The sequence below is a fragment of the Cyprinus carpio genome, chromosome B23 (assembly GCF_018340385.1).
Source record: "Cyprinus carpio isolate SPL01 chromosome B23, ASM1834038v1, whole genome shotgun sequence".
Lineage (NCBI taxonomy): Eukaryota > Metazoa > Chordata > Actinopteri > Cypriniformes > Cyprinidae > Cyprinus > Cyprinus carpio.
The window spans coordinates 10,068,769-10,140,857 of NC_056619.1; the positions used below are offsets into that span (position 1 = coordinate 10,068,769).

At 36.4% G+C, this 72,089-nt stretch overlaps 1 pseudogene; it reads left to right on the forward strand.

Annotated features, from left to right (window-relative positions):
• The first annotated feature begins 17,983 nt into the window (after positions 1 to 17,983).
• On the forward strand, positions 17,984 to 60,422 carry LOC109063094 (annotated as a pseudogene).
• Positions 60,423 to 72,089: the final 11,667 nt, after the last annotated feature.

Genomic DNA, 72,089 nt, shown 5'->3' on the forward strand with positions numbered 1-72,089 from the left:
TGACCCTTCATTACCAGCACCATTTGTTGCTAGACACCTTGAAAGGTGTTTTGTAACAAAATTATGCCTTAACCACTTTGATAATTTATTTGAAAAATGCTCAAAAGAAAATCACATTTCTCAAAAGTTGCTTATGATCTTACAATAAATAAATAAATAAATAAATAAATAAACACATTTTTAAGGAAAACTGTATATTGTACGAAAATAGGTAACACTTTAGGTACCACAACTCTCACTATGAATTATTTGCTGTTTATTAGTACTTATAAAGCATATATTAATGCCTTATTCTGCATGGCCATGTTTTACATCCCTTAATCCTACTCCATAACTAAATTTATAAAAACTACCTTACTAACTAATAATAAGCAGCAAACTAGGAGTTTATTGAGGAAAAAGTTGTAGTTGATAGTTAGTTAATAGTGAAAATGGGCCCCTAAACTAAAGTGTGACTGAAAAATAAATTATGCCTATAAAATTCTTTGAACAATGAGTGGCTGCCTTAAATATAATAATAATAATAATACATTTTTGTTATTTTCAACACAATCTCTATTTTATTTTTTGCCGTGTTTGAAAAATGCTAGTACTGAAATCCTTTCTTACAATGTCAATTTAAAGGAATAGTTAACTCAAAGATGGAAATTTGCTGAGATTTTACTCACACTCAGACCAACCAAGATGTAGATGTTTCTTCATCAGAACAGATTAGGAGAAATTTATATAATTTTCTCTCCAGTGGATCCTCTGCAGTAAATGGGTGCCATCAGAAAGAGACTCCAAACAGCTGATATAAACATCACAATAATCCATAAGTAACCCACATGACTCCAGCCCATCAATTAACATCTTGTAAAAGGAAAAAGTTGCTTATAATAATAAAAAATTTATTAATAAGATGTTTTGACTTTAAATAATTGCTTTTGGCTAAAGTATGAGTCCATAATCCATAATAACACCTCCTCCAGTGAGAAAGTCTATCCTCCTGTCCTCCTCTCGCATCTAAATCCACTGACATTTTTATTTGGAACTGCTTTGGGCTAGCTTGTAAACAGTTGTTGATCTGTGCATATTTCTCTCCTGATTCAGCTGAGACTTTTCACTGGAGAAAGCAATATTGATAGACAATATAATTGATGGACTTGTGTGGATTACATGTGGATTATTGTAATGTTTTTATCATCTGTTTGGACTCTCATTCTGATGGCACACATTTATTGCAAAGGATCCTGAACATGTGATGTAATGATTCATTTCTAAAATCTGTTCAGAAAGAAACAAACTTATCTACATATTGGATGGACTGATGGTGAGCAAATGTTTAGCTAATGAACTATTTCTTTAATGCTAAATGCATATTTTGAGTTATAAACTTCATGGTGATGACTTTTAACATTGTAGTCTGACTTCTTAATTCTTTCCCATTCACACTGATGATGGAAGATGATTATAAAACCCAGCAGAAATACTGTAGAGTACTTGTTGAGACACTTGCAAGAGCTTATGAGATGTTTTTGAAGCAGTTTCTCTTGAAAGCAAGTTTGAGAGCCTGTTATGCATATTTAGGATGCTAATTCAGTGCTTATGTAAATGTGAGATCTCATTAGTTGCACTAGTCCTTCAGTTCATATATGTCCAGCTTGCTGTTATTCATGATTAGAAAGGAGCTATCACCTGGCTAGCTCTCTTTGATGTCTTTTATTTGTTTTTTGTTTTAAAGAGTATCAATTGACACATTATCTCCAAAGGATTCAGCTAAATGAACAGAGCCTTCCCTCATTGTGCTTGCAGTATATGCTATCATTTAAATGTTAAAATATATTAAAATAATTCTGCATGTTTATTGTAACAGTAATTCATTACATGTTCTTAACAAACCACATATAGAACACACACAGTATCAGATTATTTATTTATTTTTCCATTTTGTCTAAAGAAAGCAAAAGAGTATTCTCTTCAAACTTCACCTTTACACAATGCAAACTCACTTTTCAGTAAAGGTATTCACTCTGACGTTGTCAGACGAACTGATTACTGCTATAAACTTTTCAATCATGTAACAGCGTAGGCTTTTAAAGACCTTCAAGAGGCTCATGCAGCTAGTTCAGAGGTCTGGACAGTTGAAAACCTGATAAATGATTTGGTGTTTAAATAAAGCTCAGAACAGAATGAATGAACAGAAAGAGAGCAGCTAATGACGATAAAGGATACATGAAGGAGGATGAGGGAAGGAGAGAGTACGGAGGAACAGAGGTGGAGCGAGTAAATGGAGAAACACTTCTGCTGCAGGCACATTTTAGCACAGACCCTTGTCATATAATTAGATCTTGTCTGTCTCAAACCCAGACCAGTGCAATAAAGCACAATTTGATGGTATTTCTGCAGTAATCTGGGCGAAGGGAGTGTGTGTACATGTGTGTTTTTGTGTGAGTCAGAAAACAAGCAGAACCAAAAATGGAAATTCTAACCTTTATAGTAAATATTGATGTGTGTATTTGTTATTGTACTTTTGAGGCCATGAGAAGTATTAGTTCTCTTTACTTTTAGTTTGCTAATGTACTGTATGTCATTTTTCAGCTAGTTATTTCTCCCTCATGCATTTAAGATATGCTTTAGGCACTGATTTCAGACATGTTACACAGCTGACACTTCTAAATAGACCTTTCAGGTTGTTCACTTGCCTTGAAACATACCAAAACTCTGAGAAAAATGCCATCCGTCATCTCTCATATAATTTTCTCTTCTGTTTGGTTGGTGGGCATGTCATATGGTCGTTTAAGTCTCAGTTCTGCAGTCTTAGTCTTGCGGACCAACTAAACTAAGCCTCATTTCGCATTTAAACATTCTTTTATAAATGCAGATTTATATATAAACACACACACACACACACACACACACACACACACACACACACACACACACACACACACACACACACACAAATTTACACTACCAGTAAAAAAGCCTGTTGATTTAGATTTTTTGAGTTTTTGAAAGAATCCATTATTGTCTTATATGCTCACCAAGGCTGTATGTTTTTTATATTTGATAAAGTAAACAGTTAATATTTTGTAACATTATTACATTTTAAAATAACTGCTTTCTATTTCAATCAGCATATTAGAATGATGTCTGAAGGATCAAATGACACTGAAGTTTAGAAATGATGCTGAAAATTCAGCTTTACTGCCACAGGAATAAACTGCATTTTAAAATATAATCAAATGGAATACAGTTATTTTAAACTGTACTAATATCACAGTATTACTTTTTTGAGCCTTGGGTAACCTTGGTGAGCATTTAAGACAATCATGGATTTTAATAATAATAATAATGATATTTTTTATGAAATGTGTCTGATTTATTTTCCATCATACTGAAACTAAAATGTTTTGTTTATTTATGGAGGTGAATGCAACAACAACAATAATAATAATAAATAATAATAATAATAATGAGTATGAGTATTATTATTTTAGGACAGAATCTTTCTTGGTTGCCCTTTTATTCCAGCAGCCATTTTGTATTTAGTCTGACATTTTAAATTGCTGATGAAAAAAAAAAAAAAAAAAAAAAAAAAAAAAAAATTGGCTTGTTGATTTTCCACCTCAATGATGTGACAAAATCCATTAATCAATGAATCCATTAGTCACTAAACAATTCCAGACCATGAAAAATGAACACATTTTGGTTCACTGTAAGTAGACAGACAACAGCAGTTATTTTTGGGCTTGAAACATCCTTCATTGTGATGCATAAAGCAGCACGGTGACATTCAAGAGGTTGTTTAATTAACAGTGGTGTGTGTGCAGGTCTGTCGTGGAGGGGGTCAGGGGCGTCTAAATGGAGTAAACTATACTTGAAAGGTCAGTAGTTTATGTCACTGCAGTAAAACCTGTAGACATTTCAGCCACATTGACTTTTTCAAGCCCAAGCCACAAGTTAATAGGTCAACGCAAGATCACAGTGAGTAATTAGAGATAGAAAATGTGTAATGAGTGCAAAGACAGTAAGAAAGATGCATGTAATTTGAACAGATTTCTTTTGTTTCATATTATGGCAATTTATTGATCTCTGTGTGTAAAATCACAATACCTTGTTGTGCACATTCTGTTAGTGAGTATGCATTGAGATATATTGATTTATAGATTACAGGTTTTGCCTTTTCACAACAACCAATGGTTCTTCTGCCAGCTGAAGACTCAGATCAATACTTTCAGTTTTGTGCAAATGTCACTTGAGATTTCTTCTTGTCCTAAGTGGTTGTACCTTTATATGTGTAAGGATCAAATTCTTCACCTAAAAGACAATAAAAAAATATACATGGGCCAACATTCATCTTTTGCTGTGCGTTTCCAAAAGTATGGCAAAAACTGGTTGGTTTTGATTTGTTTTATCTGTGATGTCATTTGATATAAGTGCTCTTTTTATCCTTTGAGTAATTTCTCCTTCAGTCAACATTCATTGAATGAAACTGATGACTTCTGACACATTTCTGCAAAATTATCCAAAGAGCAATTTTACACATTCTCAAACCTGGCACGCACTTCCCTCTGTTCACCTCACTGCCAGAGGAATTGCGCTGCTGCTGAAAATCATAGTTATTAATCACAAAAAATAGGTCTGTTTTATTATTATTATTATTATTATTATTATTATGGTAAATCATAGTCATTTTGTCTAAATAACATAAAAAACATAAAAAAATAATAAATTTTTAAAAAAGTGTTTAAATAAATGTTCTCTATTGCATTCTATTTTCATATATAATAAATTAATGTGATGCAAAGCTGAATTTTCAGCATCATTACGCCAGTCTTCAGTGTCACATGATCCTTCAGAAATCATTCTAATATGCTGATTTTTTTTTTACAGAATTCTCTGAGTAGAAAGTTAAAAACAGCATTTATTAAAAAAAAAAAAAAAAAAAATAACAATGTAAATGTATTTACTGTCACTTTTGATCAATGAATGCATTCTTGCTGAATAAAAGTTTTAATTAAGAAAAAAAAAACTGCATTGACACATTGACTCATATCCCATTATTCATGCTCTCCAAACCTCTACTACCATTCTGGAGAGGTGGCGTTGTGCCTAGATTGAGATAACACCATCAAGCCTTACTCTAGACAAGAATGTTTTTTTGCACATTTGTGTTGCAGATTGGCATTCTGACCTTCACGGCTGTCCGTCAAGCTCTGCGTCTGTGTAATTGCCTGTCTCTGCGTTCTCTCTCCCCTCCACTGCTCTCCAATAGGTCAGACAGATGGACAGGGGCTGACCTGCCTACAGGAGTGACGTGCTGGAGATCTGTGCGTGAGTGTGTGTGGGTTTGTGTGTCTGTATCATTGTGAGAGAGTAAGCACATGTACACACCCACTGCTCACCCGCAGGCTGGATTTAGTCCATTAGAAGCGAGAGCACTCTTTTGTGTCCTCTTTTCTCTCTTACATGTGTCCATCTGCTGATTTACCAGCCAAATGGTTTATTCTTCTAATCACAGTGTTTATATGAGTCTCTCCAGACACGCTGATACATTGTTCTTGTAACAAACTTTCTTGACTCTATTTTCCAGGGCTAGTTAGTGATATAGTGGAGAAAAGGCTATAAATTAGCTTGCCCATTCTTCAGTTTTCTTTCTTCCCACTGTATATTGAAATATTATCATAAAAACAGGGGAAACTGGGGCTAGTTGTCACACTGAGCGAAAAAGTTTCAGGGTGGGTTTAGATTTGGAAAGGATTTACATGGTCGAATCGGAATTTTCGAATCTTGCCAATTGTCGATTGATAGTCGAATCATATGTTTGGGGGCGGGGGCAAAATACATTACCAAGAGCCAAGTCAGACATTCGACAGTCATAATTAGCAAAATACATAGCATTACCAAGAGTCAAGACATACATTCGACATTAAAAAAATAATGTTTTATGTTTAGATTAAAAGATTGTAAACATTAAACAACAGCGAAACCCCAAGAATTCAAAACTTTTTTTTTTACAATAGTACTCTCATTATAACCTATATGACAGTAGTTATTAATGTTCAGCATTTTTGTTTTGAGCTGCGCTTGCTGAAGATGACTAGTAGAGTGACGCATTTGAGTAGGTTTTTAATCAATGGGATTTTATCTCATCATTTATCTCATATAAAATACGCCTCATTATTTACAACATAACGTTAATATTATGACTTATAGGCTATCAGCACAAAATGCCCCAAATGCACATGAACGTGTCTGCGCAGCTCTGAATGAACTCCTTTTGTGGATGCGTTCTTCACGCAACAACGTGCAGAAATGGCAAATAACTAGTGTTCTCATTATAATGTTATGCATATGACAGTCCCATAGTTATTAATATTCTGCATTGTTTGTACTCCATAGTACTACATCACCATAGTAGCTACAATGAAGCACTTTACTGCAGCACAACTCAACCAAATGCATCTTATACGAGATTATAAGATGGAATTTAGGGGAAGTCGTGGCCTAATGGTTAGAGAGTCGGACTCCCAATCGAAGGGTTGTGAGTTCAAGTCTCGGGCCGGCAGGAATTGTGGGTGGGAGGAGTGAATGTACAGCGCTCTCTCCACCCTCAATACCATGACTTAGGTGCCCTTAAGCAAGGCACTGAACCCCCAACTGCTCCCCGGGCGCCGCAGCATAAAAAATGGCTGCCCACTGCTCTGGGTGTGTGTTCATGGTGTGTGTGTGTTCACTGCTCTGTGTGTGTGCACTTCGGATGGGTTAAATGCAGAGCACCAATTCTGAGTATGGGTCACCATACTTGGCTGAATGTCACGTCACTTTCACTTTCACTATTAATAATGTATACACAATATATATAAATTGGCTGAAATGTTTTGAAATCACTTGTACCCTACCTGATCGAAAAAATCCAGTCTCTCACTCTGTCTGTGTCAATATGTGTCTGTGTCAATATGTGTCTTGTTAAGATTTAAATCCCTGCCGCCAAGATGCTCCTCTGTCGGTCACGGATTATGGAAAGTAAAACTTAAATCTAGGGGTGGTTGGTACCATTCATGCACGTTAAAATATTTATTTAAAGCTTCTTTCTTTTCAGATTCTTATTTACAGCGTTTTCTTAATAGGCTGTATATTAACTTTTTGGGAGAAAACCGGTAGTTCTATGTGAAATCAGACATTTGAGCACCCCCATATTTCCAAAATGGCGTGATCATAATACCTCAGGGAATATTCGACTGTGAGACTGGTAGTCGAATCAGGCTCCTCCTATCAAAGCATCGGATCTTTTAATATTTGGGGTCACTCCTAGAAATACTACTACTATTATTATTATTATTACATTAACATTAACTTAAAGTAACTTAAATTACATGTAAAATATTTGTGTATTATTATTATTTTTATTATTTTTACGAAAGCCTTCATACTTTTGAACAAAACATTCATAACAGATAATGTTCTGTAACAAAATTCAACATATTACAGAATATGAGATGCGGTTAATAGTTATTGCTTTTCAGTCAATCTCATTTGTGTTCTCATTCATTACAAGAGTAGGACCTTATAAATATCACTCTAAAGAACCCAAAATGGATAATTGTGTAAAGCAGTATGACACTGTGGTACAAAAGGGACAAATGATTTGTTGTTTTTTAATAATTGCAGACTATGAGATGTGTGTGTGTGTGTGTGTGTGTGTGTGTGTGTGTGTGTGTGTGTGTGTGTGTGTGTGTGTGCGTGTCTAAATACAGGATCAGTGCTAATTGAGCTTCAGGGCTGCTAACTGAGCATTGGTGGTGAGGTGGGACTCGTTAGTTTAGAGTCAGTCCTGCTTTGTTTATGCAAGGCCACCCGCTGGCAGACTCATTGCTTTGTTTGTCTTTTTTGTCATTAGTTTAAAGAGAAGAGTGTGTGTTTGTGCGTTTCTGGATGTGTTGGTGTGTTTGCGTAGGAGTGTTTGTAATTAGCTGAAATGGAAGAGAGAAACATTTGCTTGAGTCTGCTTAACCTGTCTGACCGGTATGGAAATAACACATTTGAAAACAAGCTGAATGCATCGCTGAAATATTAATACATTCCGAATGATTGTCCATAACACCTCTGGGCATAATACATTTTGACCATAGTTAAAATGTAAGCCTGAACCTGAATTAGATATCTAGGAATGCTTTTAATTTTTTATTATGCTCTAATGTCTCTAACTGCACATTTTATAGAATGTGTGCAAAGTAGTTTATTTCAGTACTAAGCAGAGTTTGATGTATTCAGATATTTAATAGCATAGAGACATTTATTAAGTTCACTCTGCTTATGTGTGTTTGTGCATTCAAAACAGACTTTTTTTGTGGAGTGGTGGGGACTTTCTAGTGACTTTTTCTGCAGGTTACATAATTGACTGAGTGAGTCATTGAATCATTCAGTCAACCGATTAGTTTAAAATACTAATTCATAAAGGAATGAAAGTGTCCAAAATCACATACTCTCTAAGTAGGTACTTCTTTTGAATAAGAGCTTGCTTCATGACCATGTGTTTTATATAGTATGAAGGACATCTGGATGTACTACATTTGTCAAGTTGTCATTGTCACAAGACCTACCAACATCAGTTGTGCTGATTCATGCCATTCACAACTCCTCTCCCATGGCCTCATCAGATATTAGCCTACTGATCTGAGTACTTTTCCACTCACTGTTTTGTGAATATTGTGAATTCGGACATGCTGCTCGTTTTATGCAGTGTTTTTCATTTGCCTAATATATAGTAGGAAAGTACTGTATACATATTCTGATCCAGCCAGTGTCTTTATGAATGGGTCATTGAATCATTTGCACAGATGATTTGTTCAAAAACACAGATTCAGAAACAAAAAAGTCATTGAATTGTTCCCTCAACCTACTTGTTCAAAAATATTTATTATTTTGCAAAGGAACATCACTGTTTTGTGTAGCTATGATTTTGTTTTAAACTGTTTTCATTGTTGTAACAAAAATAGATAACTGGCAATATTGTGTCTAAAATATTAGTTACTTAATATTAGCTAATAATTTTTGTTTAAACTGAATATTACCTTCTCTGATTACTGTATTCTGGAAAACTGGTTTTAAATATGATTAAAAGTTAATTCATGTCATTTGATTAAGACAGATTAATTTGAATCAAGATGTTTAATGTGGTTTTAAAGTACAGAATTGTTTGGCTAGCATTTATAGTCAAAAAAGTAGTTTAGAACATTAAATGAGGATAGAAATCAATAAGCACACATAATTTGTGAGGAAATAGAGTTGGAATATACTTGTAATTTGTCTCGCCCTGTCTCTTTCTGTCTCTTTGTGCTTCCACTTCTTTTGTCTGTTTAATTGAGTTTAAATGGATTTGATCCCATGCTGACATTCTCTGAACTCCATCTGCGGAATTCAGTGTGCAGTTCTGAAGAAATATAGTCTACACATCCTACTGTCTTCCTCAATCAATGTCACACAGCTCCATTCTCCTTGTTCTTTTCTTCATACACACTTGGCTTTGATCAATAGGTCTTACGTGTGCATTTTTTTTGTGGGTTTTCCCACAGGATGTTACGCTTCCTCGCAAATCGTTAGGGCATATTGTAGGACGTTTATAGACATGCTTAGTGGCCAATGACAACATGACAGATTGCTGACAAATTCATGTACAACAATGTCGTTGATAGACAGGTGTCAAGAATGGCTTTGACACCCCTCAGTACTCATTTAAAAAACTCTTGAGGAATAAATGGAATTTTGAAGTGGCACAATCATCTTCCCATGGAAAGTAAATACGCATGTATTATGATTTTCATATCTGAGTCTTCAATGATTCTCCTATCAGCAGCATAATCTTTCAGCGCTTGCTGAATGAATGTGACAAAAGAGATATAAGGGCTTTATTAATTACGCAATCACCCATTAAGTGAATCCTGAAATCGTATCGGATAATAGATCTGAAGAGATTAAAAAGATTATTTTGTTGCTGTGAAGAGATTTCCTCAAATGCGTTGTTGGAAGGGTAGAGAGATGGGTAGAGAGTGAGCCAGGCTGGAGGGTTTGAAGGTTGAGATGAAGCGTTTCTGTCTTTGAGGATGGATGGTTGAAGGAGTTAATGCTGCATCTCTATTTCAGTCATCATTTCGCCACTAATTCCTCCTGTCTTGCCTCTGTAGGTCCTCCACAACACCATCCCACCTTTTATCCCCTCTAATAACCAGAAATTGCTGACGCAACCACCCACATCTCTATTCCAAAGCACATCCTTCAGTTCCTCTCAAAATTACTTTGTTGCAGTCAAGGATTTATGGAAGAGTGGTCTAAGACTCCTTAAAGACATTTTACTTTTACTAATGCATGTTTCTCCTGTCATTATGAACATTCTTTGGTGCATGCTATTCAAAAAAAAAAAAAAAAAAAAAAAAAAAAATGAAAATGAAAACTCTGTCTCTTACTCTTAAACTTACTCTGCCTCTAAATCTAAATTTCTTTTTGTTTGATGTCACCACATCCACTTATTATTTTTCAGATCCTAACCTCCATGTGTGATACAGAAACCACGTTTCACAATCCAGATAATTCCCGATGGATGAATAAGTCCTGTCCTACATTCACTGGAAAATGTTTTGTCAGGTAACTAACCTAAAAAATACTGTTTTACTGCATTTTTTAACAAATGCATGCAGCCTTGGTGAGCAAAAGAGACATGATTTTAGTCGTTAGTGATTTATATTTAATTGATTTGTACTAAATGTACTGTATGTAAATGTACTGGCCATAATATGAAAATAATTAACAGTTTATCAATATTGACCAGAATTTTAATATAGCTGCATCCCATTTTCTTACTTGAAGAAATTCACTTCACATTTTCACTTTTTACAGGGTCTCCTTTCTCATTGACACTTGTAATTATATTACATTATGTAAGTGGCTTGAGACTACAGTTTCATGTTGACTACAAACTTGCTTTAATCTTGCTGGAAAACAAATTGTCAAAGCACACTCATATTTTTATAATGGTAGTAACCAAGAATGCTGTGACACGTCTGAGAAATGCTATTCATTCCACCATCTGAAAAGCTTTGAGTCGCTTGAATGAGGCATCACACCCATGCTCCATCACTCTCTCAGCAGTCCCTCATTGTTTTGCCTTCTTCCATCTTTCAGTGTCTTTGCACCCTGTTTTAGCACTATGTTATAGCACTTAACCGCTGCTGTTTCTTCTAATCCGTTATTGGTCATTTTCTCTTCTCATTATGTCACTTGCAGCCATTATTGTTATCAGTCATCCTCCCCCCACAGGTTTCCTCTCTCTACCTCCAATTTCTGCTCCTCAATGCTCCATCACCTTCTCCTCACCTCGCACAGCCCACAATTCTTTCTCCTCTGAAATTTCAGATTCCCCCAAAACCCAATATCAGAAGTTACATTTACTCCTCAAGCATGGGTTGAATTAAAATGTACAATTACAGTAAGTTAACATGATTGTTTCTACATTTTTTTTTAAATTGTTGTCTTATGGTATATTGTTTTCAAAATTGTATTATCAAAATAATAATAACAATAATAATACTTTTACAAAGCAAGGATGCATTAAGCTGACAGTAAAGACATTTATAATGTTACAAAAGATTTCTGTTTTAAATAATTGCTGTTCTTTTGAAGCAGCAAATCAGCATATTAGAATGATTTCTGAAGGATCACGTGACACTGTAGACTGGAGTAATGATGCTGAAAATTCAGCTTTGTATCACAGGAATAAATTATGTTTTTAAAATATATTCAAAAATACAATATTTTTTATCAAATAAATTTAGCCTTGGTGAGCATAAGAAACTTCTTTCAAAAACATTAACAAAAATATTACTGACCTCAAACTTTTAAACAGATGTCTACATATGTGAAAAAATAAAATATATAATATAAATAATAATTTAATTTAAATTATATATAAAGAAGACAAAAGTAGTAAAACTGTACTGTATGAGTGAATTTGTATGGCTGGTGTATAATAAAGACCCTTGTGCTAGATAATGGGTGGATAAATTAATTTATTGATTGGGACGTTTTTGTAGATGCTTTTTGTAGTAGTTGTTGTTTATTTTATGAATATTATTTGAACCATTATCGCATTTAGTGGAAGTGATTCAAATGTGGGCCTGTTGCCTCCGTGTACACAAGAGAGAGGAAAACAGATATATAATAGTACATGACATCAGAGATTACATCAGCCCTGGTCTGATCCTGCCAGGTTTTACAACACCATGAAGGATGGATTTTATTAGCATTTGTATGGTGCAACATTTTCACATTATTATTCAGAGTGACATTTATAATGCAAACAGATTTGCTATATATAAGATGATATGAGTGATCAAATGAATCCAAGCAGAACATGCTGCTAATTTCCTGGCTTGTAAAAGCACAGCAGGATATTTCACATCTAACAAGTTTAATCAGCTCAGATTCAAATAATGCATGTAGCATTGCAATAGAAATACAGTTTAATTGATTTACAGTGTACAAGCCATAATAGAAGACTGGGGCTAGCTGTCACATAAAAAAAAAAAAAACAAAGTTCAGCATTTTGGTTAAAATCTTTATTATACAGCTGAATGTATGCTAGTATTGATTTACCTGTGTTTTACACGTGTTTAGACCTTAGACCATCCAAGATGTAGTTGAGTTAGTTTATTCATCGGAACAGATCTGGAGAAATGTATCATTACGTCACTTGACTATAACTATTGACATAACTGTTTATTATATTGTTTCTCTAGTGAAAAGCCATCTAGTCTGAATCAGGAGAGAGATATACATAGATTACAAGTGAAAACAGGCTAAAACAGTTATAAACAAATATGTTGGTGGATGTTGATGTGAGAGGACAACAGAGGATGGACTTTTTAGCTGGAGGAAGTTTTATTATGGATTATGGATTCATATTTTGGCCAGAAGCGACAGCTTAAAGCTAAAACATCTTAATGGTTGGATCATCTTAATAATGGATTTGTTTTTTACAAACAGACATCTTCACTTCAAGACATTAACTGATGGACTGGAGTTGTGTGGATTACTTGTGGATTATTGTGATGTTTTTATCAGCTGTTTGGACTCTCATTCTGACAGCACCCGTTCACTGCAGATGATCCATTGGTGATGTAACAAGTGATGTAAATTGCTTTTTTTTCTAAATATGTAACTTTAAAAGACCTTTACTAAAAAAGGTACAAAAGGTAAAAAAGGTAAAGACAATTTTTCAAGCTAAATATTTAGCAGCATACAAATTGACTGCTCTGTCTCAAAACCTTATTGTTATGAGCCCTAAGTGACTGTCATGTGTGCCTACTGTGCTGGAGCGAGGAGACGCAGAGATGTAAGAGATTCCAATAAACAGAACTTTATTGAACTGAACACCAGAAAAGCACACATAGCACTGGGATGAGACGAACAATACCGGACGAAAACGAGGGGCAGAACACACTTTAAATACACTAAAACTAATGGGACACACTTGGGAACAAGGGAACAGAACAGGGAACACTTGGAACAAATGATAACACAATCAGCACAGGAATAGGAAGACCAAATAAGGAAATAAATTTAACATGTTTTAATAAAACATGGAGCAATTGGGGGAAGGAAACAGACACAGTCACAGAACAGAGTCTGACATTACACCTCCCTCCTGGAAGGCGCATCATCGCTCCACACAACATCCAATGGGGAGTGGAAGGTCCCTCAGGACAAACACGGGACGGCTGGCCTCCAGAGCGGTACCCATTTGGGGCGCCATGGCAGATCAGGCAGCTCGGGGGAGCCATGACGGATCAGGCAGCTTGGGGAGCCATGGCAGAGCAGACAGTCCAGGAAGCCATGGCAGAGCAGACAGTTTAGGAGGCCATGGCGGTGCAGACAGATTGGAAAGCCATGGCGGAGCTGCCTCCAAGCCCCCAGCCCCCGCCCCCTGCCCCCGGCCTCTACAGCTGGAGCCCTACTGCCCCAACCACCCCACCCCCACCCACCCAAAAAAAAATACTTCTGGAAGATCGCAGGCTCCGAAGCTCTCTGTGGGCCAGACATAGGAACATGAGCGCTCTGTGGGCTAAACTCAGGATCATGAGCCCTCCGTGGGCTAAACTCTGGAACATGATCCCTCCGTGGGCTAAACTCGGGAACAGGAGCCAACAATGGAGCGAGCTCTGGGGCTGCAGCCGACACTGGAGTGGGCTCAGGGGCTGGAGCCGACATTGAAGCTGGCGGGCTGGATAACGGCGTGGCCAATGGGCCTGACTTGGGAATGGCCAGCGGACTTGACAACGGCACGGCCGGTGGGCTAGTCTTCAGAGCGGCCGGCGGGCTTGAGTGAAACATGGCCGGCGGGCTTGACATCGGCGCTGCGAAGCATGTGGTGATTTCCATGCTGTGGGGGAAAACAGGAAAACAAAACACTTTCAAAACCAAAAAAACAAACACTGGGAGAAGTGGCGCCACTTGTCTTGGTCCGGTATTCTGTCATGAGTGCCTACTGTGCTGGAGCGAGGAGACGTAGGAGATTCCAATAAACATAGAACTTTATTGAACTGAACACCAGGAAAGCACACGTTGCACTGGGGTGAAACGAACAATACTGGATGAGAAATGGAGGGACAGAACACACTTTAAATATATTGAAACGAATGGGACACACCTGGGAACAATGGGGGAAGGAAACACACACAGACACAAAACAGAGTCTGACAGTGACAGCTTGCCCCTGTTCTCCTCTATACCGTATATGGTCTCTAGTTGTAGTAATTTATGAAGAACTGAGAGCTTGTCATATTTCCTTTTGTAGGTTTCAGCACCAAAGGCAGTGACCATCCTGACAGTTATGCAGTAAACAGGTTTCCACCGGCAGTGAAGGAATAAAGCATGTCAAATTTTAACATTTCACTGCTTTCTTAGACATTTTCTTCTATTAATATATAGCACTTTGCATATTTCTTTAACTCAACTAGGCCCAGAGTGCAAGAAACTGCTTAGGAGAGCATAAAATTCATGGAGCAAAATGTTAATGAGACCACATTAATGCACCAAGTACTCTTAGCCTCCAACGCATGTTTCTTTCAGACATAAAACAAGAATCAGCCAAGGTTTATGTGACTGATGCTTGTGACGTTGTCAAAGTTCACTGTGATTTATCACTGGTCTGCTGATACCTGAACATGAGCTCCCCCTGTAGCCAATGCTCCTGTTTATACTTACATTAAAGTTGCTGAAACATTTAAGGGCAGCACATACAACATCACTGACATTCATCTGAGAAAGCATTCGTACACTTCTCAATTTTATTACGTGACTGATGAAACAAATCTGCATGCAAAATTGGCCGCATCCTGCAAATAATCTGTACAACATTAATGACTTATACATGAAATCTGTTGCACTTTGCAATTGAAATCTGTTGCAATTATCATGAAAGCTGCTTGATTTACAAATAAATATAAAAACATGAGATCAGAGAGGTGCATTGTATTTCAAGTGCATGTTATGTTAAAGTGGTTGAGACATTGACATTATTTGTCAGCGTCAAGATTTTAGGTTAAAATGTATTTGAGTATACATTCAAGTCAAAGCGTATATTTTAGGTGCTGCAACTAATCCCCATTTATCTTAAGCTTTTCAACATTTTATATTCCTTTTGTATTTAGTATATTATTTTCAATGGCCCTGCACTGCACTTTAAGTTAAATTTATAGCAAAAATTGGCAGCTGTGCTTGCCAGAAGGGTTCAAGAACCACATGGTGCCTGTGGTTGTGCTCATTAAAAATTTTGTTACTGTGAAATGTACTGATAAGCAAACATGTGGTACAATGCAAGATGAGGGTAGAACACATTACACCATATTAATGCAGTAAACATGAATTATAATATACTATATAACTTAATATATATATATATATATATAATATATATATATATATATATATATATATATATATATATATTCCCTTTAATTATAAGGTGATTCATAAAGTTATTTTAGCATCATTGATATACTATTTTAGTTTTTGTTCATATTTTTAAAGAGATTTTATTTTTCTATTTTCAATTTTTATTATTATTTTTAGTTATATTTATTTTACTTTTAGTAATTTGTTGTATGTTTTTTCCATTATTATTATTATTATTATTATTATTATTATTATTATTATTAATAATTATCTTATTGAACGTATATTTTTGTTTTATTTTTAGATATTTTAATACTTCAATTTAAGTTTGTTTTATATTTTAGTTTAGTTAATGTTGTCCAAGATAAAACTGGGAAATCTTAAGAAAATAAATAAATAAATAAATAAAATACACATTTTCTAATAATGTTATCTATGTTTATTTTTCAAGTAAACAGGTATAACAAATGTTTTACAAGTATATTTACTGAGCCATGTTTATCAAGTTTTTCTCAGGGTTACTCCATGTTTTTCTTCTTCTTCTTCTTCTTCTTCTTCTTCTTCTTCTTCTATTTATTGGTTCAGTTAAATGTTTATTTTACTTAAGGTAATGAAAATGTTTTATTATAGTTTTAGTTATTCATACTTGCAAAAATATATGCCTGCTTACTTATTCTGAAAAAAAAAAAAAAAAAAAAAAAAAACTATGATATGCATATCATACATTTTAAAGGCTTTTACTGAAACAATATAATGAGACAATATTTACAGTGTTGACCCTTGTTCTTCACTACTTCTGCAGTTCGCTCTGGCATGGATATTAGCTTCTGGGCCAAATCCTGACTGATGGTGATCCATTATTTCCTTATTAGTTCTCAGAGTTAATCACAATTAACTCTTTTGCTTGTCCACTTGCCTTTTGAGGACTGACCACAGGTTCTCTATGGGATTGAGATCCGGGGAGTTCCCTGGCCACGGGTCCAGAATTTCAATCTAATGATCTTCGAGCCACTTTTTTATCACTCTTGCTTTGTGACATGGTGCTTCATCATGCTGTAAAATGCACGGATCATCACCAAATTGCTCATAGATTGTTGGAAGAAGTCACTCTTGCAGGACGTTTTGATACAGTACCATTCTTTATTCATGGCAGTGTTTTGGGCAGAATTATGAGAGAGCCCACTCCCTTGGTTGAAAAGCAACCCCAGACATGGATGGTCTCAGGATGCTTCACTGTTGGGTCAACCAAGGACTCATGGTAGCGTTCACCTTTTCTTCTCCGATCGATTTTCCAGATGTCCCAAACAGTCTGAAGAGAGCTTCATTAGAGAAAATAACTTTGCACCAGTCTTCTGCTGAAGACTTCTTCACTGCAGCTGAACCTCTCTCCTTGAAGTTCTTGATGATCCGGTAAATGGTTCTTTCAGGTTCAATATTCTTTGTAGCAATTTCCTTGCATGTGAGGCCATTTTGATGCAAAGTGATGATGGCTGCACATGTTTTTTTGGAGGTACCCGACTTTTTACCTGACTAGTACTCATTCACACTTTCACATGTGCTGCTGATATGATTAGTTAATTAATGTTAGCTGGACATTTTGTGTCAGGATCAAAAAACAGTGATTTTTATTTGTTTTTATTTTGGTGTGTGTTTGTGTGAAAAGGTCTTTTTTTTTTTTGGCCCATGAAGCTTTTAGCAATTATTCAAAATCTATCTGATCACTCTACACAATAATCTAGAATCAATGTGAATGAACACCACAAAAAACATAACATTTATGTCACTGCCAAAACTTTTGGCCATGACTGTACTATTTTTATGCAATTGATAATATTTTAAAAACAAAATATTTATAATATTGTAAATAATAGTTACATTGACTCTCCAGCACAAGACACCTGTTCAGACGCGCGCGCGCGCGTGCCACTGACACCTGCATGCGCGCGCCACCACTGCGTAATCAGCGTTTGGGTTAGCGCGTGCCAAGAGAGAGAGAGAGAGAGAGAGAGAGAGAGAGAGAGAGAGAGAGAGAGAGAGAGAGAGAGAGAGAGAGAGACCTAGTGGAGATGTAAGTCGCTGCTGAAGATTCGCAACAACAAGCAAGTGCTTTAGCGCACATCCCCCTCCCACTGAGCTCGCTCAGAAAAAAAAATAATAATAATAATAAAAGAAAGAAAAAAAAAAAACCTTCTCTTTTGCCTGAGATACACAGTGATGTGAATATCTGTGTGCTATTGGAAACAGAGCTCTGAGACTGCTTAAAACAGAGAGAATAGCGGAAACAAGAATTCCTCGCGTGCTTGCAGGAGTCGGACACATAAGCGATCACTACGGGATTTCTTCAGACAGCGGTATGTGCTGCTCTATTTCAACCCTCCTCAATCGATGTGATTTATATGATTGTCTACTTTTGTTTGGTCCGCTGTCAACGTTACCGGGAATGTTTGGGTTGTTTTCTGTATAGCCAAACTGTGTGATGTATTTCATGCGCAAACTGTTGACAGTACAGTAGATGGTTCACCATGCGCTTCGCATATCACATCGACCTCATCAACTGTAGCGAAATCTATTTGGGTCAATGACGACAAAATGTTGACAGATATACAAACGGGACATCTTTAATATATATAATATAAAACACTTGTTTTTCAAGTCCATAGTAATGTTATCTTTGTGTTCTTGTTGTTTTTAAATTAAACATTTTTTTTTTTTCAAACATTCTTCAGGGTATATATAAAAAGTATTTTTGATTCATTAATATAAATAGTTACTTCGTTTTTGACCTAACAGTTTATATATATATATATATATAATATATATATATATATATATATATATATATATATATATATATATATATATTTGAAAACCTATGAAAAACTTGAGTGTTTTGTTGTCACATGGCAACAAAATGGCTGCCTGCATATTGGTTACATCAAACTGACTTTAATTTGCCGAACAAACTTTTCAAATATGAATAATATTTTAAACAATATCACTTTACTGCATATTTTTGTTTCCATGTATACATTTAGAAGACACTTTTATTCAAAACAACTTACCAAAGAGGAACAAAGGCAATTCCAAAGAACCAAAATTATTTTTAATATGCAATGCCAGGTTTATTAGACATCTAGAATAGGAAACAAGCTCTAGGTTTTTTTTTTTTTTTTTTTTTTTAACAACATGTTTGTTTATGTTTATTGCTTTTGGTAACACTTAACTTTAGTGTCCTTATTATATATATACGTACTATAGTAATAACAGTACGTTAAGCATAATTACATGCAACTAACCCTAAACCAAATACGAATCCTAACCCTGTAGAAGTGTACATGTTTTTAATTAATTTCACCAGGCATTAAATGTATAAATTCATAAATAACAAGGACACCTTAAAAGTGTAATCTTACTTTTTTTACCACCAATGTGGTAAAGAAATTGAAAAACATAAGAGATAAGAGATAAACAGCATTGAGAGTGTGCTTCACTAAGCATTTTTTATGTTTTATGTTTTTTATTCTCCAATAGCTGCAGTCATGGAGTTCCCAAATGATTCCACCGGCTTTGCTGACGAGTTCCAGAACAACTTCAGCGCCTTCAATGAGACTGATACCATCTTCCCAAGGGGCGTCAAGATCACTATAGCAGTGGTCTACATGATCGTCTGCGTAGTGGGGCTGGTGGGAAACTGCTTGGTCATGTACGTCATCATCAGGTAAGCTGATGGGTCAAAACAGGATGGAACTTTAAATTGAGTATTATATATCATAAGCTTTCTGTTGAAGCTGAATAAATAAGCTTTCCATTGATGTATGGTTTGTTAGTGTAGGACAATATTTGGCCAAGATACAACTATTTGAAAATCTGGACTCTGAGGGTGCAAAAAAAATCTAAATATTTAGAAAATCACCTTTAAAGTTGTCCAAATGAAGTCTTTAGCATTCCATATTACTAATCAAATATTAAGTTTTGATATATTTACAATAGGAAAGTTACAAAATATCTTCATGGAACATGATATTTACTTAATATCCTAATGATTTTTGGCATAAAAGAAAAATAATAATAAATAGGGGGGGGTGGGCCTGGCTAAAGGGTCGATAATTTTGACCCTTACAACGCATTGTTGGCTACAAATATACTGTGCTACTTACCACTGGTTTTGTGGTTCAGGGTCACATATTACCCTGATGAATAGAAAACAGGATGGAACTTCATGTATTATTTCATAATAAAATGAGGAGTTGTTGGTTATGGGTTTGGTAATGGGTTTGGTAATAGTACACTGCACAGTTTATTTGAGAGCCATGAGGAAAAACCGCTGAATTCTGACAGCAGACCACAGGGTCATGACCTTCGGCTCAGAGACTGAAGTGTTTATTTGCTGTGGTGGACAGTTCAGTACTCAAAGTGGTCATTCTTTTTTTCTTTTCTTTTATTGTCCTAAACCGACTCAACCATTGGCATAGATATGGTGCAGGACTTCTTGTTTGACTAGGAAACCTGTTGGAAACATTTTTTGCAGTTCTTTTTATCGCCACTAATGTTTTTCACAAATTAGTACCCTTAAGAAGTGTTAAAGTAACAGTACACCCAAAAATGAAAATTCTGCCCAAACCTGTATAACTTTTAGTAAGGTTTCTGAAGTAAAAACTCCATATGGAAATTGATTTTCTGATAATGCATTAAAGACAGACCTGTTTTGAGCTCTGAGGTTGTTAATCAATGGTATATGATTTCATTGAAGCCAGCTGTTTGCATTAATTCAACTTTTTTTTTTTTTTTAAATAACCATGTTATGTTAATAGTGGAATAAGTGGTTTAAAAAATACATTACCCATGATGTTGTACAGAAAATGCCACCAATCAGAGTGGCAGTGATCAGAGCGCGCACCAAAAGGACTCCACCCACGCCCATGAAGCAGCAAAAATGATCCGTCAAAATATTTTAATAGTTGTGTATACTGTATATATGTATATGTGTATATATATATTATATTATTATATGTATAATAGACCTAAAATATATAGTTTCTGTTGACACAGTCAACAAGTGTAAATAAGTAGTTTTATTTTTCACTGTCATTATGTCATCTGCAGTGCTTCATGTAATTGTAGTTCTTTCCTTCATTACAGCCGTTAACTACACAGTTTTGTATATTTGCCTGATTTTCCAATGTTTGCTTTGTCTCAGATAAAAGTTTATAATGATGTTATTCACCTCATAGCTGGTTGGTTTAGTGCAGAAGACCAAAGTTTTAATCCATACAATAAAAGTCAATAGGGTGCAGTATTATTTTGGACCCCATTGCCTTTCATTGTATGGACAAAAATGGTTTTCAAAATATCTGAAGGTAAATAAATATTTTTTGGGGGGTAAACTATCCCATTAAAGCAATTGAGAGCCAGCAGACCACATTTAACCCCCACTTGCACTACAGCTGAGACCCCCAATGCACAACCATCTCACCCAGCAGCCTTCGATCGCTATCGACAGCTTGGTGGGCCTAGAGATGTGAAATTAATTTTCACCCTCTATCCTGACTCTTTCTGTCTGTTTACACGCTTTCTCTCAATTACCTCATCTTTTCACCCCCTTCATCCCTCACCTTACTCCTGGAATTTCACTGTACAAGTTACGAGCTACAATGGTGGGTCAAATTCTGTATCATAACTAATCATGGCACTTTGTCTTTCTTTTCCCGATCCTGGGCTTTCCTGTTTACCCCATTTTCTCATCTCATGAACCATCTGGAAGTACAAAGACCTTTTTTTTTTTTTTTACAGTTTATTACAGTTTTTGCTTTTTTTTTGTTTATACTGTAGATGCCAGAAAATAGTTTTTAGCAATTATTATCGATGGTTTCAACATGTATGCCAATATCGTTTCAATATGAGGAGCCGAATATTTATAATGTATGCCAACACATTGCAAGCTAAACAGAATACAGATAGATCTACCCACAGTACTTTGGATTTCATAGCAAGGTCACATATGTAGCCAATTTAGTACCATTTGGTTTCAGATGTCTAGGCTGTGTCCAAATCCAAAGGCAGCTGCTTTGCTGTTTCACTGCCCAGTCAGTGCATTAACAGGCAGCATTTTGTATGAAGACACCTTTTAAGAAATCTGGTTCCAGTGCTTGTGGTCATGTCTAATGATCTAAAACAAATTCAAATGAGCTAAATGATTATTTTGGAGCAGATACATTATATACTAATAAAGGTTCTTTATTGGCATCTATGGTTCAATGAAGAATCTTTAATATCCACAGAAATGTTCAGTTCCACTAAAGATTCTTCTAGAGGAAAATGTTTTTTAGACTTTTAAAAGGTTCCTCACACTAAGAAAAAAAAAAGTTTTTTAAGAACTGTTTACTGAAAGGTTATTTGGGGAATCTAAAATGGCTCTGCTATGGCATCCCTGCTGGAACCTTTATTTTTAAGAGTGAATATAATTTAATATATATATTTATATTTAAATAGACATTTTAAAATCTTTTACTTCTTTCAACCATTTGTATTCTTTTAACCATGAGCACACAAATGATTGTGGGATATATTATAGGCAGTGAAGTAACAGGATGTTATACCAAATTCGATCTCAGACCTGTCATAAGGGATAGTTCTTGTTTCTGTGGAACATAAAAGAAGATACTTTGAGAGATGTCTCATTGTGTGTGTGTGTGTTTTTTCTCTATGAAATAGAAGTCAATGGCTACCAAAATGATTTGGTTACCAACATTCTTCAAAATATCATATTTTATGTTACACATAAGAAAAAACAACAACAAAAAAAGACAATTCTAATTTCTAACCTCTGTACTGCTCAAGAAGGCAGGATCGTTTTGGTTTTATATACAGGTGGCCTGAACTGTCCATCTGATTGTGTCTGTCCATCCCATAATGATACTGTACCGCACATAGTGCATAGTGATGTACCAGAGACTAATCATCGGGCAGCCTAGGTTTCCTATTCTGTGGTGAGTCTTTAGGCCATCACCCACTCAGGCCCAGCTCACCCACCTTCTCCATCTGCCAGCATGTGTGGAGGCCACAAACGTGTTTACTCTCCCTCCCTCACTGAGGGAAAGTGTATGATTTTGAGTCTGATGTATCACTGCTTTTGCTTGGATGAGTGCCGTTGATGATTTCAGCTGTTATGGTTGTGGCGTTCTCTTTCTGTTCAATCTCTCATAATGTATTGTTTTGTCTCCTCCTTGCACATTCTGTCATGTGAATCAATCATGTGTTGGTGTGTAAGAATGTGGATGTAAGCGGTTTACTGCCATGCTGTTCTCACCCTATTTAAGGGAAGAGTTTTCCTGCCAGACCAGCGTTTTCACCAATCTCATCCAATCAGATGCATCGACCCACTGGCAGGATGAAACCGTATATGCATCATTCTAATCAGTCCGTGTTGTTCTGGTCTAAATGCTGAGTCAATCCACTCTGTAAAAGCAGTCATTCCTGGAATGCTTGAGCAGTTTCCATGAGTTTCATCTCTGTTTGTGTCTAGGTTGTCTGATGACATTGACTAGTGTCTTTTTTTTGTTGTTTAAAGATTTTGGTGTGTTATGTTTTTGGGGGAGAATGTGTGTGTGTTTTTTTTTTGTTTTTTTTTTTGTGTGGGGTGTTGTGATTTTTATGTTGTGGGATGTTTTACTATATAAAAATATATTTGTCTCGCTGACCATCCTTCTGCCTGACTGTTTATCCATCCATACTTCCATGTCTTTGTCATTCATCTTTTTGCCTGTTTGCCTGTCCACCCATTCACCTTTCTGCTCATCAATCCAGCTATTTTTCTATTCATTGTTAAAGAGACACAATCATGTTTGGGTTGTTCATGTGTGTCCATCCATCCATCCATCCATCCATCCATTATTTTTCTATTCATTGTTAAAGAGACACTTTGGGTTCGAGTCTCGCAATACCAAGACTGAGGTGCCCTTGAGCAAGGCACCGAACCCCCAACAGCTCCCTGGGCGCTACAGCATAAATGGCTGCCCACTGCTCCAGGTGTGTGTTCACTTCTGTGTGTGTGCACTTTGGATGGGTTAAATGCAGAGCACGAATTCTGAGTATCCCCAACAGCTCCTTGGCTGTATGTCACGTGACTTTCACTTTCACTTTTTTCTGAGTATCCTTCCATGGGATGTCTGTCCATCCATCCATCTGTTTGTCTCTCTACCTGTCAATCCATCCATCTATCACTTATTAATTTTTTTATCTATCAGTTTATCAACCATCACTACTTAACCCATCCATTCATCCATCCATCGATCACTTATTATCCCATGCATCCATCCACGGGTTATTTGTCTGTCTAGGTGCATACATCAATCCATCCATCCATCTGTTCTTTCATCTATCCATATGTCCATCTCTCCATTGGTTGGGTGTCTACATCCATCCATAGGTATGTTATCCTGTTTGTCCGTCCATCCATCCATGTGCTCGTCTGTCTATCCATCCATCCATCCATCCATCCATCCATCCATCCATCCATCCATCACTTATTATCCCATGCATCCATCCACGGGTTATTTGTCTATCTAGGCACATACATCTATCCATATATATGTCTATACTTTTATCTGTCTGTACATCTATGTGCTTGTCTATCCATGCATTGTCTATCTATCCGTGTACATCTATCCATCCATCCATCCATTAATCACTTATTATCCCATCCACGGTTTATCTGTATATCTAGGTGCATCCATCCTTACATCCATCCATCCATCCCCACTTATTATCCCATCCACAGGTTATCTCTATATCTAAGCGCATACATCCATCCATACATCCATTCGGCTGTTCATTTATCTATCCATATGTTCATCCATTCAGTGGTTGGGTGTCTGTCTGTTTACATCCATCCATACGTTTGTCTTCCTGTTTGTTTGTTTGTTCGTCCATCCATCCATGTGCTTGTCTGTCCATCCATCCATCCATCCATGCATGGGTTATCTGTCTATCTAGGTGCATACATCTATCCATCTATCTGTCCATTCTTATATCTGTCTGTAAATCCTTTCATTGGTTGGCCTGTCTATCATGCACATCCATTCATAATGTCCATATTCCTGTCCGTTTGTCCATCTATTCATGTACTTGTCTATCCATGCATATCCATGCATGTCTGTTCATCCATCCTTTCCTTGGTTCGTCTGCCTATTCATGCATCTGTATGTACATCCACCTGTCTGCTTGTTCCTCTGTCTGTCATTCCATCTCTGAACTCACTGGAAGATCTTTGAGGTAAAGGTGTGTTTATGGGCATTTGGAGAGAGTTCTCTTCCAGTTGGCTCAGCTGGGTCCTGTCAGATCGATACAGGAGCTGTAATGAATTCATCCTCTCTCACTGGACTCAAGACAATACATTACAAGGATGAATGAATATGAAACTGCATAACAGCGTTAGCACTGCCCTGCCGTGCCCTAAACTCAGTGTAATTGCTGTTTGGCTGTAGTGATGCTCTTGTGACTGATGTCAATTTATCCTAAGAATTTTACACTTCTGTGTAAAATGTTTTTAATGTAATTAAATCACTTTATGACTGGCTTCCATTTATCATAAGATGCAGTTTCACCATAAGAACACCCATATAGTTTTCCACTAAAAGCATGATTCATTTAATCTCATTTTTTGTTTGTTTATTTAGTCTGTGCAGATCTCAGGTTTAATGTATTTTACAGTCCTTTGACTGTTTCAGAAATGGCCTTTGTCTGTATCCAACACTGGACATCAGAGCTTTTATTTGTTTATGCATGGGTGCATAGTGTGCCAATGACTCAGGGTGTCTAACTTCATTGGCTCATTACACATGAGTTTATATGTAGATTTATGCTATTAGCCCCTTACCCTTATTAAAGTTGATGCAATGAAATTGTTACCCGCAAATTAGCAGGGCTTGCAAAATTACTAGACAATAGCCAGCATATTAGAGCATGCAGAGTGTGACTGATTATAACTTATACATGTGTGTTTCATGTATGATCAGGCATGCATAAAGGAAAAAGGCCTTTTACTCTGTGCCTGAAAAGACAGTAGCTATCATGGAGGTATTAAACAAAAGGCTTTTCTGTGATGCTCTAAAGGTGTTTTTTTTTTTTTGGTCATCTCTGACTGCAGTGTGTGCTCACATAAAGTGTGGTCTGCTCACTTAAAGGGCATGTATTATGCCCCTTTTTACAAGATGTAATATTGGTCTCGGGGGTCCCCAAAATGTGTCTGTGAAGTTTCAGCCCAAAAGGCCCAACGGATCATTTATTATAAAAGCTGGAAAGTGTCATTTTTGAGGTGTGTCTAAAAAAAGAGCTGTTTTGGAGTGTATTGCTTTAAATGCAAATGAGTTGCATATTCCCACCCCGTCTCCAGAAGAGGGCGTCGCGTATACGTCTCTCTGCATTGCATATCTACAGCAATAAACAGCCGGAAAAAGCAAGATGACTGAGAGCAAGAGAACCGGTGTTTAGCTGTACCTATGGGAAGCCAAATGCACTGAAAGTGCTGATCAGTTAAAAAATACTTAATGTACACACAAATACAGTTAAAACGCTAAGCGCTTTAACGACATGACATTCACAAAGAAGTCTGCAGTGATACATGTATTTAGGTAGATTTTGAGGTGAATTACCTTGATAAATTAAAGTAATCCACAGCGTCCTCAGCAGCTCATATGTTGGGAGAAAATGAAGAAAATGAGTTCAGTCTTACATCCAAACACAGAGCATCGGGATTGCTTGCGAGACATTGTTGATGTTACATATGCTCGAGAGTGGAGAAAATGGAGGACAGCGTACAACCACTGAGGGTGGAAACTATAGCAATGCAGGGCTGTCAATCAACCCCCGTGGCCCCGCCCTATGCAGTGTAACGTTACAATTGGTCTTGTGAGACTGACTTGATTTAAATGGGGATTAAAAAATGAGGAGTGGGTGGATTTTTATCATTGTAGGGTGGTTGCGTTCACATACTGCCAACACAGATTTATGCCCAAACACCATGTAAAAGTGGATTTTGCATAATAGGTGCCATTTAACTAAAACATAAAGCCACCACAGATTTTAAAAGAATCCCATGAGCTATGATCAGTTATCGGGGTTGTGGTTTCAGTTGTGGCCATTTTCAATGCAGATGTGTAATTTCAATGTGATGAAATTTACAGATATGTCATTTCGATATGATCTACATTAATTAAGTTCAGGGAATTTGTCAGTTAAGGGAATTCTTTTGAAGTCTGACTTGAGAGGCCATCAGTCCCACTACATCAGTGAATTCCTGTCAGTTCAATTAGTCTGAATATTCAGAACATAAGGTTGTTCTCATAGTTGATTCAAGGTTTACCAGATTAATAATGTTAAACTGAGCTAACACTGGAGAGAGCAGTGAGTCTTAAAGGGATAGTAAAAAAAAAAAAAAGAAAATTCACTCATCATTTACTGAAAATATGAAGAGAATGTAGAACAATGCACTTATTTGTTTTCCATTCAGTAACAAAAAAAATGGAGATAAGAGTTTTACATACAGATGCAGTAACATGATAAAATAGTATATATTTGAAACCATTCAAAGGTTTGGGGTAAGATTCTTTTTAATAGATTAATACTTTAATTCAGAAAGAACAATCAAAAATGACAGTAAACACTTGATTTATGAAAAAATGTCAATTTTGAATACATGTTCTCTTGAACCTTTTGAACAAAGCTTTTTTTTTTTTTTTTTTTTTTTTTACATCCATAACAATGAATCAACATTAAAATTATTTATAAGGATCATGTAACGTTGAAGACTGGAGTAATGCTACTGAAAATTCATCTTTCCTATCACAGGAATAAAATGGATTTTAAAATATATTAAAATAGAAACCAGTTATTTTATTCAATGATGCTGTTTTACTGCAAAAAATCTTCAAAAAAATGTTACTGACCCCAAATTTTGAATTTTAGTCCATATTTACTGTATAACTGAATGGAAAATGAAGGTCAAAGACATTCTTTAAACTTCATACAGGTTTAGAGCATGAGGGTGAGTGTGAATGTCCATTATTTAGTGAATTATTTCTCACTTTAATCCAGTGTAAGATGTTGAAGCAGAGCGCACAGCTGCTGATATCACCTTCTTGTGTGATCTCTGCCCTGGACTTAACTGCTTCAGTGATGCTATAGGGCCTAAACACCTCACGGTCACTGAGGTCAGTACTTTATTTTCGAAATGCTGAAAAACACATTATTCATGCACGTATGCCTGGCCCTCTTGAGTATAGCAGTGCTATACTTGAAGATCTATAAACAACAAGCAGGACATCACATTACTGCAATGCACAGGTTACCTGAGTAATTGACCACTGAATAGGAAATCCTTTGACTGGCCGTTGGGCAAATTGGTTCCTTCTAACATTGTAGTTTAAAAGGTATGGATGTATTTAATTTATTTATAGTTTAGAAAAATAGTTCTGCATGCTTCACAGCACTTTATGATAGTCTTTGTGCAAACAAAGTGTGGTATAAAGGAAATCTAATTTAATTAAACTTTTTATGACTGACCTCTTTCTCTGTCTGCAGTCACCTGGTTGTCTTTGTCTTAATTAGAGTCACAGGTTGACAAAGATTTCCAACCTTTTAATTAAAACATAAAGAGGCTTTCTTCTCTTTTTGTGGTCACTTTGTCGTTACGCACATGCTTTCATCTTAACTGTCTTTCTCTAAGTGCCTTTCACTACAAGACGGATGGTCATTACAATTGGCATTATTAGTTTTGCTTGATTGCTTCTTAGTGTATTGCAAAAAATAAAAGGCTTCTATGACTATGTGCATTTGAATCGTGAGCTCCTATGCACAACAATTCATTAGCTGTGATCAAAGCCGCATTGCTGAAAAGGAACGCAGGAATTGCTTGTGGCACATAATACTATCTTAGATCAAACACAGAGTGTTCAGCCTAAATATTTCAATCATATCTCTTGAATAAAACAATATCCTTGGAGATCTCAGTGTTGGAAAGCACACACATATTTAGTTCTTTGGCTTCGTCGGATTCCACGGATCATCAGAAATGAACGGTTGCTTGATGTTGAACATTTAGAGGAATCTATAATGACTCTGAAGGTTTTAACAGTAATGTTCACCCTGGTGGAAACAATTTCACTTAATGACCAAGCATTGGAAAGTCATTAAGCCAAAAAAGGCAAGTCACTGAGTCATCTTCTAAGAAAAACTAAACAGACAGAACAAATTGTGGGAAAGTGGCACATCATATGAAGGGAGATGACAACAGCATAACTCTTAACAGATGGGAATGAAAGAACTAGTTGTGTAACTAGGAATGTGATATGTTTGGCCTTCCTCTTTAGTCATGTACTGTATTAGGAAGATGAAGCCCCATGTGTTAATGCAAATAATTGTTACATCAAACTTAAAAAAAAAAAAAATAAAAAAAAAAAATATATATATATATATATATATATATATATATATATATATATATATATATATATATATATATATATAAGCAATATCACAATATCACATTCGTAAATGTGAGATATGGCTGTATATCGGCATGGCTGTGATTCGGCTGAGTGCCGATATTGTGTGTGATATTGCGTTTATACAATAATTTGACGGCACAAGTGGGTAAATACATAAAAAATAGTAACGGTTCATCTTTAAAAGCCCTAATTTGTGCAGATGTACTTCCTTTCGCCACAGATTCAAATCTAAAGTAAACAGTTTAACAGCTGAGGCCAAGCCTCCGTTACTAATTCCAAAATGTCACTTTAGAACTAGTAACGAAAAAATGTTGAGTTGCTTCATTAAAAGCTTATTGTAATACTGTATTAAAAGCGGTGTATTGTGTATGGTAGAGTATTATGAGAGAGAGAACAACTCAGCGAGTATGATTAACTGCATTTGATCCAGCATTCTTTCTTCAGATCAATCTCATAATCTTAATAAATCATTAGTTTGAATGTCCGATAAGCTCGTACTATCCTTTCACTTCTTAAGTGTGATTCCTGATGACAGTGCTGCTCGAGCATTTGTTGGCTGCAAAGGCACAAAGTACAAAGGCAGCGATCTGATATACAGCACTGAAGCTACATAAACATGGTGAGATGGCCAAAACTATTTGCTCTGGAACAAATAAGTATAAGATTATAATAAGATTAATGAGACCAAAGACTGCCCATTAGATTTACCCAAAAATAAATATATCTCATTTTAAATCACTATATACAGACATCAGAGCCAACGGTAAATTCCAGCAGATCAGGCCAAGGGGAGGCTGCTCACTGCGGGCTTATGGCATTATCTTTATTAACAAACTACATATTTGAAGTCAAAACAAGTACATTCTCACCAAAAAAGGTCTTAACAAAAAAAACTGTGTTATTCTTAAATTCTAGTGGATTTGGGTGTTACATGATACAAATGGTTGTGGTTGGAGGAGCTCTGTTATCACTCTATTGGGAGTGTGTGTGTGTGTGTGTGTTTGTGTATATATATATATATATATATATATATGAAGAGTTTGTTTCCAAAATGCAATAAATGCCTTTTTAAAAAAATTGAGTTTCTGCCAAAATCAGTATTGTATCTGGTCAGTATTGAAAAGTCATTTTTTTAATTTTACGCAAAATGCGATATTTGCAGAGTTATTAGGTCATGTTTTCTTCCTTTTTTTCTAAAACGCGACAAACTCCAGACCCCTTTTCTTTGGAGAATGCTATATATACGCTCAACCAATGACAGCGCACCATTCCACGTACTCTAGACAGTAATGGCAGCGCTCTAAATACACCCAGCATCCTAGTTTTCCTCATCTACTTTGTACTTTGTGATCAACAAACAAGGGCTGCATGATAAATCGCATGTGATTGTCATGAGTATCTCGTCAGTAAAGCCAGTTCTGTGATAAATCTCCATTGCGTGCTTTCTATATATATGAAGAGTTTGGTTCCAAAATGCAATAAATGAAAAAGTTATGCAATATCGCGTTCATAATGAGTCGCATTCGATTATGAACGCGATGTTGCGTAGCTTGTCATTGTAAGTGTTTTTATTAATGCCATTAATGTTTTTGTTAATACAGCGTATAGCAACTGTCAATTAAATGAATGTAATATAGCAAAAGATGAATGCACTTTTGGTAAATAGTCGAATGTCAGGTAAATATCATTTTGGAATTTCTGTGGTTTAATGTGATGTTGTTGTTCATGTATGTTCATGATGAAATTTTCTTTTATTGTTGTAATTAATTTATAGCATTAACAAGATGACCAGCTGAATTCATTTTGGGAGCGATGACTGATGAATGTATTTTTAGTCCAGTGCCTGTATATAAGATTAGTATTGACCAAGTTTACAATCCAAGATGGCGCCGGTGTATGCGGCTAGCCATCTGCGACTTACCTGGCTGTTTGTTATTGTACTGTTTTTATGTATGATTATTCAACATGCTTCTATTGCACTTATCTATGATAGACAAACACACTTTGACATTCAAATTTCTGTTGAGGAGTTGATTAAGCAGGATCTAAGTAAATCATGCACCTATTTTCCTCCGGTTGTGTCTTCTATACCGGAAAGTTTGCACCGACTGCCCTATGCCTTCTCCAGAAGAAGACGGCACCGTAGACGTGGGAAGTGAGGCGGTGTTTCCACCAGATGGAAATTGTACCTGGCGTCCTCTGTAGTACCTCATTTATATCCTTATGTCGGCCAATGTGGGCTGATTTCGGATCGCGTTTGCTCTGGGTGCTGTGTAGAGTTGCTGTATCGCTGAATCCGGCCCGTTGTACCTGCACTCGACAAGATTCTCTCTCAGGTATGTTTGCCTCGTCTCCGCAGAGGTGGAGTGGATTTAACGAACCTTCGTCCGCTGTGTTGTGCATCACAGTCGGCTCATGATTCGATCTTGGTCAGAATGGCTCTGGTTAATTCAAGATTGTTAGTTAATAAGACCTTCATATTGAATGACTTTTCACGAGATCTGGATTTTTTATTTGAGACTTGGCTTAATGTTGAAGAGCTCTTTTACTGAGCTTGTACCACCAGATTGTACCTTTTTTAAATCCCCCCACACTACTGGTCGTGGTGGTGGACTTGCATCATTTAAAAAAATAAATAAATTGATGGCCAGAGCTTGCAGCCTGATGTCTATTCTAGTTTTGAATTACAATTGATGCATGGTGACTCAACACACCGTGTGCTATGTGTGTTGGTTTACAGACCACTCAAATTAAACAAGGAGTTTATTACTTAGTTTACCAAATTTTTAGGAGGAATTATGACTACTTATGACAGAATCCTCATTCTAGGAGATTTTAACATGCATGTTTGCTGTCCCTCGAACGCACTGGCTTAAGACTTTTTAAATCTTATTGACTCATTTAATCTTGTTCAATCTGTGACAGGTCCAACACATGAACATGGCCACACACTGGATCTTATCCTGTCCTATGATTAAGCTGAATGTGAGGTTAAAATTATTGATAATGGCTTCTCCGATCACAAGTCTGTGGTTTTTTAGAGTTTCCCTTTCCAAGACCTGCTGTTAAACCATGTATAAACTGCATGCCGGCTCCGTACAGTGAATTCTGAGGGGGGTCTGTAGGCGTGCAGAGTGCAAATGGAAGAAGGACAAGCTTCAAGTTTCTTATGATACTTTTAGGACTTTGCTGTCAAAATATCAGAAAATGGTCAAAAGAGCGAGGGCCAACTATTTTTCTGATATTATTGAAAAACAAAACAAAAAATCGTTGCAACCCCAGAGTTTTATTTAGTAGCTTGAACTCTGCAATTAATCCTCCTGAATCTGACTGTATTGATGTCTCTCTGCAAACATGTGAAAACTTTCGTAATCACTTTATTGAGAAGATTGCCAATACTAGATCTTCTATTCAGTTACCTGATTATGATCCATCGGTCTCAACTGTTTCATGCTCTGCTCTTTTTTATCAGTTTGAACCTGTTTCTCTTACAATTTTAGCTGAGATTGTTGAAAATTTAAAGTCTACAAACAGTCCTCAAGACATTATTCCTACACACATTTTTAAACAGATTTTTAATGTTATTGGCCCAAGGATTTTGGCTATAATAAATTGTTGCCTGTCTACGGGCTATGTACCATCTTCTTTTAAACATGCTATAGTGCAGCCTGTTTTGAAAAATCCTAATTTGGACCCTACAGAGTTTTCTCATTTCAGACTGATTTCAAAACTACCTTTCCTTTCGAAAGTTCTGGAGAAGGTAGTTTTTATCCATTTACAGACCTTCTTTATTGGATGATTAATTGATTTTTTTTATTCGGTTTTTTTAGTAGTATATAATGATATTTTATTAAGCATTGATTCTGGAGCCTCAGCCTTGGCTTTATTAGATATTAGTGCGGCATTTGATACCATAGATCATAGTATCTTGGTTTCTTGTCTGGAGCATTATGTTGGCTTTCGAGGAGTTGCCCTTCAGTGGGTTAAGTCTTACTTATCTAACAGAAGCTTTGCCGTTAATCTGGGGAATTTTTTCTCAACTCCAGCTCCACTAACTTGTGGGGTTCCTCAAGGGTCCAACTCTCTTTATGTAGGAGTCAAGTCAGACAGCACTGCTGCGTTTGCAGGCAGTCCAGAACGCGGCCGCTAGACTACTGACAAGTACACGCAAGCATGAGCATATTACACCAATTTTATTGTTGCTTGAGTGGTTGCCGGTACGTTTCAGAATCGAATACAAACTTTTATTATTTGTTTGTAAACCATTAAATGGCCTGGCTCCAAAATACCTTGCTGGCTTATTAAACCGGCATACATCTGCTAGATTTCTTAGGTCCTCTGATCAACTGCTCTTTACAATTCCCAGATCCAGACTGAAACTTAGGGGTGATCAGGCTTTCTCAGTTGCTGCACCTAAACTGTGGAACATATTACCTGCATATCAGAATGGCTCCATCAATATCTATTTTTAAAGCTCAATTAAAATCTCATTTATTATCCCATGCTTTTAATCTCGATTAGGTCTGGAGGCATGTTTTATTTTGAACTTGGACTAATTGTGTATGTATGTTAATTTTGTATTATTTGTTTGATGTATTATTGGTATTAGATTGAAGTTTGTTGTACAGCACTTTGGGCAACTGCTGTTGTATTAAATTGTGCTTTATAAATAAAACAAACAAACAAACAAGTTCAGAGCCATATGTAGATCAGCGTACTATGTTATGAATTTTCAACAGTTTCAATATGAAAAATTTTATACTGGTTCAATGAAGAAAAAAAAAAACAGCCATATGTAGATCAGCGTACTATGTTATGAATTTTCAACAGTTTCAATATGAAAAATCTTCAAAAATCAAAATCTGCAATTTGAATTTTTAATGTATTTTTACCTAAAGATGCTATGTAAAAAGTTTGAAACAGAAAATAGTTGTTTTCATCTTGCCACTTTCTTGGTTAAAAAAAAAAAAAAAAAAAAAAAATTTCCTCAAATTGATCAAAATGGATTTATATATTAAGAGTTTGATTCCAAAAATATATATTATATATATAGATATATAGTATATATAGTATATATATATATATATATACATAGTGGAGATCAAAATTATAGAACAATTTAAGTACACTTTTTTTTTTTAAATGTATATACATATTTGTAATATTTTTAAATATTGTTATCTTCATCGTTAAAAATTTTAAAGTATTTCAGCTGTTCAGTCAGGTTTAGATGAGGACTCTGAGCTGGCCATTTCATTATTTCAATGTTTTCAGCTTCAAGGAACTCTTTTACCCATTTTGCTGTGTGATGGGAGTATTGTCCTGCATGAAAATTGCTGGCTGATTGGGCGATGAACGCAGGAAAAAGGTTGGTCACTGCAGAGTGGGCTTTCAGTCCAAATTCTCTTAAACATGGAGACAGATCCTTACCCTGTTCAACTGAAAAAAAAAAAGTGACGTGACATACAGTCAAGTATGGTGACCATACTCGGAATTTGTGCTCTGCTTTTAACCCATCCAAAGTGCACACACACATCTGTGAACACACACACACCGTGAACACACACCCGGAGCAGTGGGCAGCCATTAATGCTGCGGCGCCCGGGGAGCAGTTATGGGTTCATTGCCTTGCTCAAAGGCACCTCAGTCATGGTATTGAAGGTGGAGAGAGCGCTGTACATTCACTCCCCCCACATACAATTCCTGCCGGCCCAAGACTCGAACTCACAACCCTTGGACTTCAAGTCCAACACTCTAACCATTAGGCCACGACTTCCCCTTGGGGAACTGGCGAGCAATTCCAGATTCTCTGCACCCATCGTCTTGTCCTCTCATGTTTTTTGTCTTTCATGGGTCAACCGGCCTATTTGGAGGACTTGAAATGAGTTAGTGACATTGTAAAGATGCAGTATTCCAGAAATCACAAAACACAGATTTGAAGATGACAGCTTCTTTTCTATGGCTGCTATTGGCCTTCACCTGGACAACCTGCTGTCTGAGGTTTTCAGTGCCTTAATAGGGTTTGTAATATAATTAAGGAAATTATCACCAGGTGCCAGATTAAACTCCAATAGTTTGTAGGCATCTGACAAAGTATCTCTAATTTTTGAGTTCTTTTTCAAATATCTCATTTTAAGTTTTTATACTTGTATACTGTTATACTGTGCTTCAGAATGTTTTACAGAGAATGCCAACACTTTAATGGATGTTGTGCAGAGTGACTGTCAAACCACACTAACATCAGCTAATCCAGATTCCAATTTCATAAAGTTTTTTTGCTTTTTGTTAAAAAATAAAAATAAAATAAATAAAAAATCAGAAGAGAATCTTTTATAACATAGCTGTGCAATTACAAGTGCTTTAATTTACAGCCCGATCTCCAATCTTTATTGTCACCTGCACCTAAATGGCTCTGGCACTGAGCTGATGCACCATTGGAAAACAAATTCTGCTTTTATGACAATGACAATGCACAATGTGGAATATTTAAATCCAGTGTGCCTGCAGAGCCTCACTGTGTATCACAACATGATGTTCCGTCCCAAGCACATCAATCCTCTGCAGTGAATGGGTGCCGTTAGAATGAAATTTCAAAAACAAGTCTACAAGTAATCCACATGAATCAAGCCCATCAGTTAACAACCTGTAAAGTGAAAAGCAGTGTGTTTGTAAGAAACAAATCCACTGTTAAGACATTTTAACACTTTTAACTTTTTCACTGGCGATATTATGGACTTATATTTTACTCAGAAGCAACAGCTCAAATTACTTGATGGATTTTGTTTATTACAAATGCACAGCTTTTCACTTCACAAATGTTAACTGCATGGGCTAGAATCATGTGGATTACGTGTGGATTATTGTCATGTTTTTTATCAGCTCATTTTATCTTCTGATGGCACCCATTCACTGTAGAGGATCCATTTTTTGAACAAGTGATATTATAATGGTAAATTTCACCCAAAATGTTCTGATAAAGAAGAAACCAAAATCATCTACATCTTGGATGTACATCTTATGGTGAGTAGGCTACATTTTCACCAACTGTTCATTGTTTTTTATTTATTTATTTATTTATTTTTTGTATGAGCTATTCCTTTAAGATCGATTATATGTGTTTCTCCACTGGTAATTTCTCTATGCCCTACCTGAATGCAAAAAGCTAAGTGCCTTTTTTACTCTGTTTTTGCACTAGACGCTTGTTTCAGCCTCCAGCATAGGGACAGACAGGACTCACTGTGCGTAAACACTTCATCACATACAGGTGTGTGAGTTGATAATGTAGTAATGCTCTTGGCTAAGAACATGCAGAAACAGTCTCAGACACAAATGCGCTTGGCAGACAACAAATTTGTGATTCCAGCAGCTTCTTGCCAAATGAGCGACCTGTAAAATTGCTTGCAGTCATGCACTTGTTCTGTCTGGATGGTGCAAACTCATTAATAGGTACGAGGCCAGGGGGCACATAAAATTCACTTCCCTTTCCATTGCTGTTTGTTTTTGAAGTCACTGGATATATTGTGTCCTGTAATTAAAAGATGCCAGCCAGGTTGAGGGCTTTGTTCGGTCAATCTCTGGGATTAATTGTGTAGCGAAATGTAAGACTTATTTAATGTTAATGTATCTGCAGGAGGCAACTGTCTTACTTTCCATCGATGACATAAGTTAAACACAACATGGATGAGGGAGAACTCCGTTTTGTTGACCCTCTATTGAGTTTTTTTCAGCCAATCTATCACTAAAATAAGGTGCTTTTACTTTCCAATCAATGTCAATCTTGTACAACCTCAGCGACTAAAATCTGAACACTACTATAACACAGGAATTATATTTATTTTATGCACGTTTGGCAACCTCATTAACCACATTTTAGGAACTGTCTTAATACAGGCTTAAATCCCTGATTTGTGTGAATATTTCCCCCCTACGCAATTAAAATGTTAACAACAATCAATATAATCAAATAATTATTAAAAACGCTACACCCAAATGTAACATATTAGGCAGATTTAACCTACAGTACTGTTAAGGCTTATCACTCAGGGGAGTTTAGAATTCAAAGTAACTTACAAAAATGGTATTTGAAATATGTGCAAAACTTTATCATTTATCAAATAAATGGCATTAAATAAAATACTTCATAAACATCAACTAATCTTCCCAATCCTGAACTGCTGAATTGTAGTTCAATGTCACCCATGTAAAATGTCCCATGTGTCATGCTTGATTAAATTTTATATTAGGTAATAGTTTATCTGACAAACCGGGAGTTTGTTACCCTTCTCTGTTGAGGCAGGATTGTATGCCCCTACTAATTTATAAGAAATTATGAGGAGGCCAAAGGGTGTTTCCTTGTTTGTGACCCCCCCCCCCCCCCCCCACACACACCCACCCCCCCCCCCCCACACCACACACCACCCACAACCCCCCCCCAAAAACCCCCCCCCCCCCCCCCCCCCCCAACCCCCCCCCCCCCCCCCCTCCCCCACAAACTGATCAATCCCCATTTATCGTTAAATATCTGTGGTGAAAATGGTTAAAGTCGAAAGAGTTTTTCTTTTTCATGTATACGTATAGCAAGCATATTTAATTCTACCAAGTTTCAATGACTATGCAATAATTAAAGAAAGAATTTCAGATGCATTTACCATTTACATAACCAAGTCATATTGATTTGATTTATTTTCAATTAGGTTACATTTTACGTGCACACAAAACATCAAGAATAAATCATCGTTTATGGTTTCCGTTGAATTCTAAATTTGTCATAATTGCTCCGCCAAAATGGTTTCGTGCAGCATTCCTCAACAATGCTGGATTGATAAGGTGAAAGCAGAAGAGTTTGTGTTTTCATAGCTTTGTTTGATTTTTGCACCACACAGTTTTTAATTGAGTTGATTGTTATCTCTTCCATTCTCCTTGTCCTTTTCTCCATGCATAGTAATCCTCTCAGGGCACTGCTGGGTCTTATCTGAACTGCTGGCAAGAGAGCCGGCACATAAGAAATTTGTTTTTGATTATGCCCAATCAAAGTAAGAAGCATTACACAAGCCAGTGTGGGGTATCACCCAGCATGACATGAAATGTGGTACACGCACCGCAAAAACGTCTGGAGCCAGGAAAAGCGCTTTTTCTAACCCAATGTACTACTCTGTATACTAGGCTCAGTAACAAAAAACGCAAGTCACAACTTGTTGCCACTTAAGTTTAATGAATTTAGGGCCCGCGTATTGTGTTTATATTCAAAAACCATGAAGTATGGACGCCAACGCGGTATTTGCTTACCTGTAGTGTATTTGTAGTAAAAAAAAAAACAGACATTGTGGGAAGTGAGGCTCCGAGCTGATTAATGCTCATCCGTGGTCGTTCCAGCCACTAGCCAACGCATCCCATTGGCACTGGCTTAGCTGATTTTTACGTTGGAGTGTTTAAAAGTATAATATTATATATATATCAATTATATTATATATATATATATATATATATATATATCTAGATATTTTTTTTTTTTTTTTCCCTTCACACTGCGGCCATCCAAAAGTCGAAAAGCGACATGAATTTTTAGCATTTTTATCACCACCATGAGTTATAAGGATTGTGATTTTAAGCTATGTGCCAGTATTGCAGTTTGTTTGCTTAGTTTTGGCGAAACATTATCTGGAGCTGCCTGTCATTTGGCAATCCCGACTATCTCCCCCAGTTCATTGAGGCTGTATTGAGGAGCTTTTTTGGGATTTAGCGTAATGGTCATAAGGGCTGTCCCTTCACGGTTGCCTGATTTAGGCTCAAAATTACTGCCCCATTACCCAAGTAAATTGCTTTTATACCATCGCTTATAATGGTAAGTTTACTACCAAAAGTTGTAAGTAATCATGATTTTTAATGATTTTAAAAAGTCTCCTATTCTGACAAAGGCTGCCTTTATGTGATCAACTACAGTAAAGTGTGGTCTGTAATGTAACGTAATGTAATTTAAAAATGTAATCTATCTAGATGTATTTATTCATTTATTTACTCACTGTACAGTATGCTTTATTCCAGTGAAACAGGCTGTCTTGTTTTATTATTGAATATATTTGACCCATCACCAGCATATGCCAAGACATAAAATTAAGCAACCACTTCTTTCTCTCTTTCCATCAGAACATGTCCTCATGCAACCCAGAAATATACATTGATTCATATTTGCATTATTTCTGGTATACAGTGTAATCCATGTTAATCCACCTCAATAAAAGCCATCGCCACAGTGTTGAAAGAACCAATTCCTCTGGGATTTCATCGGGTGAGCCACTTTTGGTTTGATAGGACCGTCATTCTTATTAATAGAGTGGAGAAAATATAAGTATAATCAAGTCTATCTAAGCACGATGACTACTTCTCAGCAGAGGATTTGTTTGTCGAGTTCCTGGAGTTAAGTACAGTGCCTACCAATATTGGCACTCTTGGTTAAAGTATGAGTGTGAAAATAAATCCTGCATCATTATCTTTTTGTTGGAATTTATATTCACAAAAACTGTTGAAAACCTAGAATTGAAGTTAAAACATTTGAAGTCGGGAGGAGAACTCGCATTATAAATATAATGGTTTTTCTCCAGCGCATTGTGGCATCCATTATGGCACCACTTAGAAATTTTCTGAGTAAAATATCTCTGAAGTATATTCAATTAACTATTTCTTTTTATTTTTTATATGTTGATTGAGACACCATGGTGATTATGAACATGAAATTGTCCAGCCATGAACTCTGTTCCACAGAATTATAAATATGAGAAACACAAAGGCCAATTCCCTTAATCATCTATCAAAAGGAGTAAAACCAAAGAATATAGTTCTGATGTACTTAACAAGGCTGTTGAGCTTCACATAATAGAAAGTGGCTGTAAGAAAATAGCTAAAGCATTTAAAATCCTCATTTCCACCATCAGGACATAATTAGAAGTTCCAATCAACTAAATATATTACAAATCTGCAATGAAGAGGATGTGTGTCTATTTCATCCTAATGCATGGTGAAGAGGAGAGTTTGAGTGGCCAAAGACTATCCAAGGATCAGAGCAGGAGAAATGCAGAGATTAATTGAATATTAGGCTCAGAAAGCCTAAAAAAAATATCAAACAGCACCTACATCACCGCATGTTGTTCAAATGGGTTTCAAGAAAAAAAACTCCTGGCTCATCCAAAAACAAACTCCAGCATATTCAGTTGACGGACACTACTGGAACTTCAAATGGGACTGGCTTCTATGGTCAGATGAAACATAAAAAAGAGCTTTGGATAAAAAGTACCCTCATATCCATGGTTAAATATACTGCTGGATCTTTAATGTTGTGGGCCTATTTTTCTGCCAGAGATCCTGGACATCTTGTTTAGATACATGGCATCATGGATTATATTAAATACCAACGGATAAAAAATCTAAACCTGACGGACTCTGTTAGAAATCTTATAATGGACCATGTTTGTAGCTTCCATCAAGGCAATGATCCAAAACAAACATCAAAATCAACAAAAAATGTGTCATGAGCCAAAATGAGCTTCTGTCAGGGCTATCTTTTCCAAACCTAAAACCCTGTGAAATTTAGTGGGGGAACTAAAGAGAAGAAGACCAACATTGAGCGGGAATCAAAAGGGACTGGAGAGATTCGGGAAAGGAATTTTTCTCTAATCTCTTTAGGTGTTCTCCTCTCTTCAGCTTATAGGTGAAAATCAGAACTGTTATTTTTGGAAAGGGTTGCAAAAATTGGGTGCCAAAAAACGGGAAAAGTGAACTTAGAAAACTTTTTAAGTGATTTTCCCCCCACTTCCCATTTTTTTACTCAATAAGGGTTAAATTTTGGAATTTTTTGAATGAAAGATCAAAAGGTAAAAAAGGATTTATTTTCACACCCACCTTTGCTTCCCCAAGGGGTGCCAATTTTAGTGGGCGGCACTGTAAAATGGTGGTTTTGATGAAATGTAGAAAAAAATCTTTTCTTTTTTGCAGAGTTTTTTGATTTTCAATCAGATATTGTGAAAAAGATTTTTGGAAAATTTTTTTTTTTTTTTTTTTTTTTTATTATTGTTTTGGGATGTTGGAAAATCAAAAAAGTCATCCACATTTATAACAAGCTGTCTTTGGGCGTTGGGAGAGACAGAAAAATTTTTTATCCCCCCAAAGGAAGGTTTCACCAAAAATTTCTCTTCGAAACACCGTGGCATTATGCGGCCATAAACTTGGAAGACACTACAGCACCATATGGCTATGTCCTTTAAATTTAATATTACACCATTCGGTGTTCAAAAACTCATTCTCCTTTTTCAGAGAAAACATTGATGGGGGTAACCAAAAAATATTGTGCTTGGGGGTTTTTTGTCTGCATTTTACTCCAACACAACAAACATATAAAACTAGCGTAGCATTTTTTGGGCTCTTTTACCAGTTATTTTGGCCAAAAACCTTTTGCTATTTCAACACTACTATTAAAAATTTTGGGTTGGTTAGTTTTATTTTTGAAAAAGTCTCTTATGTTGAAAAAAGCTGCTTTTTTTGAAAAAAAAAAAAAAAAAAAAAATATATAATATAAAATTTTTAATTATATAATATATATTAATATTAATTATATTATTATATATATAATAACTGCTTTCTTTTTAATATAGTTTAAAAGAAACATTACCCCACCTTCGGTACATGACCCTTTCAAAAATCATTAAAATAGCAAATTTTGCTCAGAAACTTTTACTTTTATTATAAATGTTGAAAACAGTTGTCCCTTTTAATTATCAAAAACGGATGCACAATTTTCCGAACCTTTTATCCCTCAATTTAACACTCGTACTCAGGAGGTCTCACTAAAGCAGGAATGTTTTTTGCAGATCAGGTGTTGGATTTAGGTCTCCAGAAACCCTTCCCTCTCATGAGCACACACACCAACCCCACACACACACAACACACACTCCCCGGTTTCGCATAACTCTGCTGCTTTTTTAAGATTTGAGTATTACTCTGCAGAAAAAATGAAAATTTAATTCCACAAAATTCCCCGGGTACTTCAGTGGTGAAAAAAAAAAGAGAAAAAATCAAACTTTTCATAACCAAAATAATATTTTGAGCAATAAATTCTTTTTTCTCTTACAAATCCAAATTTTTATGAAAAATTAGAATTGATATTTAAAAATGATGAATTTTTTCAAGAAGCAAACAATTTTTAAAAAAGGAACCCAAGAATTTTTTTTAAAAAAAGGGCAAGCAGAGGGCCTTGGTGTTAAAAAAGGGTGGTTTTATTTTAGATTTTGAAAAATCTCTATTTTTTCCAAAGGCTGCATTTTTAATAAAAATACATAAAACCAATTTTGTGAAACATTATTGCAATTTTAGAAAAACTGTTTTCTATTGAAATGTAATTTGTTTTGTGATGAAAGGCTGAAATTTTGCATCATTTTTCCAACCTTAGTGTCCAGATCCTCAGAAATCACTCGATATGCGTTTGCGTTAAAAAACTTTTTATTTTTATCAGTGTTGGAAACATTTGTTATGCTTATATTTTTGTGGCCAAAAAACGTTGTTTTTAAGTTTTTTTGAAAGAAAATCAAAAGAACCACAATTATTTTAAAAAATCTTTTTTAACAAAATAAATGTCTTTTACTTTGGATCAATTTAAGCATCCTTGCTGTATAAAAATATTTTTTCTTTCAAAAAAACACAATAGTGTCCCCAAAAAGTTGAAATAATTACTACTATAAAATTTTGGGCATAATATACATCCCAGCCCTTTTTTAGGTACACCAATTTTTGCTTTGGAACCCCAATTTAATCACCAATCACAGGGGAGAAATCAAAGATTTTTGCCCAGATTTGGGAAAGCACTTCTGAAGTTCAAAACCAAACACAGAATGGGGAAGAAAGGGGTTAAGTAACTTTGAAATGAATAGTGGTTGTGCCAGATGGGCTGGGCTGAGTATTTCAAAAACTGCTGATTCTGGTTTTTACACAAAACCTTTCTAGGGGTTTTGAGATGGCGAAAAGAAAAATATCCAGTAAACGGCGTTTGTGGGGCGGAAAAAGCCTTGTTGATGTCAGGTCGAGGAGATGGGCAACGGGGTTTGAGAGATAGAAAGGCAACAGGAACTCAAATAACCCCTCGTTACAACCAAGGTTTCAGAAAACCATCTTGAACCAAACACGCGAACCCTGAAACAGATGGGGGACACAGAAGACCAACCCCCGGGCCGCCCCTGTCATCAAGAAAAGGTTTCACGATAAGGGGGTTTGTCTTTGGTTCTCTGGACTCCATTCCCAAAAACCCTGCCTAGGACCATTATTGCCCACACCTGTTTTCCTATCAGTGACAATATAAATTGCATCATCCACCACACATTTCTGATATTGTTTTGCCTGTCCCTGTTCCCCTTTCCTTTTTGCCTTCCTTTCCTGCCTTTCCTTGCTTGTTTGCCTTCCTTCTTGTTTTTTTTTTATTTGGCTGTTTATCCTTTTCTCTTTTTGTCTTCCCGGATTTTACCTTTTGCGGGGGTTTGACCTTTCCGTTTTGACCACTTTTTTAATAAAACTGCATTTGGATCCCCAACTCTGTCTCACAGAATAAATTAGCCACACCAGGACCAGCAGCGTTTTACGTGGACATGGCCGGTATGAATGGCAACCCATTTTTCCCCCGAGCAGGGCACTGGATCCTAGGGACTTGTTAGAGTCTTAGAACTCGCTTATTTTTCTGTCTGCCAGACTGGTCCCGTAGATTTTTTTTTTTCGAGGGGGATTTAAACCCCCACCAATCGCGACTAATTTGGATGGCCCCGTTTTTCTTCAAGTGATTTAATGGACTTGCTTTACTCCTTTTTGGGCCCTTTTTTCTGTGGGGGTTCGTGGGAAAAGGAACGCATATGACTCACTTGGGGGAAAAGGCGCCCATTAAGCAGCCACAAAATTGCGGACACAACAAGCCCCATCAAGTCACAGCATCTTCCGGGGCCAAATCAGTCACAGCGTCTGTAAATACTTAAAACAGATCTGCCAAGGGCACGTCACCCACATCTGATCATCCAAAATTTGGTTCTTCCTGTCTTACACTGCAGAACCTTCTGTGGTAGTGTTGTCTGCTGCTGTGCTCCCAGGGCCATGGTGTCCACTGCAGTCTGCTTCATAGGTGGCGGTTGCGAAAAAAACTGCAGAACCTTCGGCTATGGCGGCACCCTGCCTCAAGTTCCTTGCACGGTGGTGGCGCTCAGTGATAATCTCCATGAAATTGTCCTGTTCCGGCTGAGGAAGGCCATTACTGAACTTTCTTCCTGTCCTGTCACGGCTATGGAGGCTTGTATATTACAACCTCTCTGTGAGTCCCAGTCCATGGCCCAGGATGCCATCTCAGAACTCTCTGCCTGTTCTACATACACTGAATAAGCACTGTTTTGAACTTGTTGGTCCCACCCAACCTTCTTTCTCCCTCCTCCTCTCCCTTTCATTCTGTTTGTTTCTGTCTCCATCTTTTGTCTGTCCTGTCCCTCAGGTAATCCTTTGAGGGTGATGAACTGTCAGGATTCACCTTGGAATTGCCAGAAAACTCCAGCTACGCCAGGATTGGAAGGGATCCAACATTCCCAGTTCTCCGTCTCTGGCCATCGAGACCTGGACTCCACTTCGGTCCCGTCGACCCTCTTCTCCTCTGTGGTCGCATCAGTCCACCAGCTCCGACAGGCTTCCTCGTTCCTCCAGCTCCCCTCAGTCATTTGTCATCTTGCTCTCTCCGCTTAACACGGGACATACATTCCTCTGGCTTTGCCCCGTCCCTCCGTCCCTCCAGCTCCATTGGGCTCCTCTCTCCCTCCGGCTCCGCCTGGGTCCTCGGTCCCTCCAGCTCCACCGCAGCCTTCTGGAACCCCACCTTCGCCTCAGTCGCCAGAGTCATCGGCTCTGTCACAATAAGGGGCTTTGTCTTGGTTCTCTCTGGACTCCCATAAATTCCCCATACATTTTCCCATAAAACCCTGCCTAGGAACTCATTATTGCACCACACCCTCTTTCCTATCAGTGACACTATAAAGGCTTTTCACTCATCCACACACACCATTGCTGATTATTGTTTAGCCTGTAACCTGTTCCTATATCCGTGTTTCTTGCTTTGCCTTGCCTTCTTGATTTTTGACCTTGGACTGTTTATCCAATTACACTTTTTGTCTTGCCCTGGATTGTAACCTGTTTGCTAGTGGTTTTGACCTTGGCCTGTTTTGGACCACTCTTGTGAAGTAAATCTGCATTTGGACTCCTCAACTCTGTTGCCGACACCTCCCATGTCACCTACAGGAAACGGAGGCTGCAATTCACACAGACTCACCAAAAATTGGACAATTGAAGATTGGAAAAACGTTTTGCGGAAAAGGTTTGTGAAAAGGTTTCTGCTGCGACATTCTAGATGGTAGGATCAAATTTGGCGTAAAGGAACATGAATGCATGGATCCATCCTGCCTTGCTCCTCAACGGTTCAGGCTGGTGGTGGTGTAGTGTTGTGTGGGATATTTTCTTGGCACACTTTGGGGCCCCTTTATTACCAATGGAGCATCGTTTAAACCCACAGCCTACCTGAGTATTTTTTTGCTGTCTATGTTCCATCCCTTTATGACTACAGTGTACACATCTTCTGATGGCTACTTTCCAGGAGGATAAGCACCATGTCACAAAGCTCAAAATCATCTCAGACTGGTTTCTTGAAACATGACAATGAGTTCCACTTTACTCAAATGGCCTCCACAGTCACCAGATCTCAATCCAATAGGGCAGCTATGGGATGTGGTGGAATGGGAGATTCGCATCATGTATGTGCAGCTGAGAAATCTGCAGCAACTGCGTGATGCTTTCATGTCAATATGGACCAACATTTTTTGAGGAATGTTTCCAACACCTTGTTTGATATATGCCATGAAGAATTAAGGCAGTTCTGAAGACAAAAGGGGGTCCAACCACGGACTAGCAAGGTGTACCTAATAAAGTGGCCAGTGAGTGTATAGTTTACTACTTTTGGGTATAGGGTTAGGTATTGTATTATTTGTACATTCTGGGACTCTGTTTGTCATGGTATTGTATTATTTGTACATTCTGTGATTCTGTTTTGTCATGAATAATACATGTGATGCTCCCTCAGAAGGCAGCATATTCCCATATTACAGTCCAATACTTAAAGGGATAGATCACCCCAAAATGAAAATGCTGTCATTAATTACTCACCCTCATGTCGTTTTAAACATGTATGCCCTCCATTCATCATTTGGAACACATATTAAGATATTTTTGATGCATCCCGTGAGCTCTCTGACCCTCCCATAGACAGCAATGTAATTAACACGATCAATGTCCAGAAACGTAGCAGGGGGTCAGTGAAATAATCCATGTGACATCAGGGGTTCAACCATAATTTTATGAAGCTACAAGAATCTTTTGTATGCAAAGAAAACAAAAATAACAACTTTATTCTACAATTTGTCTCCTCCGCATCACTGTAGCGTCATTTTGGAGAGTATCCACTGAACATAAACAGTGTATGCTGTTCTGTGTCAGCTGCGCCATGCAGATACACTGTTTATGTCATTTACACTTTGATTTTTGAATGAAAACAATGTATCTGTGTGACGTAGCCGACACAGAATAGCATATGCTCTCCAAAATGGCACTTGGTTTGACGCGGAGGAGACAAATTGTTGAATAAGGTCATTATTTTTTGTTTTCTTTGCGTACAAAAAGTATTCTCGTAGCTTCGTAAAATTAAGGTTGAATTTGATGTCACACAGATTATTTTACCGATCTCCTTGCTACGTTTCGGACATTGATCGGTGTTAATTACATTGCTGTCTATGGGAGGGTCAGAGATCTCTCGAATGCATGAAAAATATCTTAATTTGTGGTTCCAAAGATGAACGGAGGTCGTACGTGTTTAGAACAAACTGAGGGAAAGTAATTAATACTTAAGTAATAAAATAATTAAATACCAATTAAGGACAAATTAAGATTGGAAAGCATATCAGAGAAGCTCATTATTTGGTCTCAGCTTCCTATATCTTTCATGTTTTAGCATCAGTTTACAGTCTAAGTCTGACCCAAGCCCAAAAGTGTCTGTAGACATCCAGGCCAAAATTGTGTAAATGAGACGTGATTATAGAGGGGAGAGAGAGGAGCTGCTGTGCATGAATGTATTCCCACTGGTTTCTCCAAAAGCTCACTGCAGCCTCATCAGATCTGAACGCTCTTCTCCCTCCCTGATGTCTCAACCTTGATTACTATCTCCCCATCCCTCCACTTCATTGATCTCTCGCTTCTGCACTCCTCTCTGCTCAGGCTCAGGGTCTAGTTTCAGTACTCTCTGATCCCAGTCTGGTTTTCAAGGAGTTGAAATGCTGGTCAGTGCAAGATCAACCACAATTCTCACGAGTCCCTTCCTCTATCCATCCCAGACTAAACAGAGACTGAATCTCAGCCTTCAGTCTTCACATTTCAAAGCAAACTATCTCCATCCAGTGAGATTTTCTTTTACTCATCCAACTTTAGATTTTCTCGCTACAAACCATGCCTGCTGTGAAATGTATAATCTCTCTAGTTTTAGTTTGACTTGCTAACCCTGCGGGAAACCAACCTAGATCAGCTCGGTTGTTGAGAAACACGAGACACAACGTGAGCCATGACTTTATTTGCCATTCAGTTTAAAAGCAGCAACATTTCAACTATGAATCAACTGTTAATCAGAGGCTATCATTAGAATATTCCTAACACAAATGGTCCATGCCATTTTATTTTTTTCTTTATTCTATTACATACTGTATATAACATCACATTATATCACTCACTACCCCAAAATCCAACTGTCCTCACACCATAATTTTCAGAAGTGTCTGCTATGCAGGAGCGAAGAAGCGCAGAGACAAAGGGGATACACAAATCACATACAGTACTTTTTAATCCCAAACAGGGGGTAACACAGGGCAAGCAGGAAAACACAGACGTAGTATCAACGACACAAAGGACAGACTACACTTTAAATACCAGACTAAATGAGGGTAATAGACGAGACACACTTGAACTAAATTACATGATTAACAAGAGGGAAAATCTAGGTCACAGAGAACACACGGGGAGAGAAACACACACACACAAAAACAGTCCAGGGGCGTGACAATAATAACCAGAGACCATAAAAATGTTTATTACATTTATTTCTATATTCTATAAAATGTAAATGAACAATATATGTGTTTAAAAACTTAAAGAGATAATATTTAATATGCATTTAATATTTATTTAATATACACTGTAAATGCAGATTCCACTAAAAAGATTGATAAATGTCGCTCCACTGATGGGAGAGCCTGAGACCGCCAGGACCCAGCGAGCCATCGCTGCATGGAGCAACATCAAAATGTCTCTGTTTGTGTTCTACAGATGGAAAAAAGTAAATAAGAAAAAGTCATATGAAATGACATATGGCTGAGTAAATGAAAAACTGAAATATTAATATGCATCTTTTAATGAAACATTACTGCTGCAATTTGACAACCTTCAGGAAGAAGTTAATATTTCAGAATATATAACACTTTAATAAGGTTTCAAAACTGTGTCCCTCTTGTCAACACCATCAAATATTAATGAAATCAAGTCATGTCAAAGTCAGCCTTCATCCCAGAGGTACTTTTTTCATATTTTACCTGCTGGGAGTTTAATAAAGTCAAACAGTGCTCTGGTGAGCTAGATTTGCTTAGGTTTAAAATGATTTGTCAAAATGTATGATATTTGACAAGGCAGTATAGACATATACTGAGTAATAAAAACACAAATTTCGAAGAAGAAAAAAAGAGGGAGAAGTGGGAGGCTGCACCAAAGCATCTGTGAAAACATCTTAAATCAGATAATTTACTGGCATATGCATTTTTCTGAAACCCATTTAAAAACCAGTCAAGATATTATTGGAAACTGAGTTTGTCCAAACAGGTTTAACTTATCTTATTAAGATACTCTGTTTGTGAAATATGCTGTTTTTTTTTTTTTGTTGTTTTTTTTTTTCAGTCATTGAACTGTAAGCACAGTGTTGTCATCAAAATATTCAAGACATACACTGAGCCAGGTTATAAGAGTATTTCCATTAACTTCTAACGATGAGTCTATTCACTGCTTATAAATTTTTATATATCAGTGAAAACAGGGTGCTGTTTTCATTTGCCAGCTAACTTGTCACAATATACCCAGAGGGGCTCATAAGCAGTGTGCTAATATTGCTGCTATAGCTCTTACACACACATACAGATTCATAATTAGGATTTTGAAGTCCAATGAAAGTATTATCATTTGTGTCATTTCACAGCAGTGTCTGTCAGTGTGTGTATTATACTGTCATACAGCTGCGAAATATGAAAACACTGTCTTAGTGAGAATGCAATTCAAATCTTATGTTCCACTTCCTAAGTGGTTCAACAAATAATCTAACAGTGCCGTATTTGATGGTATAAGTTTTGACGGTACTTACTGCTGGATCCACAGGCCTTGTATTTTCGATTCTATTTCATCTGATTATATATTATTATTATAATTTTTTTCCGTGGTGATGTTTGTGGTGTTGGATGATTAAAATGGCTCTATACCTGCATGACTCAGGACTGGAGGAGGATGTTTTGCTGTCTTTCTTTTTCACTTCTTCACCATACTCACTCAGGCTAGCTCTCGCTGTTGCATAACAATCTGAAAAGGACAGCAGAGGAGACAAAAAGCATCGTGTCATCCTCTAATGTTACTGTATTAGAGAAGAGAGTTTTCTTTATTAATATTATTATTATTATGCTCATTTATTTGCATCAATGGGAAGTTTCATTGGTTTATATTACTTGTTAACTGGCACTGTTGGGATTATACTTTAATTTGCATTGCATGCCATTAAAGCACACTAAAACAGAAAATTTTAAATTAGATTGTCCTGTCTGCTGATTCTGAATAAACTGGTGACCAAAACCTAATAATAATAAAAAACAAAAAATAGTGAAAATGCATATTTATACCATTGGGGGGAAACTATTTTGCAAATATACAAATGTATTCAAATTATTGCTTTATATTGTATATTTTTTCCCTTTTTTTCAGTCAATTTTGTGTACATTTATGCTAATTTAGTGTCCATTCATCCATTTTTTATACATGCTTACATGCTGCAAAACTGATTTAGAAAGGATTGGAATTGATGGAGCATGACGATGTTGAGAAGCAGGACCTCATTATGCTAAATATATTCACAGTCTTTCAAATTATATGAAGGAGAACTCTCATGAAAAACAAACAAACAAATCCAGGCTTATTATCCAAGCATCATACACAAATTTTCACCTGCTGAACCAGACTGAATACCACTTTTTCCTGTCATTACTGTTAAATGTCACTTTTATTACAGAGGAACAAAACATTAGATTAGACCAAGCTGATATTTTAAGGATCACTTCATATCGCAAAACATTGGCTCTGTGATTTCAGCTCAAAATAAGTGACTAATTTCATTTTTGAGAAAAAGTTCATTCTTAATCATTATAATTGCAATAATCAAGTCAACTGACACTTCGCAAAGACCAGCCCCAGCTTCGTTACTGTTGCTATGTCCGACAACCCATGGCACTCTCACGCCACACATCATGTTCTCATGCAGTGAGTAATACATTGTGGAGAAAAGAGGAAACTTAAAATGTACCAACAAACAAGACACGAAACAAAGTCTCCACTTTTTTTTACAAAATTCAAATAAAAAATACAGTTTTGTGGCTCTTTATTTTGTTGTGACAGATCATGGCAGCACCTCAGTTCAAATGGCACATGAACCGATCATCTTTTTTCTAGTTAAAATAAATATGAATGAGCATCACTTGTTTCAAGTGCGGAACGACATCAATTCCAACTATTTTTCAAAGTTCACCGATAATCTACTCTTCGGTCTGATTTTTTCTTCTTGGATTTGGTGTTATGATTGATCAGATTACCTGTCAGTCGAACTCCCTGTGAAGGAGATTTTGTTTCACCATGTTTTTGTAAGATCCTAAGTGGAGGTGGAGTTGGAGCTGTGGTGAATGATAGGATTGTTAGTACAAAACAGCAGCTGTTATCAACCTTTCTCAAACATCATAAAACAGCTGCCAACCAAATAATTCCTGCTTTTCATGCGTTGTCATGGCAGTGTTCTGTTCATATTTGTAATTGTTTATGAATCTTGGTGCATTTCCGCAGTGGGGATCACAGGTTCTAGCTTTCAAATAAAACAAGAGATTGCCGACAAACCATTAAAAAGTGAAGCGGATTTGATGTGAAATGTCATTTTAATGCCATTGTTGCGGAGGGCCCAGGGGAGCGACAACTGATCTGTTTCCTTACAAATACAGACTTTGTCAGGATAAATGTGTTTAGCTGTTCATCCTGATTTAGATTTTCATTCTCTTTTTTGCTGTCTCCTTCTCTGTCACTTTCACAGATATACCAAGATGAAGACAGCTACCAACATTTATATATTTAACCTTGGACTGGCTGATGCACTGGTTTTTGGCCGCGTTCCCTTCCAAGGCACGGATGTGTTCCTTGGTTTCTGGCCCTTTGGCAATGCCCTGTGCAAGGCGGTCGTCTCCATCGACTACTATAACATGTTCACCAGTGTGTTCACCTTGACTGTGATGAGCATGGATCGATACGTGGCCGTGTGCCACCCGGTGAAAGCCCTGGACATGCGGACACCCCACAAGGCCAAGGTGGTCAATATCTGCGTGTGGGTCTTGGCTTCAGCCATAGGGGTCCCGGCTATGGTACTTGGAGATGTGGAGAATGACAATGGTGAGTGTGTGTCTACAGTCATGACCCTATTTAATTTGTTCTTTTCTTTATTTTCTTTCTTGTGATTTTGCTTAATATCCTATGCAACTATTTTATTTGAGATTCATAACGGCACCATTATTCCTGCACAAAAAGTAAGTGCTGTTATAATTTTCATTGAATATCCAATTTCCATTTGGAAATGCATCACTGTCATGTTTGGGATAATTTCTTTTTTAATGTTTTTAAAAGAGGGCTCTTGTGCTCACCAAGGCTGCATTTATTTGATCAAAGATACAATCACTGTCATGTTTGGGATAATTTCTTTTTTATAATGCTGAATAAATGTATTTCTTCTTTCTTTCTTTCTTTCTTTCTTTCTTTCTTTCTTTCTTTCTTTCTTTCGTTCTTTCTTTCCCCATTTTTTTTACTTGACACTTTCTGTCTTTATTCTATGTACTGCATCCTGTTTTGCAGAAAAAAAGAAAAAAAAAAACATTAGGCAACAAACACTCTTGATATACTTAAAAAAAGTGTTGTTGCAGCTTTTTATCTCAAAATGTTATACTTTTTCTCGCAATTCAGTTTTTTAAATCAGTCAGAATTGTGAAATATAAACTCAGAATTGCTAAAAAATAAATTCTGAGTTCATATCTCACAGTTCTGGCATATTATTATTATTATTTTTATTAAGTTTGAATTTTGAAATAAAAAGCATATTAGAAGTAGCATGTGACGAAGACTACAGTAATAATGCTGAAAATTCAGCTTTGCATCACAGGAATATATTACATTTAAAAATATATATTAAAATAGAAAACATTTATTTTAAATTGTAACAATATTTCACAATTTTACTGTTTACACTATATTTTTAATCAAATAAATGCAGCCCTAGTGAACAAAAAATACTTCTTAAAAAAATAACATTTGACCAGTAGTGTGTCAAATTATGAGAGTAAAACAGGTTGTAAAAGCTATTTCCTGTCGACTTTAATGTAAAAGGTTCCCTCAACTGCAGAAAATGTGAGTATAATCACAGCAGCACACAGGCCAGTCAGTGCATATTAAATATTTATGCTGCATTCAGTTGGGAGCAGACGTTTTACTATCACAGGATGCACCATCATGCCAAATAACAAATTGCAACACCTGAGACCTACAGGGGAATCGTAATATGACTGTATATGTGTGTGGTGTTTGTTTGTCAACAATACATGTGCTGTTAAGAGGCTTTAAAAAGCACATCCAAAGCATTACAGTGTTAATCATTTTGCTGTTATTGGATCCATTGAGGTTACAGTAATTGCTCTGCACACTGCTCTGAAAGCAGAACCATGGGTGACCCAGAAAGACCTTTCCTCCCTGTGGCTTTAAAGCTCTTGATAATAATAAACATTTCCTAATTGAATGAGGTTTCTTTTTAGTTGAAAAGAGCATGAAAGTACCTTGCTACATTAATTGTATTAGCGGGAAACAGGTTTAACACCATGCTGAGCTCGCTTTTTTATTAAGTATATAAATGTGAGTGTGTATTCAGTATGTGCGTGTGCAATGCATTTTGAGTGTGTTTGTGTGTGAAAAAGTAAATCTCATGGGGAAAAAAAATGTCTGTCACATATAAAAAATGTAAATAAAACACTACTATGATTTACAGTTTAAAAAAAAATATTTTTGTAGAGAATAATGTCAAGGAAAAATTTCTTAAAAAAAACTGTAGCCTTTTTAAAATTATTTAATATATACTTCACATATTTTGTGACCTGCTACCCATTGTTCTATTTATGTCCACTCATTTGTATTTATGTAGTTGTCCTGAATCTCTGCTGTGCCCTCTGCGACATCTCTTTAACACCCTCCTCTCTTTCATAATACATTATTCATGAACCTAAAAGATCCTGAAGAATAGTGGATAAGCCCATTTAGCTGTATTGTGTTGAAAAGCCTTCTCTGATCTCGAGTTTCCTCTCTGTGAAATAATCACCACTAAAGCAGCACTTTAGAAACAGGACACAGTATTTACATGCAGATGAGTTTGAGGTAAATTTTACATTAAAACAGTTGCTTTATATAAAGTATACATTTAAAAATGTCTGCCTAGGAAGGGATGAAGCTATACCTTTTTTTTTTTTTTTTCTCAGAACCGATTCTATCCAACAACAAAAAAATCGGACTATCGGGGCACAGGTGTTTTTTTTTATTTTTATTTTTTTTTATCAACGTATAATTTCTATGTCTCAGTGTGGTGACCTGATCATCTCTGTTCTGTGTGTTAATCTACTAAATATAGACAACTTCATTTTAAAGAAAAATGACAAATGAAAAATATAAAATCATTATATAAATCACAAAAAAATACTACTATAAACAAGATTAGTAGATAATTCAGCAGCAAAATTTATTCTAGAAAAATCATGAGTGCCACAATAATTTATAAAATCTAAACATTTAGTGAAAATAACATTATTTAGTGTGGAACAAATATAAGTGTAGGACCTAAATCTGGTAAAATGTTACATGCTGTTATGTATTGTTTGTATATACTATAAATTAAAATAGGTTTCTTTTAAATGTATTAACAAAGTAATGGTGGCAGCAACATATGATAGGTAGGGACAGAACAAGAAAGGCTATTAATAAACTTTCATTGCGCAAAATTATTATGATATGAAAGGCCCCAATCCAGAGTGCCACAAAACGTTTATGTGCATCCCCTGCGCAGAATAATGCGCTTGAAGCAACATGGAGTCACAAAGCGAAAAGTTTAAAGCACAAAGAGAAGAGATACTAATGCATATTAATATTATATCTATGCGATAGTTTATTGAGCCTTTTCTTTTAACAGTTTTAAACTTCAGTAACTGCACTCTTGGAGAGAGTTTCATTGTTTTGACTGTTGTAAACGAACACAACACACAGTTTGAATGCTGAATGGAGGATGTCAGACAGCTGCAGCGAAAGTTTACATGAACTTGAATTTAATGACTTTATCTGAACCACACATTAAACTAATGAACGGCTTCATAACACATGAAATATAGTGCACAAAAACTTTGTTGCTTTATAATGTTTTTGTGCATTTAATGGAGCTTAACAATAACACAGAATAATATACGCAGAATATCAGATTTGTATCATCCTCATCTGATAGATACCCGATCCGTCAGAAAATGCAAGTATCGGAGCCGATACCGATACTGAGTATCGGATTGGTGCATCGCTACTTGGAACCATTACAATTGTTAGCAGAGCAGACAGTCTACTTATACTCAAATGACTGGTAGTGTACATGTAGTAACAAAGTTACTTATACTGAGCAGAATGTCACTATCAAAGCAAAGTGTTACCGATATTATTACAATAAATAAAAAAAAAGGTTTCTTTTTTTAGCATAGCTGATTTTTTCGGCATCACTACCCTATGCTTAAGTGTCACATTAACCTTCAGAAATCATTCTAATATGTTGATTAGCGGCTCAAGACACATTTCTTATCATTACCTATGCTTGCTGTTGTTGTTGTTTGGATGACACTAAAAAAGTTAATTGTTTTAAGTATTATGTTTTCTTCTAGACAGTGGCAGAGCGATGAAAAGTGTAAATAGCCTAATGTACCGTTGCACCTCTGTTCACCAAGCGATAAGGAAAATCACATAATCACATAATCAGAGATTTTTAAAGGTTGCGGACAGCTGAATTCATTGCAGATCCTTGTGGGGCTGAGATGAAAGACAGGTAGCAGAAGCCCCCCTAAATAGGTTCAATGAACACCAGTGTAATTTACTGTATATAGAGTTTAATGAAAATAACTCAAACTCTTTGGACACGCAGTACTCAGTGTTCCTCCCAGCAGAATGTTCAGACAGCTTTCTTTCGTAACACTCTCTCTCCTCTCCTCTACTGCCAGGCTGCAACATATTTATTTATTCATCACTTCATGCAAGTTGTGTTCTGCTGCCTTTGACACTGCAGGGAAAGACAGACAGAAGCAGAGGGAAGGAGGATGACAGAGAATCAGAGGTACAGGGACGTGGATGAATGTCTGTAAACAAATGTCCAGCAGTGTAGCTGTTTAAAGCCATGTTCCATCTCAAAATAGCTTTCAAACAAACAAGCCGGACTTGCAACAATGATTCGTAAATCACTGTGAAAGCTCTCGATTCTGCGGGAGTTGCTTGGTCACAACATAATGAATTAGAATTACATATTTAATACTTGTGAGACTGTATAATTAAATAAACATTGCAGACAGTTGCATGGTTTGCATGTAATTCAGTCATTTGCACATATAATGCCAACCAGTTTGCAAAAATATATTTATGTTTCTACCAGTCGCATGGAGATTTTTGCTTGTCAAAATCCTGCTGTTTTACTGATGTGATTTGAATGACTGGTTTTGGATGAAAAGAATACAAAGCAATTTTGAAATGCCTGTGATATGATTGACTTTTGTAAAAAAAAAAAAAAAAAAAAAAAAAAAAGGTTATGTATGGAAGAATATGTTCTCTGCAGCGACTGCAGATTGCCACTTGTGTGCAGATGTGATGGGGAAGAAACTTTAGACTATTATGATGAAAATCCCCTCATAACTTACAGACTGTCACTTTGCAAGCAGGATTGACAGAGGATATACTTTCTAGGATTACATTGTGGGGTGCAGATAAATATTCAAACAAGGTCATCATAAAAAATGGGTTAATAATAAAATGATGTACAGTTTTTGTATCAGTGATTTAAAGATTGATTGATTGATTGATTGATTGATTTTTTGTATCAGTTAAGGGATGTAGCAGATTTTATTTGATCCATGATCCGTATGGACCGCCCCACAGTATAGCATGGATGTGCCTCGCTGATTAGCAAAATTTAACTATCATGGATTGATGATGCTAGTTTATCATTTGCACAAGTTTTTGAGTCTTGCCATTTAAAATATTCAAGCAATTCGGTACATCCGTGGACATAGAATTTAGTTCTCTTTTGCACATTCTTGTGCTTAAACAGACAAACACAATTCTTAAAATCTCAATCAGTATTCATGTAAACACAATCAGTTATGTGTTACATGTGTAACAGTATACGGGATGCGTGCAGGTCTTAAAGTGACATCGGCCTAACAAACCTTCTGCTGTCTGTGTCATTAATGTTAATAAAATAACATAGCAAAACCACTCACTGCTCTGAACAGAATAACTTTTGTAAATTGCAAAACCACTCACTGCTCTGAACAGAATAACTTTTGTAAATTTAACTACCTGAATACTACCGTTTGACCTACCTAAAAATACTTTTTGCTGATCTGAAAAATGGTCCAATATACGATTAAAAAACATAATGTCATAATTATTTATTTTTCAGTTTTTATTTGTTTTCATAGCAATATCTAACAACACTGCATTTTTGGGCACAAAACTGACAGTAATCAAAAAACCCATGGACCTCAAGAAATTTAATCTAGGTCCCCAAATTCATTGATCTGATAAAATTGCTTTATACTAGTTCTCGAGCTACAGTGACTAGGAATGGTTTTGATCTCAAAACCTTTGGCATAGAAAGAAGTACGAGACAGGGGTACCCTCTTTCACCCCTGCTCTTCTCCCTCGTAATTGAACCACTGGCTGAATCCATAAGGCAATGTCAACACTTTTTTGGAATAACGGTAGGAGTAACAATTTGTCATATGTAACAATTTGTTCTCTAAATGTACTTCATTGGGGATTCACAAACTCAATTATAAATTCATTAACAGAGTTTTACCTTACACCTTTACGTTTAAAAAAGATTTACAGAAACTCAAAAGATTTACAGAAACTCAAAATCTTTGTTTTAATTGCCAAAAAAACACAAAGGAACGTTCCTTCCCTGCTTCTGGTATTGTGACAAAATCTTTTCTTTTTGGACTAAAGTACATCTTTTTTTACAAAGGCTTTTTAAGTAGAAATTTTGATTTTCTCTGGAATTGTATTTGTTATATAGTGGAGTGGAGACTGTGTTTGACTTCCACACCAAACAACTGTTTCTAATTTTGGTTTATCTGGCAAAGAAATGTATATTGTTACTGTGGTCATCTCCTCAGGTACCCTCTTTTTAAAATGTGGTTGTCTCAAATATCTATATTACTTCCACTTGAGAAACTCACCTATGATATAAAAATATATATATATATATATATATATATATATATATATATACATATATATATATATATATATCATTTACTTCCACTTGAGAAACTCAAATATGATATATTGAAAAGTTTATTTATGATTATGTAAAAATTAAATGAGTTGAAAAGGTTAACAACCTTGAACAGGTTATTGCTGACTAGGTCCCATCGACGCTATCAAAAACAGTATAATTTAACACTAATACAGAGATCTGTAGAACAAGTAGAATACAGAATTAAATTAAATATGCAAACACTGACTATGAAGAAGTCTGTGCTATTTCATTCAGAATAGCTGTTACATTTTCACCAAGCCATGCTAAAAAACATTCATAAGAGCACTAGACAAAGCTATCATCATAGCAATGCTTATTAATGAAAACTGTAACAGTAATAAGTATTGTTGTATAAATCATTAACAAATGATAAAATTATCCACCCAACCACCCTTAACCTATATAGTGAAATATGAACAACTTATAAAGCAATAAATATGGTATAATTTAACAGTGTTTATCCCTCCAAAACCCCACCCCAGACCTCACTGATTTTCACTGATTTTTAAACACTGATTTTTTTCATGCCCTAAAATGTTATGTAAGTGTACACTGTTATATAAATTTGTAATGTTTTAGAAATCTTTTAGAAATCTTTTTTTTTGTTATCTTTTAGAAAACATAAGGCCTAGTTCCTGTCAAAAGTAAAAGTTATTTTAACATAAAATACATATGTTAGACCAGATTCCACAGTTCAGAATTTTGGCCAACAGAACCGTAATGCTTTTCAGCCAAGATGGGTAAAAGACCACCTCTTGGCATTAATGATTGAAAGCTGTTTCATGGGAGTGTTGATGTAGCTCACAGTAAGTCTGAATTCACACATCTCAGGAATGGAGAGGCTTTTAATGCTCTCAGAGGAAGGCTGTCAAAAATGTCAAGAGGAGTGGCAAGGAGAAAATGATTAACTGTGAAAAACAACATTTTCTGAAAAGGGCATGTTGAATCTGTAAGAACTCAATATTAATGAGGAGCACTATTAACTTATCAATTTTAGATGAAATACACTGTAATATTTTAGAGATTTTCTATCTGATAGATAGATAGAGATCCATCTATCTGCTGTCTGTCTATTCAAAACACAGTCTTTTCACCTTTTGCTTCCAAGGCTTTGTGAAGCCAGCATTCAAGGTTTTCTTGTCAAACATTTTTCTTTTTTTTCTGCTGTTAAGTTACAGTTATATGCCTTTCAATAAATTTCAGTGTAATTCCACTTGTTTACATTCAAACTCGAATTACAATTCTGCATCCTGTTTGCTACCCCAAATTAAATTCAATTTAATTTCAGGAATTTAATTGTGATGCATATTTTTCATTCCACACAGGCATCGAGTGCATCTTGGTTCTCCGGATCCTCGCAGTTATTGGGACCCAGTGTTTGGGACATGCGTTTTTCCTGCTCTCCTTCCTGGTTCCTGTAGCGATCATCAGCGTGTGCTACAGCCTCATGGTGAAGCGCCTCCGTAGCGTCCGAATCCTATCGGGGTCCAAGGAGAAGGATCGCAACCTTCGGCGCATCACGCGCATGGTTCTTGTGGTAGTCGCGGCCTTCGTTGTGTGTTGGACGCCCATCCAGATCATGGCACTGGCACAGTCGCTGGGCTTCAACTTGGGCAGCGTCCAGACGGTGGTGTTCATGCACTTCTGCATCGCCCTGGGCTACGTCAACAGCAGCCTGAACCCCGTCCTCTATGCATTCCTCGACGAAAACTTCAAGCGCTGCTTTCGTGAGTTCTGCCACCCTTCACCATTTGGGTTTGACGCGCAGCAGTCGGGCCGCATGCGCAACATCGCGCGCGAGGTGGCCTACAACTGCAAGACTGCTGATGGGAACAGTAACCCCGCATGACTAGGCATGGAGCTGCCCCTGGTCAGCCCTGAGCCTCAACCCAATCCAGGGACAGGTAACTCAAACTCTGAGTTGACTCAAATTACAACACTCTAGCACCACAGTCACCTCCGCCAGGTGGGCGGGGAGAGGGGTTGGGCTAGGAGTGAGGGCGGAGTCAAGTCAAATGACACGCCCTTTTAGGGACAAAGGGGCTCACTTTACAGTGTCTTAAATGGTTTTGGATGTTATTGTCCACGGTTTTGTTCTTATTCGAGAATTATTACACTTTGTTGTTCAGTGTTGCAGCCTTGTATATGCTTTTTTTTGTCTCTCTTTACAACAATCGATGTTTCTCTTGAAATTTGAGACTGTAGAATTTCATGGCCTTAAACATACATCTGAACCTATGGATTAAGTGTATCAGTTCTTTTTGTGGTATTGCCAAGTGGTGGACTGTACTATATACGCTATAGAGTATATATAGTGTATAAACAGTACTATAGACTGTACTATGTATTATATAACTATATACAGTTATGACACTGAATCTTAAACTACAGAGACTTGTAAAGCCTGATTGATTGTTATTGAAAAAAATATGATATTTTTCTTGGTTTGACTGTACAATAAGCAAAAATATTTTATATACATGTATGTTTGGTAGCACAGATTGAAACGTAAAAAAAAATACTTGTAAAGAAATGAAAATGTATCACAAAACAGTTGCTGTAGTGTTCAATTATATATGTGCATAAAATGAAGTTAATCATGTTCGAGGCTTTGTATTGTTGAATACGTCAGTCAGCATTACCTCGAATGTTTCTTGAATGTTTCTGCCCAGCTCTGTTTGTTGCTTTGTTATTACATAATGGATTCTTCTTGATGAGATGGACAACAAAGAGCCAGCATTGTCATGGGTTTACATTACAGACCACTGAATGTGAAAAAAAAGAATATTCACGCCAAATTAAGGAAATATATATATATTGAAAGTGTCAGTGGAATATAGATATATTGTACACCTAATGCTTATTCCTGTAAACTTTATCTTGATATTGTGATTGTTTGTTTACTTGCTGCATTGATTGGCTGATCATCTTACCTGTACTTGCATATTTTTTTGACTGGTGGGACCATATTCTGATGGACTGAAATTAAATGCCAGCTAATGCTATGGATGTTTACATAGCTTATATGGGGAATCCTTTTCTCTTCTATGTACTTATTAAAGAGCAGTTATTAAAATGCACTTCTATGGCTATAAACCACTGTTTGTGATTAAAAAACTAATAAGGCATGTTATTTTGAAATATCCCAAATTATATATCTCAGAATAACAAGCTGATAATGTTGATTTCAGTTGCATAAAACAAGTAAGTGAACCCATGGGTTTTGGATAAATTGGGTCTGATTGGTCATAACAAACAAAGTCAGGTTAAAAAATTACCTGTATTTAAATATATATATATATATATATATATATATATATATATATATTTTATAGGTTTTTTTTAGGAGCGCACTGTAAACTTACACAGTGCAGAGTGGATTTAATAACAGTTTGACCAACCTTCGGTGACAATAACCTCCACAAACATTTTCAGTTATGGATCAGATCTGCACAACAGTTGGGAGGGGATTTTGCACCATTCCTCTTCACAGACCTTTCAGGTCAGCAATATTCTTGGAAAGCCTGGTGGCTCTCTTGAGGTCATGACAAAACATCTCACTTGGATTGAGGTCAGGACTCTGACTGAGCCACATCAGGTGGCGTATTTTCTTCTGTTAAAGCCATTCTGCTGTTGATTTGCTCCTGTGCTTTGAGTCATTGTGCTGTTGCATCGCCCAAGTTCTCTTGAGTTTCGAAATGGAGGACAGATGGGCTTATATTCTCCTAATAAACTGGGAATTAATTAATTAATTGTGTCAGTGATAACAAGCTGTCCGGGCCCTTAGGCAACAATGAAGCCCCTAACCTAGTGATTCACATTCTTTTTCCACTCTGCACTTTGAACGTTTACACAGCGGGTTCAATAAATACATGAAAATGTATAGTCGTTTGTGCGTTATTGGTTTGAGCAGATTGTGTTCAATCTATTGCTATGACTTAGCTGAAGATCAAATACCATTTTATGACAAAGGGTTCACATAATTTATCATGCAACTGTTTTTCGCAATTAAAAAACTGTGTACATGAGATATGCATTCATATTGAGTGGCACCTCAATCACTCTGCACAGCATGTATGTTTGCCATGGGGCTTCATTTCACACATCAGTTTGTGCTTGTAAAAGAAAACAAAACATTGGATGTGAACATGTTCCTTAAGATTCACAAAAATTATTGAGATTCATCATATGTCAGTTGATTGTTGGTATCCCTGTAAATCCCCACTGTAATTCCCTCAGTTGGAACCATCCATTTTTAGGCTTACAGCCCAGATCTTTAACCTTTACACCCTGTTTCTCTCTTTCAGTGATTACAGTTTCATAATGTAAACAGGAATGCAGCTATACAGCTATTTAGGATGTAATTCATACATGAATGTGTACCACTGTTGCTTTCCATTCAGTCATTTTCATCTATATATTTTTATGCTTCATGCACCCCCTCACCTACTGTTTTTCTGCAGCTCCAGCTAGGCACATATTAAGTGAATAAATGAAAAATAATATATTTTTCTTATTTTGCACCTACAGGTTCAAACAGAACCTGGTAGACGGCTGTGGATGGGTCACGACCCACACATACTTCATTTGGTTCAAGTTGCTAACTACGAAATCAAACAATCATGCTCTCAAAATGAGACATATGCCCAACTCTAGGAAGCCCCATTTTCCTGTTGCATTTCATCAATATTTGATGTTTTCATTTCCATTGCCATGGCAACATGATTTCTCAGCCCCATCTATTTCCCATTAATGTGGACTAGGGGAAATTTTTTGGAAAATATAAGTTTGTGATATAAGAGATTAAATTAGAAGTAGGTCTCAGCTGTTTTCTCAAGCGTGTGTTGATCTTGCTATGCACACCTATACTATATGTGAATACATTTCATGTGATCATTTTTTAAAACCAGGGGCACTGAGAGTGATTTGGTTCTTTCTGAGAAAACAAGAATTTCCAATAGATTATATATTATGGGGGTTTGCTCACATTCGGACACCAGAGCATCTGTTTGTGTTGGGATCTGGCCAACACTGTCTTGTGGGGCCCCCCCAATTTGTAAGTATTTTATGTTTTGGTGAATTGATGGCTAATTCCATTGTACAAATTCATATGAAATCACCACCCCATAAAATACTTTACCATGAGATCGGGTTGGGTATTTTGCACAATTTTCTATGCTGATTTATCCCAAATGTCTTAACTGGGGTTCAGGTCTCGGCTATTTTTTCCACACCAGACCAAGCCATTTTTATATGAACCTCGCTTAATAAGCCTTGTGAAACACATTTATTAAAACATCCACAGACTTTTGGTCAGTTAGTGTAGTTGAATAATGTGTAGGGAACCGTTATTTATTATTTAATTATTCAACGTAGTTATTTATGCAATTTTTTTAGCTAGATGGACAATGAAAATGACTCCCCATTGTGTACTATGACCTGTTGTCATGTGATTTCTACCAGTATCAGTTGTCGCTTCATTGCCATTCACAAATTCTTAACCGTCTCAAGGTTGTAAAATAGTGTCCATCAGATGCACATTTGTGACCCTGGACCACAAAACTAGTCATAAGGACAATCAACTTTAAAGTTGTCCAAAATAAGTCCTTAGGCAATGCATAATTACTAATCAAAAAAATAAAAATAAAAAATAAATAAATAAATAAAAGTTTTGACATACTTACCGGTAGGAAATTTACAAAATATCTTAAACGGAACAGGATCTTACTTAATATCTAACTATTTTTTGGCATAAAAAGAAAAATCATCACTTTTTAACCATTTTTTTGTTTTTTTTTTTTTTTTTTTTTTTGTTTTTTGGCCAAATACTCTCCGTGCACTTAAGCTGGTGTTTGTGGACCAGGGTCACATTTAAGAACAAGTAAGTCATCCAGGTACCTTCTGCCTAGATTGGGTTTTATGGAACACTATGAATTTGGACATACCACTATTTTCACATAGGCTACTGTTGTTCGCCAAAGTCCTTCGCTTGATTGGAACAATGCTAGCTGTACATTCTGTTCTTTGGTGTGTTTGTAGTTAAATTACACATTTTCTGAGACAAACTAATATAATGTTAAAACTATTTAAAAAGCACATGGCGCCATAGTTTTTTTACTTTACAGTGGTCGCAATGACTGTCTTTTTGCAGTAATTAAGGGGGAAAATGACATGAAGCAGCTGGACGGTAAGACCAAAAGCACAGCTTTAACCTGCATAACAGTTTTTATATTTAGGTTATATTGAAAAAGTTTTAGTACAATTAATTCTTTTTCTTTTTATTTCTTTTTATCATATGGAGACCAGACGTTAGAATGGTGGCGCTCATTGGTTACTTCAGGCAAAAGGTGTGGTACTAGGAAAAACAGCAAAGTCGTTACTGTATATTCGGACGCATGGTTCATCTGAGGTGCAAAGTGATATAAAAATATGGGGATAAGAATGTCTTTAGTGAAAACTAAGCAAAAACTAGATGATGAGTGCAACAACACAAACGAACCCCTAAATAAACCCAAATAACTCGATCCAGTAGAATCGCTGTATTGATTACAGTTGGCCCACACGCAAATAAACTACAAACCTGCAGCAACAGATTTGTCATTGTTGTGAGACGTTTTTGCTTTCCCATAGGAAAATCATACACACAGAGGTAGATGTTTCCCTTGGTCACAAGTCGCAATACTTTGTTTTCACTGTACGTTTATCCCACCTGCCATTCTTGTTGAAAACTCATACAGTACACACAGAGTGTGGTGTTTAAATTCACAGCTTTACACACATAAACCCAAACACAGCGTGGTCTGTCAGTTGGGCCCGTTTACGTTCATAATGCGTCCTTTAGTCGCTAATACTAGACTTTAGTTTAAAAGTGGGGAAAACTGTTAACGCCGAACTGTTGCCTTCACTATGGTCATGCCATTTGCCAGTCATCTCAGTTTCAGAGTGATTCATGTTGCCTGCAAACAGGAAGGATTCATTAGGTACTTCACTTTGAAGAATGCCGTGTGTACGGACCCTAAAGCGATTGATGTAAATATGGATGCTTCTTCAAAATCACTGCACGGAAAAAAACAAATAAATAAATAAATAAATAGGATGTTTGAAAAAAGAATTAGCTTTCAAAACGCAGGCCATGGGACTCAATTACACAACAAGTTTATTTATGTGACCCACTTTTTATGACCTGTTCACGCTCTGGTGATCTCACAGAATCATTATGGCGCACTGGGTAACAAGCAACCTTCACTAAATGCTTAAATTAAGAGCTTGGATCTGGCCACATCTGCCTCACTTTAGTGAGTAATTATATCATGTGCATGCTTGTGTTTAGAGCTATTTTATTTTATGGTAAGGCTCTCCAAATCTGTTGTGGCCTATTATTAATTCTCTCTGTCCTGGTATCACTTTATCTCCTCGATGTATTTTGGATCATGTGTAGATCGTTCCCCTAGGGGTTACATTTCTAAACGCCCACAGGCAATCAACATCAAATCCTGTGCCGCAGCATGCACATTACGCTCAACGTGCCGTATCCACACACAAATACACGCTATACGCATTAGAGATGAATATGCTTCCCTGCATATCTGGTTGGACAGGCTGCTTATGTGCTAAGATATAACATGGCCACTTTCACATACAAGCTGAAGTGTGTTGGGGAGCAATGAGAGCTCTAATATTTCCCTGCACTGACGCTGCACAAGTTTCCTTGTTTTGGTCCTTTCCGTACCTGTTTTGTCTAAATATTGAGTTTTAGATGAGGGAGTCCTTTGGATTACAGTATTATATATGCATGCCCCACACTAAATAAACACAAAATGTCATGTCTGAAGTCATATTTCCCTGTGGCTTATTACCTAGTCATACCCTGTGCAATGTGCTGCAGCAGCCATCTATCGGCCTCTTGCCAATATTACTAAATGATTAGCCACGTTAAAGAGACAGGTTTCCCTTCTCCTCCAAAAATTAGCATCTCTGTTATCATTTACTCATTGTCTTGTCATTCCAAACTTCACGCATTCTCCTGTGGAACACAAAATGAGAAGTTTAGGCTGAATGTCAATGTTGCTCTTTTTCTATAAAAACGTATGTTGACCACAGATGTATGATGCTTTTTTTTTTAAATCCTTTTTGGAGCTTCTTGACAAGTAGTCCATATGACTTGTGTACAGATATTTTTGAAGTTTCTAAAGCCGTCGAATCGAGTTTTGTGACTAATAAATCTAAGTTTTAAGTTTTCATTCACTGGCAATCTAGCTTCAGAAATCTTTATTGACAGCTGTGGTCAGCATTCACCTACATTACTTTCTCTAGCTGTGTTCCAACAAAAAAAGGCTCATGCAGATTTCAGTGAACAGACAGACTCAGTGTTAAATGTTCTTTGGGTGGTAAATTAAACCCGTGAGTGCTATTGTTTAAGTGCATTTAATTGTCAAAGCGTTTGATTAACACAGAGAGGCATTTAGGTCACACTTTATATTAGCTGGGACTTAACTTACTATACTACCTACATCAAAAAAATAAGTACAATGGTACTTATGGTGTTCAAATATTGTATTGCAAAACACTTTTTGTGCTGCTATTGAGACTGGGATACAGCGTAAGGTTTTAGGGACAGCGTTTTGGTGGTATGGGTAGGTTTTAATGGTGGGTTAAGGGTTGTTAAGGGATAGGTCAACCATGTAATAATTAAATGTAATTATGGAACTGAATTAGAGATGTATAGTACATATGGGCTATTTTTTTAAAAATATAAGTTACAATGTAACACACATGTATATACACAATAAGTGCATTGTATTTTTGTTTTTTTTTTTTTTTTGTGTTTTTTTTTTTTTTTTTTTTTTTTGGGGTTTTTTTTTTTAATGATTAATTTTAATGTAAGTAATAGTAGTTAATTAAGGCCCCACACTAAAATAAAGTGGGACCGGCATTTGTTAAATAGGCAAGTTCAATTAAATCACACATGTGTCTGTCACGTGGAAGTTTATTATTATTAATTATATCATTATTATTATTATCTTTATTCATGTTATTATTTTATTATAAAAAACATATTCCTAATTGCACGTCCTTTTTGACAGAAATTGGCTGAAGTCCCACCAGTCATTCTCACTTTGCATTGTTCCAAAATCCTTGTAAAGGGGTTGACAATGGCAGTGAAAATCAAGCTCTTATGATTACATTGAGCAGTCAAATGCTTGATCATGTTATCTCCTCTCAATTATCCCTCTGGACAGCCAGGAAGCGCACTTTAAAGGGATCCTCCATCCCAAAATGAAAAGTTTTGTCATTATTCACTACGTCCCTTGTGTTGTTTCAAACACCTAAAAGCTTTGTTCGTCTTCGGAACACAATTTTAAAGATATTTTCGATTGAAAACTGCGGTAGGCTTGAGACTGCTCCCCCCATAGACTGCCCCACACGTAAAAAAATCCGTCACGGTCCAGAAAAGTATAAAAAGTATCTGTCAGACAGCCAGAGGAGAGGAATTGTTGAATAAAGTCGTTTATTTTGTTTTCTTTGTGTGCAAAAAGTATTCTTGCCACTTTCATAATGTTACGGCTTGAAACCACTGATGGCAGATGGACTAGTGTGCTGCCGATGCTTTTTCATACTTTTCTGGACCTTGACAGTCTCAAGCCTCCAGGTTTTCATCCATAATATCTTAAATTGTGTTCTGAAGATGAACAAAGCTTTAACAGGTTTGGAACGACATGGGGGTAAGTGATTAATGACAAAATTTTCATTTTGGGGTGGAGTATCCCTTTAAGAAACACGCTGAAAGGAGAGAACATTGCACACAAACACATTAATTGATGGTTATTTTATTTCCTGTCTCTGAGATCCTAATTGAGGTTAACCAAACTTGACAAGATAACTTTCTAGTTGTGCCTGGCTAATTTTTCTGATGCATTTAGCTCAGACCTTTAAGTGACCACTTGGGAAGTTAACCAGCCAGAGGTGCTAATGTAAAAGCCATCACTTCTCCGCAACAAGGCTAGATGGAACGATCTGTTTTTTTCTCCTTATTTTTCTTCAGTTCTCTGGATGAGTACTGTGTTTCCACTTATCGCCAATGTCAAATTACTGCCAGCGAAGACCCTGTCTCACCCAGCCTCTGCAGCCTTTCCCCCTCAGGTGTTCTTGCCTATACAATTGCCAAGTGACAGAAATGCAAAGCAGACGGTCAGGAGCCTTTCTCCTTGATTATGCAAGCTTTACGACCTCCAGGAGAGAGGAGAGGAATACCAGGGATGGTCTTGGTAAAATTTAAGTGATGTACTCGAACAGGCTAATGCTTTCGCGTAACAACTTGTGGTGCAGATGTGTTTTTGAGTTATGGTAACTTCATTTCAAGAGTTCTCCAGCATCATTTAGAATTTTCCTCTTGATGCACGACATGGCATTCGGAACATTTTAACATATGAAACATACTTTTTGAGTGTGAAGGAACTTTTTCAATTGACTCTATTCCTAGTCAGAAAAAATCCTACTGAATCCCTACTGAAAATATTATCATAAGCTCAATATGGAGCCAATCCTAAAAAAGTATCCTAAATAGGGATTCCTATGGAAGCTTGTTTTGTCACAGTATTAAAAAAGTAAATAAAATAAATAAAGTAAAATTGCTTTTTTAAAATCTCTAGTTTAAAATCTCAAAACTTGGGAAAAAAATGCAGAATACATAAGATAACTTTCTCTTGAAGAAATGTCAGAGTGTGTGAAGCTGTGAGAAAGTGCCCTTTTTTTTTTAGTGCTGGGCCAATGATTAAAAATTTGAATCATGATAATCACATGATTTCCTGGATTAATCATGATAATCACATTGTTATGCACATAATTCAATAATGAATTAAAACAAGGGGGAAAGCATAGGCCAGATCCTGGAGCCACAATATCACAGGTACACAGAGCAAGAAAGAGGAAAAAAGTTTCGTGGAGCAGTATTCATGCTTTGTGCGCAGTAGAAGGTGACCGAACATGATTTATTGTAAATCTCAACTTATTAATGTAACAAATTAAATATAAAACGCAAAGCTATTTGTGACACTGTCAAGGCAATTAGCAGTGTTTTTATAGAAATTATTTTTTATAGTTTGTTACAGAAAAACAAATTATGCTCAAAGTCCCAGAGCCTTACTCAATCATAACATTACAACATGCACCTTGCCAGTATAGACCTGCACTAGCGCGGGAGCCAGCGCGGCATTTGTTTTTTTTGTTGTTTTGTTTTTTTTTTTGCCACATGAACTTTGTCTATTTCTTTGCTTTTTGAAGTGCGGAGAGAGAAAAGACAACATCTGGTCCTGGGCATTCTGAAGATCACCGATGAATACACAAAATGATAATATACAATGAATTGCAAGAACCATTCCCATGTTGTACAATTTTTTTCCTCGAAGGTTCATGTTTTTTCCCTCTCTCAGTCTCGCTCTCGTGATTCGTAGAAGATTCGAACTTACTCCCTATTGATCCACACTTATGATGTAGAATCCTATACAGGTTCGCGTCAGGATTATTGTGACTAGGCCTCTCCATCCACTTTCCTGGTTGTAACTCCAAATTTCATTTCCAGCCATACCAGGTAGTAAAACAGCAGGGCAGTTTTATGCAGAGCACACTGTGTAATCTTATTTCCAATCTGTGATCGCAAATCTTAATTCAAACAATTTGAATAAAGATCAATTCATATTAGCCTTAAAGTGCAATCCATATCTATAGTATGCTAGACATGCATAGCTAGATTTCTTTTTAGTCTTCCTCTCTAGGCCTTACATCCCCGGTCTGCTCATGTTTAAGAATGCGATATCATCACACTCCTGAGCAATAAGAGGCTTCCGTTACAGGTAATTACTCGCACGCAAGGAAACACCCTACTCATGTGCTTAATGATCCTTAACAAAAGCTTCTTCTTTCGTTCACTCAGATATATGTATATTATTGCGCTTAAAATAAACCATATTACCGGACATCAACACTGCAAGTCTAATGCTTTGGGAAACCCCCCTTCCTGTTGATTTTTTGGTAAGGAGGCCTGAAATATGTTTGTGACTTAATTTATGCTGCCAGCAGAAATTCTCTTAATTAATGCCCGTAAAAAAAGAAAATTAGCCTGTTTTTATTCACCCTCAGCCATCCTAGAATATGATTTTCTTCTTCAGATGAACCCAACAGAGTTAAAATTTGTCCTGGCTATTCCTACCCCATTATTGCAGGGGTGGGTGTTTCTCTTTAACAGTCCAAAACAAGTTAAATAAAGCTCACATCCATAAAAAAAATGCCTCATGTCTCTGCTGCATGAATAAAGGCCTTCTGGGGATTCAATGTTTTTTTGTAAAAAAAAATTCCATAATTCAAACGTAAAAAACACTTTACCTCACTTCTGTGACGTAAGGGCGGAAGCCATTCCGTTGATGAATGTTATGGGGTTGCAAATCTGAGATATGCTAGTCGAAATTTTTTTACAGGCAAAAACAAAAATGCCTTATACTTTATTCTCCCCTTTTATATCAAACCTTGTCATTTTCTTTACAAATTTGGTTTGTATTTTTAATTGTATTTTTAATTCATGACTGGGATTTTTTTTTGTTTTTCTCCACATTGCCCCTAATCCGCAACACGCGTATTATGTGTTCTGCTGGAACGACTTCCACAAACCAGTTAGATGAAGTGAGAAAAGTGTTTATTACGTTTTAAAATTGATATTTTTTTTAAAAACCCATGAATTCGCTACAGGAGGCCTTTTTATTCACCCCCCCAGGCCGCGGAGGCACGTTTTTTTTACAGATTGGCTTTTTCGTGGGTTTTGGGCGTGAACAGAAAAACCTTCTTACTGCAATGATAAACTTGAAGCACCAGGACAATGTTTAATATAACCCCGATTGAATTACCTGAAAAAAGAAACTATATACACCTAGGATGGTTTAGGGTGGTAAATAACATTTAATTTTTTTTTTTTGGGGAACCCCTTTAAATGAATATTTGGCCTTTTTAAACCATAAAAAATAAAAAAATTCTTTTTAAAATTATGATTCATTTTTTTAGAGGTAATTTTTTTTATAATGAGGAAATAAATTAATTCACTTTTAATAAATAAATAATAAATTAGACTAATTTAAAGCACTTTTAAGAGAGGGTGTGATGTATTTCCCTGAAAAAAATAAACATTTGTTTTTCCTTTTTAAAGAAGACATGACTAGAAATCATGTTTATATCATTTATAATGGGTTTTTTTGTTTTTGTCTCATCACCCGGCCGGACAAGGCATCACAATATGTTAAGAGGGGTAAATTTCCATTACACACTTGAGGCATTTTTTAATCACAACAGCCCGGATAGCTGGCCAACAACACACCGCCAGAACGATGAGCCTTGTAAAAATCAAGATTTCAGAAGGCAGGGCATAGAGGAGAAACAATAACTACAGTATTTTGGAAAAATATTGTTTTTTTTTAACCTTACACCCATAAAATATTTTATTAACCAAAAAACAAAATAAGTCCTTTTTTGATCATATGCCCCCTTTAAAAAATCCTAGAAACATGTTTATATCATGTTTATAAGGGTTTTTTGTTTATGTCTCGGCTCAGGCGGGCAAGGCATCACAAATGTTAAGAGGCTTAAATTTCCGA